This window comes from Juglans microcarpa x Juglans regia, chromosome 3S, assembly GCF_004785595.1.
Source record: "Juglans microcarpa x Juglans regia isolate MS1-56 chromosome 3S, Jm3101_v1.0, whole genome shotgun sequence".
Classification (NCBI taxonomy): domain Eukaryota; kingdom Viridiplantae; phylum Streptophyta; class Magnoliopsida; order Fagales; family Juglandaceae; genus Juglans; species Juglans microcarpa x Juglans regia.
Window position 1 is genome coordinate 11,410,834 of NC_054599.1, and position 72,089 is coordinate 11,482,922.

The 72,089-nt window shown below is 39.6% G+C and overlaps 1 protein-coding gene and 2 long non-coding RNA genes across 3 annotated transcripts; all 3 read left to right on the forward strand.

Annotated features, from left to right (window-relative positions):
• The first annotated feature begins 16,904 nt into the window (after nucleotides 1–16,904).
• Nucleotides 16,905–19,573, forward strand: LOC121258503. Its single transcript, XR_005939415.1, has 3 exons — nucleotides 16,905–17,029; nucleotides 17,409–17,465; nucleotides 19,209–19,573. It is a non-coding gene; the product is annotated as an uncharacterized LOC121258503 (long non-coding RNA).
• A 4,674-nt stretch (nucleotides 19,574–24,247) lies between these two features.
• LOC121258502 lies at nucleotides 24,248–53,569 on the forward strand. The gene is made up of 5 exons (XR_005939414.1): nucleotides 24,248–24,316; nucleotides 25,201–25,335; nucleotides 29,807–29,813; nucleotides 52,609–52,618; nucleotides 53,558–53,569. It is a non-coding gene; the product is annotated as an uncharacterized LOC121258502 (long non-coding RNA).
• On the forward strand, nucleotides 34,279–35,103 carry LOC121258501 (non-specific lipid transfer protein GPI-anchored 15). The gene is made up of 2 exons (XM_041160031.1): nucleotides 34,279–34,683; nucleotides 35,065–35,103. The coding sequence occupies exons 1-2, from the start codon at nucleotides 34,335–34,337 to the stop codon at nucleotides 35,079–35,081; spliced, it is 366 nt and encodes a 121-aa protein (XP_041015965.1). The 5' UTR covers nucleotides 34,279–34,334; the 3' UTR covers nucleotides 35,082–35,103.
• Nucleotides 53,570–72,089: the final 18,520 nt, after the last annotated feature.

The following is a 72,089-nucleotide window of genomic DNA, read 5'->3' on the forward strand; positions in this document are numbered from 1 at the left end:
ATATATATATATATATATATATATATATACATATGTGCACAAGCTATATATACACATGTGCACAAGCTAGTAGTACTAAAACATTCCTTACGTTATACTCCGTCCTAAAACTGGTTGGATGGGTTTTTTTTACATCAATTCTTCTTTCAAGGAAAAGGTTCTCCAAGCTCGAAAACATCATCATGATCACCTATATATAATTAAGTCACATTTTGGCCCTTGTCTTCATGTGGGACTGGTGATCATCATTGCTTTCTTGTGCAACTAGCACCTGCAATTGTGCGGATTAAAAGCAGTACTGGAATCATCTAATTTGTTTCAAAATTTTTTTTTCTTCTCACCAAGTACTTATTGTATCTTTAATTTCCTATATATATATATATATATTTATAATTTCCCTCGTTTTCTAAGTGGAGACTGAAATTTAGACAATGATAAAAATACATGAAATTTAGACAAATACAGTGACAAATCGTGAAAAACAAGTATACTTCAATTTTTTCCTGTGAAATATTGATATATTTTATTTTTATACCAACCCTCCATTGGACCACCACAATCCTCAACCACCTGATAAGGGCACTACAAGTACAAAGAGTTCCTTTTAACAAACATGGGAAAAGATAAAGTGGGCCATTCAAAGTCTACATCAAAAGCAGACGGAAATAAAAGACATAATGCCATAAACCCACTGTAATGGCAAGAAAACTAAATCCCATGTGAAAAACAGAGCAAAGGAAAAATAATATAAACCAAACAAACCGAGAATTACATAAAACAGTGATTAAAACTAAATCCCATATGAAAAACAGAACAAAGGAAAAAATTCACTAATAAGATATCGAAATAAGCTTACAGAGTAAAGGAAAATACCTTAAGAGCTTAGAGAGAGAGAGAATATGGAAGGTAGCCTCCGCGTGTATCACTCAGATGCGCAAAGTACTTCGAAGTTTCTGTTTCCGTGTTTCGGTGAGGTCGAAAGACTTGAGAGAGAACAGAGCCTTGAGAGAGAAGGCCAGAAGGGATTCAGGAATTGGAAAGACTTGAGAGAGAAGGCCAGAAGGGATTCGAGAAGACGAGAAAGCTGCAAGTTTGCAAAGGACTTCGAGATCGAGAGAGAAGGCAGATTTGAGAAGACGTCGAGACGAGAAAGCTGCTAAGTGGCAAGTGCAAACCCTAATCGATGCGAGAAGACGAGAAACTCATGAAGGGGTGGATGTTTTCATTTTAAAGGACCCGGTTATGGATAATCGGGTCACATAACTGGATCTGGAACCTTATTAACCGCCCGAGTGTACCTGGGTTTCTGGGTTCCAGACCGGACCGGGAAAAAGGGGGTTCGGATGCACACCCCTAGCATATGGCACAAACCTCTAACCCTAATAGTCAAGATCTTAAGGAGGTATATGCCATAACCACTCGAACTAGAAAGGTTATAGAACCAACTCATAAACCTAGGGAGATGTACGAAAACTTAGGTGACGATAAGGTTGACACCTCAAGAGCTTATAAGTCCTTAAGAGATGATGATGTAGAAAAAGTCCATCTAGGGTGCCCTTTCCCCAAGCTCTCAAGTCTACCTTGAAAGCTACTGACCATAGTGCTGAAATTTTAGAAAACCTTAGGCAGGTAAAGATTAACTTTCTCGTATTGCATGTCATAATTCAGGTTCTTGCATATGCTAAGGTAATATCATTCTTGACTGAGCAAGTAAGTGCTGCAATTGAACAAAGAATCCCACCAAAATACAAAGATCTGGGCTGCCCTACCATTTCATGCATCATAGGTAGTCATGAGTTTGCACAAGCCTTGCTTGACCTAGGAGCTAGTGTAAATCTCATGCCATATTTGATTTACTTGCTGTTTGTTTTGGGTAAAATTAAACCCACTTCTGTTGTGCTTCAATTGGCTGACCATTCAATTAAAAAATCAAGAGGGATAGTTGATGATGTTTTGATTCAAAGTGACAAGTTTTACTACCCTATTGATTTCTTAATTTTGGACACTCAGTCGGTTGTTGATTCTGACTCTAAGATTCCTCTCATATTAGGTAGACATTTTCTTGCTATGGCTAATGCAATTATAAATTGCAGGAATGAATTGATGAAACTCTCTTTTGGGAACATAACATTTGAGGTCAACATTTTCCATATTAGTAAGCAACCAAGAGAAGAAATTGAGTGCCAACAAACCTACTTGATAGATGCGCTTATTCAAGAGGAAGAAGTGTTGACAACTAAACCGGATCTCGTTGAACACTTTCTTGTTAATTCTGAATTTTTACTTACCATTGATTCTAATGTGCTTGCTGAAATTTGTGCTATTTTTGATAAATTGCAGGACTATGGAAGATCACCGTGGCAGCCAAAGTATGAATAATTGCCGGCTAGGAGTGAGAAACAACAACCATCAAGTGTGGAAACACCTAAACTCGAGCTCAAGCTGCTGCCCAAGGGTCTTCAGCATGCCTTCCGGGGTCTAGGTGATACATTTCCTTTTATTATTTATTCACAATTAAGTGTTGTTTAAGGTGAGAAAGTTCTTAAAATGTTGAATGAGCATAAGTCTGCACTTGGTTGGACCATAGCGGTATTAGTCATTTGATTTTTTCACATAGGATTCACTTAGAAGAGGGAGCTAGCGCTCATAGAGACCCACAACATAGGCTTAACCCCACCATGAAAGAAATTGTGAAAAATGAGGTAATAAAGTTGTTGGATGCAGGTATTATTTATCCAATTGCCGACAGTAAGTGGGTTAGTTCTACTCAAGTTTTTCCTAAGATATCGAATATAAGAGTAGTAGATATTAAAGTAGGTGAATTAGACCCTACTAAGACAGTGACAGGGTGGCAAATGTGCATTGATTATAGGAAGTTGTGCTACCACCCGAAAAGATAATTTTTCGTTGCCATTCATTGACCAAATCTTAGAGAAAGTGACTGGCCATCATTTCTACTATTTCTTAGATGGTTATTATGTTTATTATCAAATTGAAATTGCTATAGAAAGACCAGGATAAGAGTACCTTTACACACCCTTTTGGAACTTATGCATTTTGGCATATGCCGTTTGGTTTGTGTAACACCCCAGCCACATTCCAGCATTGCATGATGAGCTTTTTTAGCTATATGGTTAAAAATTGCATGGAAATTTTTATGGATGATTTAATTATTTTTTGTTATTCTTTTGATTATTGTTTCCTAAATTTGAAAAGAGTCTTGGCCCGATGTGAAAAAAAAGGCCTTGTTTTAAATTGGGAGAAATGCCATTTCATGGTATCTTCAGGAATTGTACTTGGTCATATTGTCTCTCCTAATGGAATAAAGGTAGACCAATGAAAGATTGAACTAATCTTTAAGCTTCCCGTGCCTAAGACTGTTAAGGATGTTAGATCTTTCCTTAGCCATGTCGGTTTCTATAGGAGGTTTATACAGGATTTTTCTACTTATCTAGATCGTTGCGTAACCTCCTAGCTAAGGATACCAATTTTGAGTGGATCAAAGCTTGCCAAGAGGTATTTGGAACGCTAATTGTTAAGCTTACATCTGCTCCCATCATGCAACGACCAGACTGGACCCTTCCATTTGAGATTATATGTGATACTAGAGATTATGCTATAGGTGTCGTCCTTGGACAGTGAAGGGAAGGGAAACCTTTTGTCATTTACTACGCTAGTAGGACCTTGAATAGTGCACAAATGAATTACTCTACTACTGAAAATGAATTATTAGCCGTAGTCTTTGCTTTAGACAAATTCCGTGCTTACTTGATTGGTTCGCCCATCACGATTTTCATTGACCATGCTGCTCTTAAGTACTTTCTCACAAAGAAGGGTGCTAAGGTGTGATTAATTAGGTGGATTTTGCTTTTGCAAGAACTTGATATGAGAATCAAGGATAAAAAAGGCGTGGAGAATGTAATGGTCGACCACCTCTCAAGACTTACTTTTATGGACAACACCAATGACATGCCAATCCAAGATGATTTCTCAAATCAACATTTATTCTCCATTACTTCTTTACCATGATTTGCTCATATTGTGAATTATTTGGCTGCAGACGAGATACTGGCAAATTGGAGCGCACATGACAAGAGGAAATTCTTCCATGGGGTATGCAATTTCTATTGGGATGAACATTTTCTTTTCAAATATTGCCCTTACCAAATTATCAGGTGTTGCATCCCTAATGAGAAGATTGCTAGCATCTTAGAAGTTTTTCATTCTCAAGCTTGTGGGGGCCATTTTTCTATGAAGATAACCGCTGCAAAAATTTTGTAGTGTAGATTTTATTGGCCTACCTTATTTCGTGACACTAATGCTTATTGTCGTTCTTGTGATAGATGGCAAAAGTTAGGATCCTTGTCCCAGCGTAATATAATGCCTTTAAACCCGATCTTAGTTGTAGAAATCTTTGATTGTTGGGGAATAGACTTTATGGGACCTTTTCCACCTTCCTTTGGATATGTTTACATAATTGTAGCCATAGATTATGTGTATAAATGGGTAGAGGCAGCAGCTTATAGGACTAATGACAACAAGACGGTGATAAACTTTCTTAAAGGAAATGGGTTATCTCAGTTTGGTACACCTCATGCTATCATTAGAGATTGAGGTACTCATTTTTGTAACCATTTTTTTTAGGCTTTTATGAAAACATATGGGGTTGTTCATAAAATTTCTACTGCTTGTCATCCCTAAACTAGTGGACCAGTAGGGTTGGCCAATAGGGAAATTAAGCAAATTCTAGTTGATACACTTTGGGTCTACCATATAGCTTTCAAAACTCCCTTAAATATGTCACTATATAGGCTTGTTTTTGGAAAGCCTTGCCACCTACCCGTAGAGCTCAAGCATTGAGCTTATTGGGCCATCAAGTATTTTAATCTTGACCTAGGAAAGGTGGGTAAGTTTAGAAAATTTCAGTTGACCGTGTTAGAGAAGTTGAGAAATGATACTTATAAGAACTCTAAAATCTATAAGGTTGAAATAAAAGAGTTTCATGATAAAATTGTTCTTAAGAAGATCTTTGAGCCTAATGACCGAGTATATTTATATGATTCTAGACTTTACAAGCACCCAGGAAAACTTCGGTCTAGGTGGGCTAGCCCTTTTATAGTGGAGCATGTTTTTGAAAACGGGGTGGTAGAAATAAAGGATCCTAGGGATGGCTGAGTCTTTAAAGTAAATGGTCAACGCCTCAAAATACTTATTGATAGACAAGTGCCTCAAATGAAAGTCATTCCACTTGTAGACCCAACCTTGACTCCACCCTACAGGTATATTTTGTTGTTGTTTTCATTCCTTTTCTTTCTTTCTTTTTTTGTTTGTTGTTGTTTGTTGTTGTTTTCTATTTTCAAGATAGTGTTAGTTTGCTATTTCAATTTGCCATCTCTTATGCTTATCGGGCAGCCCATGTCACACATCAGGTATATTCTACCCTCTTCAGTTACTATCCATTCAGTTGTGATTCTTAAATATTAAAGAAAATGTTTCGTTTAAGTTGGGGGTGGTGCAGATTTTGCATTTAGAAATGCTTGTTGGAACTCTGTAGCACTTTTGCATATGACATACTTTTTTAGTTAGCATCACACGTACATCTTTTCACATGTGTGCTCATTCTCATACATAACCATCTTAGTGAATTCAACAAACCCATCTTGATCATTATGTTGAGGTATTCACAGGATTTCTAATGCACTCATCCAAGTTTTGTGGTACGATGGTGATTTGACACATGTATTTAGAGAACTCTTTTGCTTAAGTCTTTATGTGTGAGTTTTGGAGAGGAGTAAGAGCCAACACATGCTGAAAATTGTGATAAGCATTCATTGATTTTTTTAAAATTGGCACTTCTTTTGAGAATATCTTTTCATGGTTTGTGGCGTGATAGTGGATATACTTGGGATATGATGAATGTCAACTTAAGATTAACATTTGAGCCTTTCAAGCCAACCCTTTGAATTATAGACTCCTAGTAGCCAATTTTAAGCCAAGAAACAAATATAGCTCTTTTTTCTTCATATACCTACATTATCCATACCTCTACATTGGAGTATAACCTATACACTAATTTTTCCTATCCTTTATACTTCAAAGTGTGTACTAGTTGTGGAATTCTAATTTGCGAAGAATAAAAATAAATGGAAGAACACGAGTGATAAGTGTTATTTTTATGTGATTTTTATCACTCTTTCATTTTCCGTTCAATACTATTGATTTTATTTTATTTCTATATATTTTTATTTATTTTCCTGTATTTGAAGGAATGTGAAGATTTAGTACAAAAGGAGAGCATTTTAGTACATAACAAGAAACTACGGATCCAAATCGATGAGAGGCAAAGAGATCTAAAGAGGGCCGATGAGATTTGGGCAAGGAGCCTAGTCTCATGGGTAGCAAAGAGATTTCTCTCGCCCAAAGGCGAGAAGACTTACCTCTCGGTAGGCGAGGAAATTGGTGACAAGGCTCTAGGCGGTTGGATTGGGCGACTAATCTAAACGACCAATTTAAAAAACCAACCTACATGACATCCTAGGCAATAACTAGAAAAGGCGAGAGGAGTCTTTCATCCCAGTCGGGAGTCTTTCCACATGGTAGGTGAGGAGAGGGCTGTGTGGTCTTTGTGAACTCCACGCCCGTTCATTTGTGACCTCCACGCCAGTTATATTTAGTGCACATGGCATCTACCCAGTGGGATAATTCCTCTCGACTGGGATCAATCGGTTGCTGACCTTCAAATTCGAGTTCCGCAATCAATCTGTTGGCAACCAAATCCTCCCGAACTCCGCAATTCATGCCACATATCATTGAATCTTCCATTTTAGATAATCTCGTTATTCTTGAGATAATTCTTTTTATGTTAACATTTATCTTTAGAAACTAATTTCCATATCTTTAGGCTAGATTGTAGTCGCAGTTATCTTGTTTCCAGATTTGAATTTCAACATCTATTTAATCTCGACTTGTGGGATGAATAGAGGAGAGTTTTGAATCAAAGTCGAGAGCTTTTATGTTTTAGAGTCTGAGTCTGAGTTTAGAGTTCCAGAATTTATTCTTTAAGTGTTCTTTCAAGGAGGCGGAACTGGAGGGCAGAGGCGAGAGCCGCATGCTTCATCAATTGACTTCAACGAAGAACACCAGTTTTATTCTTTTTATTTTCAGTTCCATTATGAACTAATTCTATTTTCTAGAGCTTTGATGTAGCCTAGCATTGAACACAGTTTATATTCGAAATTGTTTTATTTTCAATATTTCCATGATTGAGTGTTTATTCCTTGTTCTTAATGCTTACAATTTTCTAGCTAACTATTGTTCGATCTTTTGAATTGTAATGAGACCAAGAGGTGATTTGTGATTAAAGGTCTAGGATTAAACACCATTAGTTGAGCGAAAGCAGAGATGCTTTATCATGACTAGTGTGATTTTCAAGAAAAATCCAAAAAACTTAATGAATCTCCAATTAGTTAAATTCACATAGAGATATGGAGTTATTAGTTGGAGATATTTTTGGTATTTTTTGAGAGAAAATATTGAATAGTTAAGGAATTTTTATTATCAATTTGGGATAATTGGGATTTTATGAAAATGAAGAATAAATTGTGTGGGATTTTCTAGGTAAAGTCAAATGCTCTAGATCTATTCTTATTATTTTTGAAATCTTAATTTTAATGTTCTTTTCTTCAGTTTAATTTAGATAAATCATTTTTCAAATTTCGATTTTCCAAATAGTAATTAATTTAGTCAATTTCAATATTCAATAGCATAATTATTCCCTGTGAGTTCGATAACCATTTTTTTTAAATACTTTATTAATTGTTACGATTATGTGCACTTGCAGATATATTTTTATGTAAACAAATTTTTGGCACCGCTGCCGGGGAATAGTTATTTGTTACTTATATTCATTACGCCCAAAAAATAATGTGGTAGTTGTACCACAGTTTTGGAGTGTTGATTCTACAGAGAGACGAATTAAAAAAATAGCAGAATGAACAAAAAAATTAAAGAAAAGTATTAAATGATTAATGGAGAACAAAGATTAATTTTAAATGTAAATTAAAGTGAAGCAAAGTGACTAACTGGAAAAGTACTCAAATTTGACGAACAGTAAAGTGTCGGGAATCCCTTGCACAAATATGATATTTTAATTATTCTTAATTCAATTGGGAACTCAATTTCTAAAATTTCCAATCGGAAGGTATAGATTTATAAACTAAAATTAAACCAAATGTACCCTTTGAAAAATTATTTACCACTATTAAAATACGTAAATTATTATCACTATTGAGAAAAATCCAACAATGACAATATACTCAGGGAGCAATATTGTAGCAAATAATTAAATCAATATAAATAACTAATTGATCCAAACATAATCAAAGATCTAATCTATTCAATAGAAAAAGCATGACTGGATTCATAATAAATTCTATAATTATTAAGAGAAGAAAACATAAAAAATGAATTAAGAATGATAAATCAAAAGAGTTTTAGTAACTAAAAATCAAATACATAAATCAAATATAATTTATTAAGGGTTGGTGGGAGGACAACAATATGGTACATTTTGGGAAGACTAAAAACATGACTATTTTTTGGTGCTCCCAGGGAGAGCTAAAACTTAGGTAACGCCTATGATAGAAATTGATTGGTAAAAATTTTTTGATTATGTTCCATTTCATGGATTAAGTTTTATTGTTTAAGATTTTAGGATTGAATTCTCTATTTGATTTGGATACAATAAGTTCGAGATAATTATATTAAATCTTGCTATGGTTTGATTTTGTTGAGTTATATGATTATGAATATATGTTTATGACTTAAACTGTAACGACCCGACCTTGTGGTGGGACTTTTTTGAAAATAATTTTAGAGAAAAGGAGAGGGTGTTACTGATCCTTTTAAAATTTTTGCTTCCATACACAAGGTGCAAGACTCTACATTATAAAATAAAACATGTTTGAGAATAAAAGAGATTTACAGCGGAGAACATCAATCTTAAAATAAAAAAGGCCTCTCATACATTTAAAACTATCCTGTCCAGACTTTCGTACTCTTCCCCTTGGGCGGTGTCTGTCCTGACGCGTTCTGCTCATTTAGTTCCTGAGGGGGGAGGGGCATACATAAAATTAAAATAAGTTGAATACGTAGTAAACATTACTTCATATTGTTAAAATATACTACTAACATAGGTTTTCATTCATGCATTCATCACTCCATACTTACTATACATACATGAGAAATACATACGTTTAAAACATCATGAGGTGGGGTTTTCCTTAAAAGGGTTTTCTTTTCATAAAACATTTCTCCCACCATATGCCTTCATTTCTTAAAGAACTCGGTGAATTTATACATTCTCTTATCAATTTTTTTTTTTGCCGGTACACATTGTTACGCCCCGTGTGTTAGGGTTAGCAGTCTTCTACTCATGGCAACATGTTGGGAATCCTTTTTAGTCAGGGACCAGCACTGAGTGCACTACTAGTACTACTTACCCAGCATTGCAATCTGCCCATTCCTTTGGTACCCTTTCATTTAGTCATGGCAGTTACTTATTTTCATACATTAAAACATTCATTTCCTTTCAGTCATTTCCTTTCATTCAGTCATTTCCTTTTCAGTCATTTTCAGTCCACAGTTCATTCATAGAAAAACGTCATTTAAAATCATGAGCTTAACTTTCAGTCCGTTCATTCGTGAACGTCAGTTAAAAGCATGAGCTTAAACATCATCTTTCAAAGCATCATTTAAAACATCAGTTCATGGCATCCCTTTTAAAACATCCTTTAAAAGCATAAGGCATAAACCTCAATGTTTCATTTCATAGAAAATAAAGACAATAGATACTGTATAGTCATCCATTCACATGCATACACTTAATACTATGGTTGCATAAAAAAGGGGTTGCCAAGGAAGACCATTTCATACATATACATTTGAACACCTATACTAAGCATACTTTTTATAAAACCTCCTTTCATTTCATTTCATAAAGCGTGATAAAGAGAAACATTTCTTTTTTCATTTTCATATCTTTTAGAAAACTCTAGAAGAGTATGAACATAATACTTACTTGAACTCCATGCTACTTTTATATCATGCAGTCCATTCATGTGCGTGTCAGATGACAACCTACATGCATACACATAACCTTAGCGTCATTCTCTATCTAGTGCATAAACAATTAAACTTTGAAGACATAAACTACAATTCACTTGGACTTTTCCTTACTGAGACACACTTCCCTTCTATCCCTATCTTCTATGTTTTCCTTTATCACGTTTTCTCTTTTTGTGACATTCTTGAGGTTACCTTTTCTAAACTCAACGTTCTACTTCGAGGTCGATCTTATCCTTTGAAGTGAACCTCTATGATTCACCTTAGTGTTAAGACACTAATACCTTCATCTTATTCTTTTATTAACTTCATCGTGATGCATGACTCAGGCCGACTAAGTCACGCATCCCAATCCTAGACAATACACATGTCACTTTCTACATTTGAGCCTACGCTTCCTCATCGTCATCATCATCCTCATCCATGCATATCACATAGCTTTAAACCAACTCTAAGGCTCAAACATTGTGTACTTGGACAGATTACCCATTACATATAGTAAATCCATCCGACACATGTATCTAACCAGATTACACATGTACCCTACTCCCTTTTATCACCTAAGAGCAGCATATAGTCCCTTAACACCCACTTGTGTAAACAAGTTCCATACTCTGATACCAACCTTCTTTTAACTCGGCTAGCATGACTCTTCATGCTATCTATCTCTCTTGACAGTTCATCCCAACACTTAACACAACATGACACCATTCACAACTACACTTTACGTCATGTCACATAGCTCGAGACTACTCTCAAGCTACATCATGACCTTGTCACGTCACCTGGCATCATGAAACGTCACTTCTACACCAACTCCTCACTCATCACAAGTATGGTTTCTCATGTACTTTTGCCACATCATGTGTGGCACCCCTAGCTCCCGCTTGGGATTGGACGGTGACTGAGATGCTGAGACATGTAACACAAGGCTACACACCCCTCGTACAAGACATATAATATGCTATGCACCTAAGTATACTAGCAGTATTCAATAACGATGTAGCAGAAAAATTAATAAAAGTCGGATAACTAAGCAACGCGATAAGCAATTGCAAAGCTCATGGTACTGTAAACTAATATCATAACCCAAAACATTGTCCCAAAACATAAACATGGTACCATAAACTAATATTATACTCCCGTACTCTTCAAGAAGACTCGGGTTCACATCTAAAGCCTTACCCTTGTCTCAGTTGTTACGCCACTTGAACTCGGCTATGAATTCTAGTATACCCGTGATCTCTTGATCAATGGCCTCGAGACGCTCCCAGATGGAGGACTCAGGCCGATTCATGGCCATTTTAGGCACAATCCTCTCTGGAGGAGGAGGTGCCGTTCTCTTCATCTTGGTCATCGTTGCTTCTTACCAAACCTGTGACAACTACCACAATAAGATTTCGAGAAATCTCAACAAGTAATCACACAACATACCACAGTTAATACAATCATACAAAAAGTATATCATGATATGAGTGCATGGACATATACTTGACTTATGCCTTAACCAGAGCTAAACTTATGCATTTGACCATTTGCAAAAGACTTGTAATGGAGACTTAAACTCACTAGAAAAACTTCTTAAATTTTTCTTATTCATGTGATCTTATTTAGAACTTGCCTTATTAGAACATATCACAAGATTTTTATCGAGTGATCCTTATCATATGAGCTTTTATACTTGTTCAGAGGGTGGATACAACACGGCTCCCCTCCTTGCACCGCGTGTTCCTCTAGTTACAGCATCATCAACAGTCCGTACACCGTGATGAATATGTCATATACAGAGAATCATATTAACTCGACTTTACTTCATCAGGTTGCATGCCTTATGCACCCACTAGCGTTAGGTGCTTCCTCGCTCCAACATTCTTTAAAAAGAATCCATTCAAGCCTCGTCGACCCAAGGGTTACCACTCCATTCTTAAGCACACTAGAGTGGACAGAGGAGTTCCACTAGGACATTCTCCCGCCCTAGCACTTGGGGTCATGATAAAACTTTTTATTTGAAAATATTTTCTTTGAAGACTCTTTTGAAAATACTTCTTTGAAAACATTTCTTCCCCAACTGCATGTGACATGAGACTTAACATGCTTACTTATACTTTACATATGACATATGAAATGCCGTGCATGAAATAACCAAACATAACATGTTCATTTCATAGCATGATCATATAAAATACAAGAAACATCCAAACACATTCTTGAAACCATGGGAATATGCTTAGGCCGAAACACTTAGGGTTAAAAATCATGAGATTCATCACTTAAACATGCTCCAATCTTCATGCATATAACATAGGAATCAAAGCATGAAATCATGACATTTAACTAAGATCCGAAACATACAACACGTTATGGCCGAAACATCACAACACATAATCCATCAATCTTGAGCATATGAAAACCGAAAACATATACAAGTATTTTATGGCATTTTCATCACACATTCTAAACATGACATTTCTTCCATATTTTGATACAAGATCATTTTAACATAATCAAATAATCAAACAAGAAATAACCAACAAAACAAACATGGAAAATGAAAGGATTTACATAATCATATACAAGTGTTAACCAAGAGTAGGTTGTTGAGTGTATACTTACAAAATCCTTGTAAAAGAAGCTGTAAAAATGAACATATCATATTAGAAAAAGCATCTAAAACCCTAACTCATGTTCTTAAGTGCGTGTGTGTGTTTCTAGGGCATCACTTGGCCTTAAACCATTCAGCTTCTAGGGTTATTAGGTTAAAACCCTCTTCATTTCACACATGAGGTAGAACAAAACCTAAGGTAACCAAAAGTACATAAGATGGTCAAAACATGGAGGATAAATCCCCCTTCATTAATCGGTCTCAAAGGTTTCTCTTACAAACCCTAGGTTATTTTCCAAGAAAATGGTAGGAAGTGTGTGTTCTATTGTTTCTCAAAGTCTAATGAGACTTGAATCTCATTTTTGAATTGAGAAAATATTTTTGTGTGAACTTGACTTAGGAAAAACTGAATCTTACCTTGCAAATTCTTGGGGTAGTGCCGAAATCCTTCTCTTGCAAGGACTTTCTTGTTTGGTTGGTGAGAAAACACAAGAGAGTGGGAGAGAGCTTTCAAAAGAACTCGAGAGAATTGAGTGGAGAGAGTGCAAACTCATGTAAGAATCCGAAAAATTGCAAGGAAAAGCCTCCTAAGCGTGTATCCTTCTCCTTATATAGTGACCATTCACTTCCCTCCTTGTTTGAATCAAAGCCTTTGCATGTGAGACATGTGGCAAGGTTCCTTCCACTTCCTCTCTCAAAAATTGAAAACCTCTTGGAGTTCCCCACTAGATTGCATTTGGGAAGGGGCAAATCTTGGAGGTGGTGTGTGAGCTTCCCTTCTTAGCCGAAAATCACATTCCCTCTTATGCCCTTCCTTTCCTTCAAACAATTGAGTGTTCTTCTAAGGGTAACATGGTAAAACATCATGTGACTCTTCCTTTTTCCCAAGCAAGTAATCTTTTGCATGGATGACAAGTGGCAAAAGACATATGCCATGGCTTAGCCGTCCACCTCTTTCTTCCTTTCCCAAGATGATACTTCACCTTCCAGTACTCCTTCCCTAGGTGACCTTTCTTGTTCTGTTGGTCCAATTTAGCCTAGGTGATTAGTGGCAAAGGAGCATAGTGTTTGGGAGTGTGCTAGCTGAATTTCTAAGGGTATTCTTATCCTTCAATCCAAATGTCTCTTCACATATCCTTCTAGAAACTCCATGCATGCTTGACACTTGGCATTATTTGACTCAATTTCAAAATCCCATAAGCCTCTATTTGTTTTCCCATGCAAAACTGTAACCCTCGCTCATTTCTTCTTACGTAAGCTTTTCTCTTTCTTACGTAAGACTCATCCTTTCTGACGTAAGCAAATTCTGATGACGGAATTATGTAATAGTCTGCCATTCTTTCTAGCGACTGCGAGCATCGTCATGTGTGCCGAACCATGACGACGTGCCTCTCGAGATATTATGTGGCTTCTAAGGCACGCCCAGTGTTTCAATTGTACTGGAAATATTTGTATGAGATATTTCCAGTATCGTTGAATTAAACTTGTTTTTAAATGAGACAATTATAATATTTTGAAGAGCTCCAAAATATTATAATTGTTAGAGATTATTTTAATATTAATTATTAAAATGATTCCAATTATTTGAAATATTAAGAGATTTAAATTATGTTGAAAGCTTTAATTAATTTAATGGTTTTATTCTCTTAAAGATATTGAATAAGACTTCATCATTTTATTAATGATGAAGAAATACTATTTTATAAAACTAAAGTTAGTTTAAAATAATATTTACCTTAATTCCTCTAAGTGCTTTTAATTAAGTTAACGTTTACGCATTTTCAAATCAGTATTTTAATATTTCAACGTTAGATCGTTTTGAGGACTCCAAGACGAAGGGACTGGATTATAAACCCAGACCCCCTCTCTCTTTTCCCTCACTTTTCCCCAGCCCTCTCTCTCTTTTCCCTCTCCCCAGCGTACGTGATACGCGGCTTCTCCCATTCCGCCCAAAGCTTCCTTCCTCCAGCCCAGCGCCGCCGTGTGCCGTCCACTCTAACAGCCGGCACCGTCGCACTCCTCTCCCTTTGGCAAGCACACCCCCACCAGTCTCCTCCTCTCATGCTCTCTCCTCCTCTCCGCTAGAAGTGCAAAGCCCGAATGGGCTAGCGCCGCCGTGCGCTGTGCGCCGTCCTCCGGCGCCACCACCACCACCAACAGCCTCCCCTCTCACCGGTGAACCCCTCCCATGAAACCCAAGCCACGGGAAGTCCCCCTTCCCCCTCTGTCGCACGCACGCACGAAACCCATTTATGGGTTTCGTACGGTTTCAAGCTACCGACGCTGCTAGCGCCGCCGTGCGCGACTCCCACGGCCACCAGGCACCACCATGGACCTCTCCTCCCTTTCCCCTTCCCCTTCTTCCTCCATGTGACTCGAGGCCAGTAGCCTCTCTCCACCGCACGACTTTCTCCCCCTTACACGCACGGCTTTGCACTCCTCCACCGCCACCCACGACAGATGACCGCCACCTTCAGCCTCCTCTGGCCACCACCAAGCCAACCTAACCACCCACGGCCCCGATCTGTCATCCATGCACGCACACTCTCTCTCACTCTCCCACGGCCTTTCCTCCACTGTGCGGCCAGATCCGCCGCCGTGAGCCACTGTGGCGCCACCTCGACGCCACCACGAGTTCCACCGCACCTCCCTTAGCCGAGCCGTAGGGTCAAACCACCACTTTACGTGGTGGGTAATCACTGCACGTGATGGATAGTCACTGCGTGTGACTGACCGCCACTGTACACGGTTAGGTACGCTGTGTACTGCCCCTCACCACCATCACAGGGCCTTCACGAGCCCTTCCAAGACCACACTTAGCTATCCAGACGCCCAAACAGTCAACGTACGTGGGTTAGCCACCACGTACGACCTTTCCGACGTCATCGGCTGTGACGATCAGCGAGCAACGCACGTGTTATCCCATCGATGGTATAACTCTCTATCCCTTTTAATTATGTTAGATATTGATTAGTGGACTAGGTTGTGGACTGTGTTGTTAGTATTAGGGGATTGACTGTGTAGTATGGAGATGTGATGTGTAGCGAAGTGATGGGCGTTTTATGATGTGTTGTGTTGTGAAGTGTTGGGCATATCTGTGTAGTGTGGTGATGTGATGTGCCGTGCATATGAAGTTTTGGGCTCATTGTGTAGTGTGCTGTGAAGTGTTGGGCATTCCATGTAGTGAAGTGTTGGACTTATCTATGTAGTGCGTTGTGATGTGTGGAGCGTAGTTGGGAATTGTGCTGTGCAGTGTTGTGGACTGTGCGGTGTAGTGTGGCTGCGGAGTATGTGTAGTATTGGTGTCATGGCATTTGGAGTGGGAACAGTACACGTTGAGTGTACTTTGTGTGTGGCGTAGTGTGACATAAAGAGAGTATATGTGAAATATACTCTCCTGGCGTATTGTGGATTTGGAAGAGTACGCACTGAGTGTACTCTGTGTGTGGCATAAAGTTAGATAAGGAGAGTATATGTGAAATATACTCTCCTGGTGTATTGTGGATTGGGAAGAGTACACGTAAAGTGTACTCTGTATGGCGTGGTGTGTGAATGGAGTACACATGAAGTGTACTCCATGTGGTGGAGTGACGCACCTTGTGGCGGGTATTCCGTCATGGTGATGTGACGTAACGAGTGTACTCTGTGTGGCGTATTATGTATGAAGGGAGTACTTGTGGAATGTACTCAATATGGTGGATTGATGCATCATATGGCGAGTATGTCATAAGGGTGATGTGGCGTAGTGCATGTGTAAGGCCCAGTTTCTTCATCAAAGTGGCCCGGACCTGGCGTGTAAATGGCCTAGCCATTTTAGTGTTTAGTAAGAGTCCCGAACGACATCGTTTTTGGAGGTGAGTGTTTCTTCTTCAACTTCCGTTTCTTTCTCTCCTTTCTTTCCGCATTTCTCTGCTTCAATTTCAGTTTCTTCTGCAACTTTCTTTCTCCCACGTCTCTCTTTTCCTTTTTGGTTTCATTTTTTTTTCTTGTTGCTGCGTTAGTCTGTGAGTTCCGATTCCCTGCCCAAGTTTCCTCAAGTTCAGTTTCTCTCTTGCGCTGCACTTGTTTCGGTTGCTGTACTGCATTCCTCTGTTTTCTCATCCTTTTAAGTTTTGGTTTCTTCTACTGTAACCGATTCTGCTTCTTAGTATTTGGTTTGATTTATCTTCATTTTCTGCAGTTTCTGTTTTGGCCATGAGGTTTGGGTTGCGTTTTGTGAGTCTGGGTGTTGTGCGTGGTGAGTCTTCGGGTTTGTGTGTTCCGTGTAGTCAGTGAAGCTTTTGTTGGAGATTCTTGTTGCCATAGGTAAATTTTCTTGCCTCTGTTTCCGGCACACACTCACACACAGTTACACTTCCTCTCATTGATTTTTGTGGGTAATGGTTTCATTTCTAGATTAGTTTAGTGGGCGGCTCTTTGGGCTTTTCTTGGTATATTGAATTTCTTGTGGTGATTTGTCCGAGGTTTGAATTGTTTGAAGTTACATTGTAGTGAAACTGTTGGATTAGTGGTTGAGAAAATATTTAGAAGTACCGATTCATATTTCCTGTTATGGAGTTGTGAATGGAAAGAAGTGTGCTTTGTGAAGTGTTATTTGGTTTGGAATGGTGGGTTGTAATTATTTAGAAGGAGGCTGTGATATTTTCTTTTAATACTTAGTTTATATATTTTTTTTTATGAATAGGTGGCGAGATTGATAGAGGTCAATTTCAAGGTATAGATAATACGCTGCAGGAGTCAGGTAAGCGGGGTTCCTATGCTAGGCCTTACACGAATTATTTGAGACTGAGGTTGATTTTCTGAAAACTTTGCATATTTTTGTGGTAAAATGAGAACTTGGGAAAAACAAAACAAACCTCGGTCGTTTATTTGCATACTCATGAAACCTGTACGAAAAAAGAGAAAAATATGTTCTGATATGCATTGTGTAGACATGAGCTAAATTCTGTCATGTGATTTCTGAAATCTGAAAAATAAGTGATTTTGAGAATATGAAAAGTTGTGTATTTATTTAGAAAGATGTTTTGGCTTTTGTGTTCAGCGTGTGTAAACTGTCTGATTCTGTTTTGGTACTCTGTATTATTTTGATATAACATCTGAAAACCTTTGGCATGGTGTACTGGTTTTCGTATCTGACTCTGTCACTACTTTGCTCTGCTCTGCTCTGTTATGCTCTGCTCTGTTTGGGTTGGTACCAACTACTCTGTCTCTGAGTGCACCCACTTTGGAAACAAAGTGGTTTTATTGTCGTCTTTCCTGTGTGCACACTCGGGGCTCCGAGAAGAATAAAGGAAAGATTTCACTTCTGTCTCTGCCTGGGTTGGCCATCGGGATTAGCACAACCCTACCACGGGGGTGAAACATGGTCTCTGCTCTGTTTTGATCTGATGATGATACTCAGTTTATGTTATGCCAAAGCACTATGGGTTTTTACTTGTCTTAAAACCATCGCTCTGTTACTCTTGAAAATATGTTCTGTTCTGCTTGATAACTTTGGAAAATATTTTGTTCTACATACTCTACTTTATAAATGCTCATGTTTGCACGCTAGCATATGATTTCTGCTTACTGAGTTGTGATAACTCACCCCCTATCATGATAATATTTTTTTTTGATGATATGGAGAGTCCAAATGAGGATCTGGATTAGATTGGTGAACGTGTTTAAGTTGAGGAGATGTGGTTAGAAGAAGGTCTTCTGATGTCCTTAGTTTTAATGTCTTTGAGTTTTAATTATATTTTCGGGTTTAGTAGGACCCATGGTTTTATCAGTTTGGTATGTTACTATTACCGGGAGATTGTGGACCCTTCGATATTTTTTTATGATTGCATTAAAGATTGTGTGGAGTTTGTAATGAGATTATTGAGAAGATATGAGATTGATTTCATTTATGAAGTTTTTTTTTTTTTTTAGAGATTATTTTTTGGATGTGTTGGGAGACATGTTTATGAGTGACAGGTAGTAATTCTCCAAGCCAGCCGGGTTTGGGGCGTTACATTTGGTATCAGAGCCAGGTTTGAATTCTGCATACTATAAACCTTGGAGGTTTAGATTTCTGTGGGTTCACAGGATGTAAAGATTTTAGAGTATAGATAGTGATTAAGAAGTCATTTTTAGATTTATTATGATAGTAAAGCGAACTATAGGATTGAATATTGTTGATGTGGAAAGTCTTAGAATTCGCAGGCTTTAGGAATAGCCATGAGGTGTGGTATTTCACAGGTCTATGAACTAAGTTCATGTTGATTAAGGTTTAGTTTAATAACGGAGCCTTCTTAAGTAGTTAAATGGGTTTAAGTATTAGTTTTTGGAAATTGACTATTACTACGGTTATGTGTACTTTTCTATTCTCCATTATGAGTATTCTTGTAATTTTGAATTATAATATATACGTTTTGTTTTTACAAATACGACTAAATTTTCTATGTTCTTATAAACTCTATTTTTTTTAAGCGTTGATTAAAAATTCAAATTATTTTGTCAGGATGCCACCTCGTCGTAGAGAACGAAGCATGTTGGATCTGAATGCGAACGAGATCGAAAGGGAAGCAAACCCGAGTGCTTCCGACGTATTACGAGCAGCTGCACATCAATTAATTGATGACCTTGTGCAGAATCCCGCGGGTCGCCAGTGTAATTTCAATGAAGGGGGTTGTACTGTTGAGCAATTCAATCGAATGCACCCTCCTTTATTTGATGGGAGAGGCGATCCAACTTTGGCGGAAGATTGGATTCAGGACATTGAGGAGATTTTACGAGTCCTAACCTGTACTGAGGAGCAAAAGGTGGCATACGCCACATTCAAGCTTACTGGGGAAGCGAAGAGGTGGTGGATCTCTGAAAGGACCATCAGAGAAGTAGAGGGGACAGAGATAATCAGTTGGTTGCACTTCAAGTAGATCTTTCTTGAGCGCTTCTTCCCTAGCTCATTCCGTGAGGACAAGGCTATGGAATTTGCCACCTTGGTTCAGGGAACAATGACAGTACATCAATATGCTGCTAGGTTTACTGAGTTATCCCGTTTTGCTACTTATTTGATTCCCGATGAGGAAAAGAAGGCACGCAAATTTGAGCAAGGACTGAATGAGAAACTGTATGTGCGTGTGGTGGGTTTCTAGATTCAGAACTTCTCAAAATTGGTGGATAAAGCAACAATTTTTGAAAGAACCCTTCAAAGAAGCGCTGCAATGCATGAACAGAGGAAAGGGACTACTCCTACTGAGTACCAGTCTGGCATGGACCAGGGACCATGGAAAAGGAGGAATGAAGGTAGTAGTTCGGGAAAAAGGCCGGTTCAGAGTAATCAATAGCCCTACCAGTGTAGGACATGCAATCAAGTGCATTCTGGAGAGTGCAGAAAAGGGGCGGGATTGTGTTTTCGTTCTGGCAAATCAGGACACTACATCAGGGATTGCCCAATGCAAAATAGGAGCAACCAGACGTTCATACCCGCCACCTCAGAGGAATGAAGTATCAGCCCGGGACAGCAATCAACGTCCTACTGCGCCTGCTCGAGTCTTTGCACTAACACCTGGAGAGGTTGAGGGTAGGAATGACGTGATCACTGGTATGACTCTTTTGTTTTACTTTAAGGATTTATAGTTTCTATTATTTTCTTTTCTTTGATTGGTTCTGGTTAAGACTTTGAATATTCTTGGTTCATGGATGAGTTTGAATGTGATCACAGGTACTCTTTCTTTGTTTTCTAATAATACTTTTGTGTTATTTGACTCGGGAGCGACACATTCTTTTGTTTCCACAATGTACTCTAAATTTTGCACTTTAGATGCTGAAAGGTTGAGGAACAGGTTAGTGGTTGCGATCCTAACAGGGAATTCTGTAGTCTGTAGTGAGATGTTACTTGGATGCCCTCTTTCTATAGAGGGAAGACTAATGCCAGCAGATTTAATAGTTTTCCACATGGTTGGGTTTGATGTGATTTTGGGTATAGATTGGCTGGCTTCCTACCACGCCAGTATTGATTGTGCTAAAAAGGAAGTGGTGTTCAGGCCCCCTAATGAAGGTGAATTTCAGTTCACAGGGTCGAAAGTGAGGTTGACTCCACCCATCATCTCTGCCATTCAGGTGGGAAAACTGTTGCGTGATGGTTGTCAGGGATTCTTAGCCTGTGTGGTTGAAGCACCAAAGGAAGAGTTGAAGTTGGAACAGATACTTGTTGTGAGAGATTATCCAGAGGTCTTCCCTGAAGATTTATCGGGACTTCCACCCGAGCGGGAGATAGAGTTTGCTATTGAGTTAATTCCAGGCACGGCACCCCTTTCGAAAGCACCTTATCGCATGGCGCCGTCTGAATTAGCAGAACGCAAAGAGCAGTTGCAAGATTTGTTAGACAAGGGTTTCATCAGGCCCAGTGTTTCACCTTGGGGAGCTCCAGTTCTTTTTGTGAAGAAGAAGGATGGATCGATGAGAATGTGTATCGATTATAGGGAACTTAATCGGGTGACCATAAAGAATAAGTACCCGCTACCCCGTATAGAAGATTTGTTTGATCAGCTTCAGGGTGCTCAAGTATTTTCGAAGATTGATCTTCGATCGGGTTACCACCAGTTGAAGATCAGAGCTGAAGACATGGCTAAGACGGCGTTCAAGACCCGTTATGGCCATTATGAGTTTTTGGTCATGCCTTTTGGCCTGACTAACGCCCCAGTAGTATTTATGGACTTGATGAACAGGGTGTTCCATGAGTTTTTGGATAAGTTTGTGGTTGTCTTTATTGATGATATACTGATATACTCTAAAAGCGAGACCGAGCATGAAGAACATTTGAAGTTGGTACTTGGGACACTCAGAGACAAGCAGCTGTTTGCTAAGTTGAAGAAGTGTGAATTTTGGCTTGATTCAATCACGTTTCTGGGGCATGTAGTTTCGAAGGATGGTATTTCAGTAGACCCAGGAAAAGTGGAAGCAGTGGTTAATTGGTCGGCACCGAGGAATGTTCATGAGGTTAGAAGCTTCTTGGGATTGGCTGGGTATTACCGTCAATTCATTGATGGGTTTTCCAAGATAGCAGTTCCTCTCACTGCACTCACCAGGAAAAATAATAAGTTTGAATGGATAGCAAAGTGTGAAGAAAGCTTCCAAGAGTTGAAACAGAGATTAGTGACAGCTCCGATGTTAACAGTTCCCACAGCTAGAGGCGGATTTGTTGTCTATAGTGATGCTTCTAGGCTTGGTTTGGGGTGTGTACTGATGCAACATGGGAAGGTTATAGCTTATGCCTCGCGCCAATTGAAAGTGTATGAGCAAAATTATCCCACTCATGATCTAGAACTCGCGGCAGTTATTTTTGCACTTAAGCTTTGGAGACATTACTTGTATGGGGAAAAGTGCGAAATTTATACGGATCACAAGAGTTTGAAGTATTTCTTTACCCAAAAAGAATTAAACATGAGACAAAGGAGGTGGCTTGAGTTGATCAAGGATTATGATTGCACCATTAATTATCACCCAGGCAAAACTAATGTTGTAGCCGACGCTCTAAGTAGGAAGTCAGTGGGACCGACAGTTGCAGCTATTACCACTCAGCATAGGTTGCTAATGGATTTAGAAAGAGCCAGTATCGAAGTCATTGCTAGTGATACAAATGCTTTCATGGCCAGTTTAGTGGTTCAACCTGCTTTGATAGATAGAATCAAAGCTGCTCAGAAAGTGGACTCAGGGTTGGTGAAGTTAATGGAAGGGATCAGAAACGGGGACAAACCTGATTTTTGTATTTCCAAGGATGGAGTTTTGAGGTTTAGGGGTAGAGTATGCATACCTGCTGATGATGAACTAAAAAGGTTAATTCTTGAATAGGCACACCGTTCTTTGTACACTGTTCACCCAGGGAGTACCAAGATGTATCGGGATTTGAGAGAGTCCTTTTGGTGGAATGGCATGAAAAGAGAAATAGCTAAATTTGTAGAACAATGCCTAACTTGCCAACAAGTGAAGGCGGAGCATCAGAGACTTGCAGGATTATTACAGCCACTTCAGATTCCAGAGTGGAAATGGGAACATATCTCCATGGATTTCGTGACAGGTCTACCAAGGACCGTAAGCGGGCAAGATGCTATATGGGTGATCGTGGATCGCTTAACGAAGAACGCCCGTTTTGTGCCCATTAAAGTTTCTTATAAACTAGAGAAACTAGTGGAACTGTATGTACGGGAGATAGTGAGGTTGCATGGAGTACCGGTATCCATCGTGTCGGATAGAGATCCTCGTTTCACTTCTAAGTTCTGGCGAAGCTTACAAGAGGCAATGGGTACTCAGTTAAGTTTCAGTACTGCTTTTCACCCTCAGACAGATGGACAGTCAGAAAGAACTATTCAGATTTTAGAAGATATGTTGAGGGCATGCCTAATGGACTTCAAGGGATCTTGGATGCAACATTTACCATTGGTTGAGTTTGCATATAATAATAGTTTCCAGGCTAGCATTGGGATGGCACCTTACGAGGTTTTGTATGGCAGGAGATGTAGATCTCCATTGTATTGGGATGAAGTAGGTGAAAGAAAACTCCAGTTTCTTCATCAAAGTGGCCCGGACCTGGCGTGTAAATGGCCCAGCCATTTTAGTGTTTAGTAAGAGTCCCGAACGACGTCGTTTTTGGAGGTGAGTGTTTCTTCTTCAACTTCCGTTTCTTTCTCTCCTTTCTTTCCGCATTTCTCTGCTTCAATTTCAGTTTCTTCCGCAACTTTCTTTCTCCCACGACTCTCTTTTTCCTTTTCGGTTTCATTTTTTTTTCTTGTTGCTGCGTTAGTCTGTGAGCTCCGATTCTCTGCCCAAGTTTCCTCAAGTTCGGTTTCTCTCTTGCGCTGCAGTTGTTTCGGTTGCCATACTGCATTCTTCTGTTTTCTCTCCTTTTTGCATTTCGGGTCTTCTTCTGCAAGTCCGTGTGCGGTACCTCTCATCCCTCCATTTTCGACTGGTAAGGGTTTCTTTCTCATCCTTTTAAGTTTTGGTTTCTTCTACTTTAACCGATTCTGCTTCTTAGTATTTGGTTTGATTTATCTTCATTTTTTGCAGTTTCTGTTTTGGCCGTGAGGTTTGGGTTGCGTTTTGTGAGTCTGGGTGTTGTGCGTGGTGAGTCTTCGGGTTTGTGTGTTCCGTGTAGTCAATGAAGCTTTTGCTGGAGATTCTTGTTGCCATAGGTAAATTTTCTTGCCTCTGTTTCCCGCACACACTCACACACAGTTACACTTCCTCTCATTGATTTTTGTGGGTAACGGTTTCATTTCTAGATTAGTTTAGTGGGCGGCTCTTTGGGCTTTTCTTGGTATATTGAATTTCTTGTGGTGATTTGTCCGAGGTTTGAATTGTTTGAAGTTACATTGTAATGAAACTGTTGGATTAGTGGTTGAGAAAATATTTAGAAGTACCGGTTCATATTTCCTGTTATGGAGTTGTGAATGGAAAGAAGTGTGCTTTGTGAAGTGTTATTTGGTTTGGAATGGTGGGTTGTAATTATTTAGAAAGAGGTTGTGATATTTTCTTTTAATACTTAGTTTATATATATATTTTTTTAAATAGGTGGCGAGATTGATAGAGGTCAATTTCAAGGTATAGATAATACGCTGTAGGAGTCAGGTAAGCGGGGTTCCTATGCTAGGCCTTACACGAATTATTTGAGACTGAGATTGATTTTCTGAAAACTTTGCATATTTTTGTGGTGAAATGAGAACTTGGGAAAAACAAAACCAACCTCGGTCGTTTATTTGCATGCTCATGAAACCTGTACGAAAAAAGTGAAAAATAAGTTCTGACATGCATTGTGTAGACATGAGCTAAATTCTGTCATGTGATTTCTGAAATTTGAAAAATGAGCGATTTTGAGAATATGAAAAGTTGTGTATTTATTTAGAAAGATGTTCTGGCTTTTGTGTTCAGCGTGTGTAAACTGTCTGATTCTGTTTTGGTACTCTGTATTATTTTGATATAACATCTGAAAACCTTTGGCATGGTGTACTGGTTTTCGTATCTGACTCTGTCACTACTTTGGTTTGCTCTGCTCTGTTATGCTCTGCTCTGTTTGGGTTGGTACCAACTTCTCTGTCTCTGAGTACACCCACTTTGGAAACAAAGTGGTTTTATTGTGGTCTTTCCTGTGTGCACACGAGGCTCCGAGAAGAATAAAGGAAAGATTTCACCTCTGTCTCTGCCTGGTTTGGCCACTGGGGGTTATCACAACCCTTCCACGGGGGTGAAACATGGTCTCTGCTCTGTTTGATGCTCTGTTTTGATCTGATGATGATACTTAGTTTATGTTATGCCAAAGCACTATGGGTTTTTACTTGTCTTAAAACCATCGCTCTGTTACTCTTGAAAATATGTTCTGTTCTGCTTGATAACTCTGGAAAATATTTTGTTCTGCATACTCTACTTTATAAATGCTCATGTTTGCACGCTAGCATATGATTTCTGCTTACTGAGTTGTGATAACTCACCCCTTATCATGATAATATTTTTTTCAGATGATATGGAGAGTCCAAATGAGGATCTGGATTAGATTGGTGAATGTGTTTAAGTTGAGGAGATGTGGTTAGAAGAAGGTCTTCTGATGTCCTTAGTTTTAATGTCTTTGAGTTTTAATTATATTTTCGGGTTTAGTAGGACCCATGGTTTTGTGAGTTTGGTATGTTACTATTACCGGGAGATTGTGGACCCTTGGATATTTTTTTATGATTGCATTAAAGATTGTGTGGAGTTTGTAATGAGATTATTGAGAAGATATGAGATTGATTTCATTTATGAAGTTTTTTTTTAGAGATTATTCTTTGGATGTGTTGGGAGACATGTTTATGAGTGACAGGTAGTAATTCTCTAAGCCACCCGGGTTTGGGGCGTTATAGCATGTAAATGGAGTATGTGAAGGGAGTTGTACTCCATGTGGTAGAGTGATTCACCATAAGGCGGGTATGCCATAGTTGTGATGTGGCCTACAGTCTGAGGTGACAGGCGTCACCTTAATGGACTTATGGCTGAGAGTATGGGTGTAGTAGCAGAATAAGTGCAAGAGTACACAGCGGAAGCATGATTGGGCAACATCACGAAGTGATGTGGTTACTGACAGTTGTGATTACGATGGATAAGGAGTTAACTTTGGAATGGTGTAACGGTAATGTGACCAGATGTCACGATGTGACAGGAGTACGTGAGGAACCATACTCGTGATAAGTTAGAAGTTGGCGTAGAAGTGACGTAACAGGATGTCAGGTGACATGACAAGGTCACGGTGTAGCTTGAGAGTAGTCTTGAGCTATGTGATGTGACGCAAGGCGTAGTTGTGAATGGAGTCTTGTCGTGTTAAGTGTTGGGATGAACTGTAAGAAGGGACGGATAGCATGAAGAGTCTTGCTAGCCAAGTTAAGGGAATGTTGGTATCAAAATATGGCCCTCATCCCTACGAGCAGATGATCAACATGTTATATGTTGATCTTAGGTGATAAAGGGGTAGGGTACATGTGTAATCTGGTTAGACACATGTGCCGGACGGATTCGCCATATGTAATGGGTAATCTGTCCACAGTATAGTTACACGATGCTTAAGCCTCAGAGTTGGCTTAGAGCCGTGTGGCTTGTATGGATAGGAATGATGATTAGTATGGGCTAAGATGCATGAAGATAGTGACGAGTGTACTGTCTAAGGAAGGGATGTGTGACTTAGTTGGTCTGAGTCATGGATCAGAACGTGGTTAAATAGAAGAATGAGACAGAGGTCTTAGTGTCTTAATCCTAAGGTGAATCATGGGTTCACTTTAGTGAATGAGCACTCGAGGCAAGACCTGAGTTGGAAGATGCGGTGACCGCAATGGGTCCCTGAAGGTTTTCACGTAGTAAAGGGCACGTAAGTGCACGGGATAGAAGGAGAGTGTTCCAAGTATAGCGTAGTTCTATTTATAGTTTAAGTTGCTTATGCATTAGATGGAGAATGACGTTAAGGTTATGTATGCATGTAGGTTGCCAGCTGACACGCGCATGAATGGACTGCATGGTATGAAAGTAGCATAGAGTCTAGGTAAGTATTACGTTCATGCCCTTCTGGAGTTTTCTAGAAATTATGAAACGAAAAGGAAAAGCTTTTATCTTTAAGAAAATGCTTACGAAAGAAGATGCTATGCTTTCAAATGTTTATGTACGTACAACCCCTCCATGAAAGCCCATTTTTACGCACCCAAAGTTATTACTTGTATGCATGCGAATGGATGACTATAAGATGTATCTATTGTATGCATTTTCAAAGAAAACAAACTGATGTAAATGTATGAAAGACGAGCTTGAGCTGACGCCTTCGTGGATCCTACAGACCGACGCTGTCCCGAACGCCGCGAGCTGATGCTCACGGACGCCGCGAAGGCCAACGTTCAAGGTGATGCTTATGGATGCCGCGAAAGGCGAAGTTTGAGCCCGTGCATTATGTTTTATGGACGGTACAAACTGATACTTTTGTGAATGCCTCGAGGTGATGCTCGTGGACGTCATGAAAGAGGACGTTCGAGCCCATGCTCACGAAATGATGTTTTCTCACAAAAATAAATGTTTTCTCATGTTAAATGAAAGAAAGAACTGAATGAAAGCTCTAGCTCTTTAGAGTTGGCATGAATGAATGAAAGAATGAAAGAATGAATGAAAGCATGAAATGTATGAAGATACGTAACGGCCACGTGAATGAATGAAAGGGTACCAATGAATGGGCAGATTGCAATGCCGGGTAAGTAGTACTGGTAGTGCACCTAGTGCTGCCCCCTATGAAATGGGATTCCCAACCTGTGGCCACGGGTGGAATCCAGGTCAAAGGGCCGCTAACCCTAACACACGAGGCGTAACAGTGTATACCGGCCTATGAAAGTGAAAAGAAAGAATGTATGTATGTATGTATGTACACATGAATGCACGAACGCACTTTAAGAAACGAAGGCACTGACGGGTGGCACATTTTACGAAAAGAAAGGAAAACCCTATCCAGTGACATTTTCAAACGAACGCACGTATGCACGCATACATGTATGTATAGTATGTACGAATGATGAATGCATGAATGAAAACTTCCGTTATTATATTTTAACTGCATGAAATAATGCTTACGAGTCTATGACTCATTTTAGTTTTTATGCATGTCCCTTCCCCTCCCACAGGGAAAGAAATGAAGCACGCTTCGGGACAGACACGGCCCATGGGGAAGAGCACGGAAGTCTAGGCACGAGCATTGAAATGTAAGAGACGCATTTTTATTATTAAAAATGATGTTTTCCGCTATAAACCTCTTTTATTGTAAAAGCACATTTTTATTTTATAAACGTAGAGTCTTGCACCCTGGGAAGAAGTAAAAAGTTTTAAATCGGACGGTAATTCCCGTTGTCCTTTCTCAAAATATTTTATAAAAAGACCCACCACAAAGACGGGCGTTACAAAAACATCTAGAAAAAGCCCAATTTCACTTTCCTAAGCTTCTCTTTCCAAGATAACTCATTTGGAACTTGAATTGGGCAAGACAAAGGTCTAAACAGGTAGGAATTTTGGGTCTAGCAAAAAATCCCTTTGGCCACCTCTAGATTCCTTTTGTCCCTTGAATCATCTAGAAAGTTTCTTACACAATGACAAGTGGCAATTTTTCCAAGATAGGCGTGTAAGCCAACCCTTGGCATTTCCTACACTTCTCTCTTTCTCCCTTAGCCCACTCTCAAGTCTAGGTTCAAAGCAAAACATTCTTGGGTCACATAACACTTAGCAATTTTAGAACTAGGTCATGGGCCTAAACCATTGGACCTAAATTCCTAAGTAAGGCCGAAATCCTTAAGGTAACTAGAGCGACTCTTCTCTTGGGCTTAAATCGTTACATCAAAGGCTTCTAAGGCCTTTCAAAGTAACTAAGGTTCCTAAAGTACCATGGCAACCTGGAACAATTCTAAGGGCCAAGCCTAGACGAAACTCGGGCCATCACATCATTGCATCTCGTTATGTTCTCGCTACGTCACTCTTACACCATTATGTCACTTTATACGTACATCAGCCATAACATTGCTACACGGTGACACTCATCATGGCACTACCGGTCACATCACAACTATTCCAGGACACTGTTCCACAGTTCCCGATACTTCACATGTACTCCCAGACATAACACGGCTACATAGTAACACTAGTTACTAGGACTACTAGTTACATCACAACTAGCCTGAGACACTGTTCACAACACTATTCATCACGCTCTACGCTCTTTAACTACGTAACCATCCTTATCTTCACGACATGCCACACAAAGTATCACTACACCACATGGAGTACACTCCACGTGTACTCCTTCACATTACACTACGCCACATCACCACTATGGTACACATGCCATATAGTGCATTGCCTCACCACATGAAGTACATTTCACGTATACTCCCTTTACATCGCACTACGCCATGAGAGTACACTCCACGTGTACTCTTCCAATCCACACTAGGTCACTCAGAGTACACTCCACGTGTACTCTTCCCAATCCACACCACGCCACATCACCACTACAGTACATACTTCTAACCACACTTCACAGCACAATCCACAATACGACTACACAACACACTTCCCAACTATGCCCAACACTTTACATATACAGCACATCACATCACCAAGCTACACAGCGAACTTCATAAATATTAACAGCACAGTCCACAACCTAACCAACTAACTAACATAATAATGAGGATAAGGGAAATAAAGTTATACCATCATCAGGATAATCCATGCGTTACTCACTGTTCGGCATAGCCAGTGGTGTCAGAGGTCACTAGCATGGGCGGTAGCTGTCACTACCATAACCTTGGAACAGGGTTATTTCGGGTGGACAGATCTAGGGTTTCTCACTAGATCTAGGCTTTATTGGGTTTTTAATGTGACTCTGGAGGATGGTCGACATGGTGGGGAGTCTGTGGGTGGCAGCTAAAGCCGTGTATTGTGACTATTTGGGGGTGTTTGGGAGCTATTTGGGCATGGGGATAACTAGGTGTGATCTTGGAAGGCTTATGGTAGCCTCGCAGTGGTGGCTAGAGGCAGAGCACGACGTCATCTAATAATGTACAGTGCATCTGAGAGGGTGAGAGTGCGTGGGAGGCAAGGGGATGGCTAGGGACTATGGCTAGGCATGGAGGAGCTTGAGGGGATGTTGGTGGAGTTTGTGGTGGCGTTGGGGTGGCAGTGGGTGGCGACGTGGTGGCAGATGTAGCCGTGTGTGAGAGAGAGCCCATGAGAGAGTGAGAGAGTGTGTGGGAGGATGGGACTTTGACTGGGCATAAGGGTGGCTAGGGGAGGTCGCCGGTGAGAGAGGAACCTCTTGGTGATGCATGACGGTGTTGGGTTGTTTGAAGGAGAGGATCGGGTGAGGGAGAGGGAGAGGCCTGCGTGAGCTGAGGGAGAAGGAAGGGAAAAGTGAGGGAGAAAGAGAGGGAGCTAGGGTTTTAATTCCAACCCTTCATCTTGGGACATTCAAAATGATTTAACGGTGGGTTTTAAATATTGATTTCAAAATACATAAACATTAACTTAACTAAAAGCACTAAGAGGACTTGAGATATAATATTATTTAAACTAAACTTTAGTTTATAAAATAATATTCTTTCATCATTAAATAAATGATGAAGTTTTGCTAAATATCTATAAGAGAATAAAACTCATCTAATTAATTAGAGTTTTCAACATATTTTAAGTCTCATAATATTTTAACTAACTAAAATCATGTTGATAAAATGACTTTCCACAATTAAAATAATTTTAGAGCCCTTCAAAAATATTATAATTATCTTACTTAAAATTAGGCTTGGTTCAATAATATTGGAAATACTCCATATAAATATTTTCAGGACATTTAAAATATTCGAGGGCTTCAAAACACTAGGCTTATTTTAAAAATCACCTACAATATTTAAAAACACATCTTCAATATTTAAAACGCATAGACGAGACTCGTGACCAATCGAGAGAGAAAGGAGTGGGTTATTACATAAACAGGTTTTTCATACTATTGATGTGATCTTCTGCTACACTATTGTTTGTGAACATAGTATAGTGTCTTCTTTAGATCTTAAATTCCTTTTTATACATGAAAACTATGGTTTGTAAAGGGGGAATAGATTCTAGAATTAAATTTGAGAAATTAGATGAGTATATTGTCATATTTTCCAATTAAGAATTTGGTATTATAATTCATAGTTGCGTCTATAATTTGGATTGGAAAAATCAAAGAATTGAATCTGGTTGATGGAAGCCCAAAACTTTACTTGTATTTTTATCCATGTCCTAATATCATTTTAATTACGTGTTTTAGGTATATTTCAAAATACTTTTCAGATTTCTGTCATATTGCCATTGATCTTTTCCTTTCAGTTTGCATTTTTGTAGTGTTTGTTCGACTCCTTATGGATGGACATTCTGAACTATACTATAACACTGCATAGTAGTTTGGGTATAATCAATACCCCTAAACCCAAGGCCATTACCACTTGAGCCAATCCCCTAGGAGTTGACATGACATGGCATATTATATTACACTTCATAATAGGTAATAGTACCACCTTACCACCATAAATTAAGAGAGTGTAAAAAGGTCGTGAACTGAAATGAGATATTTCTAAAGATTAGAATATACCACTTAAACATTTAGAGACTTATGGTAAAACTGCCCTTTTACCCCCCCCCCCCCCCCCCACTTGTGCAAAATGACTATTTTGCCCATAAATTAAAGATTTTGTATCATAACTCCAAATCTTACCAAAATTTACATTCTTCATGTAAATTTTATCTTAAGTCCAAAAATGCAATCATAGAATTTAATACAAAATACAACTACGCAAACCAAGCATTGACCGAAACATACTAGGGCTAAAATTCTTAAGTTTTGTGCCAATTGTTTCAAATCTCTAACCATATACTTAATCAGTTCTTGCAACACTAAAATCATATATTAGGTTCTAATATCATACCAAGAAATTAAAATAGTCATATAAAAAAAATCTAAATTCCCCATGTCAAAGAAAAGTGTCAAAAACACCTCATTTGGTTACACAAACCATCTCATTACAACTTTCCCAAACTCCCCTACAAAATACAATAAACAATTCAATTTTTTTAAATTTCAAAACAAAAATAACATTAAAAAATAATATTCTAATAATATTTTATTCAACTTTCAATTTTTATTTCATCTTATCTGTGTAACCAAACGAGGCCAAGTTTTAAACAAATAGGACAACTCCTTAATGTACTTGGTCCATTACCTTTCCAATAAACTCTAAGGACTCCAAAAGTCCATAAACTCAACTCACCTTTAACATGTGTATAAATCAAACCTAAGTGATAACCATGCTCGAACAACAATCAAAATCACAAATATCATCATGAAACCAATCAACATGGTCACTAAGTCTAAAACAAGTAACACATGTTCTTGACTTAGTAAAAGTTTTATAAAAACCTCAAGCAAACCCGAGAGCATCAATATTGTGCCATAACCGAACCTTTTCATACAACACATGCTTCCAACAATTATTTAATCTAACTCTTTTAAAAAAAAGACTTTTAACATCTAAATGAAAGTTTTAAGAACATCATATAAAAATTTCATAGCCATTGGACTAGGTTTTAAGAACCAAAAATATAATAACCTCAAAATAGAAATTGTTTTGTGTGTTTCAGTTTCAACCTTAAAGAAAATATGTATAACTCTTCAATAAGAATGCTAACAATCTTTGGATTAACTCATAACATGTAGAAAAATGTGTTAACGTTTCATCATATCAATATCAAGTCCTAACTTTAACAAAAAGTTTATTAAAACACCAAGTCTCACAACATCATCCAAATTGTCGCCTAGTATGACATCTTCAACTTTGTCATCTAATCATTACTTAATTATTATCCAAACACAAAATCCAATAGAAATTTATGAAACTTCTAGACAAAACACAAAAAATAATACAACTTTTTCAAATTTCAAAACAAAAATAATACTCAAATAATTTTTAACTTTATAATAATTTTATTTAACCTTTTCTCCCTCATTTTCCAAAATCCGATAAAATTCTTAAGTCAAATAATTTCACTATTATTTACATAATTATAAAATATAACGTCCGGTTTGGATACACAATTCAGATGAGATGAGATGAGATATTTTAAATAGTAGTGGGATTTTTTAAGTTAAGATAAGATTAGATAGATTGTAAAAAAGCGTATGTTTGGATAGTGAGATTAGATGAGATAGTTTTGACTTTTTGGGATTTGATAAAGGAAAATACTAAAACCACAGCTGGGTATTCTCAACTAGGATCCCGACTTGCTTTTTTGTTTTTGTTTTTTTTTACTTAATGATTAAGAAAATATTTTTTATTGATGCTATGAATTTAAAAAAAAAATATATCTAAAAATGATAAAAAAAATGCATTAACGAAAGCAAAAAAAAAAAAAAAAAAAAAAAAAAAGAAAAGAAAAAGAAAAAGAAATACACTAGGCAGAGATCCCATGTGTGGGTGTAGAAGCACTCTTTGATAAAGGGGTGGATCCCACCAATGATAAGTGAATTTTTTTACCATATATAATTCTTTTTATTGTTTATGTCAGAATGTAATGAAATGAGTTTAAAAACATAGAGATGAAACAGAAAAGTGAAATTAACCGTTTGAATAGACAAAACTATCTCATCCGTATAGACCAGATTATCTCATCTAGCAAACCAAACCGGGCTATTCTAAGTGTTCAAAGAGCCCTAAGTCTTGCCTTGGAGTAAAAGTTGACGTCCTCCATTGGAAAACCCTTTCGATTGAAGTGGTGTAATTTTACAAAAAAAACATTCTTAAGGTTTTATGCATTATATATAATAGATTTGATGCAAAATTAAAATTAAACTTTGAACACGTGATCTAAACAACAGACTTGGAACCCAAATCTACATGATCCACCTTCTCAAGTCCAACCATCCAAACGCGATATTTGATTGGCACACTTGGGGGGTATCAATCTATTTTTTTTCAATGTGAATTTAACCGGATCAGAACCACAAAATGGGTACTACGTACATATTTCTACAACGACCCAGATGCCAAAACCACAATAATATACTTTGTCTGAGAACCTGTAGATCATATTAATCCAATTCATGATGATCAAGAACGCCACGTGCACCTGTGATATATATTGTGTTATATAAGCTTAGTGGAGCAAATAGTGGAATTCCCTAGCACGCAAGTAGTGAATATGATGTTTTGTATAGCGCAACTTGAATGTTCACATTTCTTTTAGTCATACCTACCGACGAGTATATGATCGAGCATCCAGTAAAGAAAAGAACATGCTGGAATGGAAAAAGAGGGAGAAAGTGCTCTTGTTAAGGAACAAACTCTAATGGGTATATAGGAAACTATTTTATACAATCGCTTGCTACAAATATCTCAGTGTGAACATACTAACCGACTGATTGGAATCATTACGCCCTGAATAAACCCATCCACAACCACCCCACTACTTCGAAAGTACCTTATTTTTCTACTTCGTTTTAGTATATAAATCTGCTTACCTCGTTCTGCTCCTTCTGCAATAGAAAAAAGTATCTCTAATCAAGTCTAAAACACGGATGGCCGCCGATTCCATTAAAGCTTTTCTTGTGGTCGTGCTCGCCTTCATGCTTGTTTCTGAGGCCTTCCTTCAGGAAGTTAATGCTGCCGGAGAGTGCGGAAAGACCCCCATCAAGTCTGCAGCTGCAACCTTGAGCCCTTGCTTGAGTGCAGCTGCGAATGCTCAGGCCAAGGTTCCACCAACATGCTGCACAAAAGTTGGTGCCTTAATCAAGGCCACACCCAAGTGCCTTTGTGCGGTTTTGTTGTCGCCTTTGGTAAAGCAGGCGGGGATCCAGCCTGCCATTGCTATTACTATTCCAAAGCGGTGCAACATCAGCAACCGACCGGCGGGAAAGAAGTGCGGAAGTAAGTAACATCTACCGCACTTATCTAAAAAATTTCAACTAGAAAGCTTAAATTAATTAGAATAAGCAAATTATTAACTCTCACTTATTAAAAGTTCTTTAGTTAATTAATTAACTACAAAAAAATTGTTTATTTGCGACCAGTTAATTTTAACGAAATGTTTATTTACAATTAAAATTAGTTGCAAATAGTCTTTTAGTTATAATAAATTAGTCACAAAAGTCTATTTTTCTTGTTTTACTTGATTAAATATGAATGAAGGACTCGAACTCATGTCCAACTATATATATTAAATCATTACTTTTATAAAAATTTAATTCAATAAATATAAATAAATTTAATTATTTAAATTATATCTTTATCACTATACTTCCTTTGCAGGATACACTCTCCCCTGAGAGTCAAACCCAAAGTCGACTATGAAAAGAGAGGGCAAGCATGATGGGGAGTGCTATATAATTAAGAGTGTTTTTATTTTCCTTTCGAGTTAGTGCAGAATAAGAGCTGTCATATTGGGCCATGCTTGATAGATAATTAGCCCATGGAAGCATTAACCTTGCTCGTATGTGTTTATCTGGTAGGAGTTGTACGTTCCGATGTCTACCTGTTTCTATCGGTCCCTGTTTGTCTTCTGGACTCATCCTGTTCACTTTATGCCTGTCTTCTGTTTTCCTATTTTCATTTTTTCCCGTTTTCTCTACTTTTATATATTGAGCTTTCCAAACTTGACAATATGAAAAACATACGAAGAGGCCATCTGACACACTAAACCACGCTGCTCAAGCATCGACCCGTTTTAAAGACGTGCGAGGAACGTCATAAATTCGTCAATAGCAACGTGCCACTAGCCAAGAGAGATCACCTGTACAAATTCATCACTATCAATGTGCCGCTTCGGCGACAATCAATGGTGGCGAATATCCGCCCAACATTTGCCTTTTAGAGAGGTAACGTCATTGATAGTCTTGATGTACGGATATATGCGGCAACAGTCTTTATGGTCTGCAAATCTTAAAAAAAAAATACTTGCAACACCCAGGCCAACACCAAACCTAAGCCAATCACAAGTGCTATAAATTTTTTCTTTTAGGTTACTATGTAGTAAAAAGTCCATTTAAATTTTAACGGTATATTACGAGCCCAAAATTTATTAGCAGAGTATGGATTTCATCGGATACAATAATTGGACAAAAGCTAAAATAATAATTCACGAACTAAGGGGCTGAAATAACTAGAACCTGGCCCAATAAATTTTTCTAAATGCCCTAAGATATTGTTGGACGAGGGATTTATTTTGGACATGAGGATTATGACTCAGTTTATTTATCAAGTTTAAGCCCACTAACGTGTCCAATTTCAAGCACACTAGAGTTATAACGTTAGAGTCCCCTTCGCGATAAAATTCTTTAAACCACTGATTTCTATATATTTAGATCCATGGACGTAAATGAGCTTCATCCTCAAGTGCCTAGGGTTGCCGCTCACACATTCTTTCTCCAGCAAGCCAGCGGCCCACTTCTTCCCCCGCACACCACCACCACGCACCACCCAAAGACAGAACCTACTGCTTGAGTAAGCCCTTCACGTATGTGTCAACCACCATCACACCTCACTACAACTGCACCACCAGATGGTAGCTCCACTACCAAGAACCTCCACGTTGCTGCCAAGCTCCTCTAGTCTAGAACAACAGCTCGTCATGGCCACCACCGCCTCTCAAGCGACACGTAATTTTCTTTCACATCTCAGCGTCCAACACGGGACTACCGCTAAACAGCCACAACACCATAGCTTTGTCGACCCTTCTCATGACAAACAATATACCACGTTCACTGCCCCATCTCTTTGTTCCTCCATTGTTGGTCCCTGCACTACAGAAGCCATACCAGGGTTGCAGCCACTAAAAGGCAGTCCACGTCTCTTCCCTTAGCCATCAAGCAAAGCCAAATAGAAATCAACGCCACAACTTGGCCACGAGCCACGGATTTTCACCACCTGTACCCCTGTTTTGTACAAAAAAAATAAAAATAAAGCACCTCCATAGCAGTCCAAACCGAGAGCCACAACTCACACTTTGCAACAGTGAGGCCACCTCACCGCCGCCAGTTGCAATAGAGGGCGCTAGAGAACAATTATACACCATCAAACACTGCCCAATCCACATGTTGCCCTGAATGTGAGACTCTCTTTATCCCTCTCGATTTATGTCTCTCCCTCCCTTTAGCTCTCTGGCTCTCTTTACCTAAGCTAAATTAGGTTCTCTTCCTCCCTGGCACTATATAGATAATATGGATTATATTTGTAATTTTAATTGGTTATGGGTTTTGAGTTAGCTTGTGTTGGGAATACGGGTTGAACCTAAGAAACATATTCCGGGTTCGTGTCTATATAGATAATATGGTCTTTCCTGTGTGCACACTCGGAGGGGAAGACTTCACATTCTGTTTCTACTCGGTTGGGAGCTGGAATTTGAACAACCCTACCACGAGGGTTAAACATTGTAACACCCCATTCCCGTAGGTTAGGAGTGTCACGTATTTTTCATAAAAATAAATCCGGAAAGATATCTCATTTCTAATAACATGAAATTAACATTTATTGCATAACAAGGTTTGTCTAGCAAAAGTCTTCCAAAAATCTTAAGTGGATAAACTGAATAAAACCTTTATCATTAAAACAAATTTTATTCTAGGAAGTCTGAAATTAAAACGACTGCTCTTTTTAAATCTGACCTGCTTGCTCGTATTCATCATCCTCACCTGGGTGGTTAAAACAATGAAATAAACTAAAATGAGTCGAAGTCTAAGCAAGAATTCCATCACCACGTAAGCATAATAAACGTAAGGTTTTCATTAAAGTTTTCATGTTGAGAGCTTAAAATTCATGATTTGTTCATGCTGATGTTTATGCTATGCATGACTGATTTATCTGAATTAACTGATTGATTTAACTGGCCAACACACTTAACCTTGTGTGCGAAATTGTGCACCAACCCCACGTCCCGAGCCCGCGAGGGGAGCCTCTGATAGTATTTTGGCATACTATGGTGGACCACTCTTGAGTCCATCACTTGCATATCCACCCTGAAAATGCATTGGTACCATGCATTTGAATGATCATATGATTAAACTGATCTGATCTTATCTTGCACTTGAATTTAAAATATCTTACATGTCTTATGCGACATGAGATGCATGACATAATACGTACATAATTATAATTTCTAAATCTGAACATGATGTCGAATGACATGATCGTATGCTATGCTGGATGACATGTTCGCATAATTATGACGTGTGAGATACATAAACATTGGCTTTTAAGAATTGACTTTTATAATAATTTATTTGAGCTGCTATGTGATGGTCCTAATTCGTGACCAAATTACTTACCTCACTACGTTGTTTCCTGAATTTCACTTCGTAGCTCGTCACCTAAACGAAGTATAAAACGTCACTAAATCTGTGTAGAAAAACATGTCCTAATATCCCACTTAATTTAAATTCATACTGTAGAAAATAATGAATAAATATTTTGTTTAACATAAAATTAATGAATGCTTATATCTTAAATTATTTAAATACTAATAACATATTTTAATTTAGTAGGAAATCGTATTGTATATAAATATTAGATATTAATGAAAACTAGTTTCATCAGATAGACTCATTATATAGTTAAACCAATTAGTATTTACTACTAAAATCTAGTTAAAATTTAAAATTTAATAATATAAATTAATTTCTAATATTTTCTGTAAAATATAAATTTATGGGTTAACATAGTTATTTAAATAAAACTAAGCCTAATTTAAAATATGAAGTCCAGTCCAATTTAAAAATAACTTGTTAATCTTTATAACAAATAAGACTTAAGCCCGTTAAAGAGATAAGAGCCCACGTAAAAATAGATAGTCCAAAAACAATTCAGGCATTTCTTAAACACTAAGGGGTATATATGTAATAATATCAAAATAAAAATTCATTATATACTATAAATTTGAGTTACATATCAAACGGTCAAGGGTCTTCAGGGCAATTTGGTAAAAAAAAACAGCAAATATGAAAGTACTTTGCAGAAAGGAAGAATGAAAGAACCTACCTTACCAACTAGAAAGTAAAGGAAAGTAAGAAAAAGTAACAAAGCCGTGAGGCACAGGGGAGTTTCAGAACTCACTGAAAGAGATAGAATCATCTGATGGTAGACTAGGGGTGATAGAAAGAAATTGGAAGCAAATTTCTATAAGAGGTGATGGGGTCTTGAGAGATTTTTTGTTACTAGTAGTGGAGAGACAGACAAAAGATCAATCGAAGAGAGAGATTGGGCATGGCTTACCCACAAAAAATGGAGTGCAGTGGCAGTGGCTAGTGGGTGAAGATTGACGGTAGTGGAGCACTGAGGGAGGCCTCTGTTTTTGGTGAAAAATAGAGAGAAGTAAAAAATCAATTTCTGTAGTGCCCACTGAGAAACAAAGGAGCAGATAGAGAGGGATCTAAACGCCGGAATGGTCGTGGCTTACCTCACAAAACATCTTGCCTAGTGGCTTTGAGTGACTAAGTTGATGGTGACAGTAGGAGCAAGATGAAGTACGAAGGTAAGTGAATGAACATTGGTTCTGAGTAAGGTGGAGGGCAGATCGGCTTGTGGGAATAGTTGTGTTGTTGCTTGAGGCTTTTCTATGATTGAAACTACAAATGGAGAGGGGATAAATAGATGGAAACTGTCTTGTACGTGTCAAACTCAGTGCTTTAGGAAGGTTGCAGGAGGAAGACTCGGTGTGATCACCGAAACTAGAGGGATAACGACGGGGTGACGTGCAGTGAAGAGTGAATTGTTTGAAATGAGTTTCGGCGTAGATAAAACTGTGGTGCCCCCCGCCCCGCTTGGGATTAGAGGGTGAATAAGACACTAGGACATGTACAAGGCTACACACCTCTCGTAAATGATAAATAATATGCTATGCATCTAAGTACACTAGCAGTATGCAATAACGATGCATCGGAAAAATTAATAAAAGTTGGATAACTAAGCAACGCGATAAGCAATTGCAAAGCACATGATACCATAAACTAATATCATAACCTAAAACATTGTCCCAAATCATAAACATAGGCCTTAAAGACAAAATATCCCAAAAGAATGAAACATAATTTTAAAGTTCCCAGAACACGGGATTCCCACAAAAGAAACATAAGTCCACAAAAGATGGCCATGAATGTTGTTGCATTCTCTTTCTCTTTTTTTTTTTCTTCTTTCCACAAAACACTTATACTCCAGTACTTTTCAAGAAGACTCGGGCTTCACGCACTTCTCTAAAGCCTCATCCTTGTCTTGGTTGTTATGCCGCTTGAACTTAGCAATGAATTCAAGTATACCCGTGATCTCTCAATCAATGGCCTCGAGTTGCTCCCAGAGGGAAGAATCGGGCCGATCCATGGCCATTTTAGGCACAATCCTCTCCAGAGGAGGTGGTGCCATTCCCTTTCTCTTGGTTGTTGTCGTCTCTTACTAAACCTGTTACAACTTCTATCATTTCGATTGGGGAATGGTAGTGGAAACTACTACAATGAGATTTCGAGAAATCTCAAAAAGTAATCATACAACATACCACAGTTAATACAAGCATACAAAATGTATGATATGTGTGCATGGACATGTACTTGACTTATGCCTTAACCAGAACTTAACTTATGCACTTGACCATTTACAAAAGATTTGTAACAGAGACTTAAACTTTCATAAAAAACTTAATAACTTTCTTATTCACGTGATCTTATTTAGAACTTGCCTTATCAAAACAAATCACAAAATTTTCATTAAGTGATCCTTATCATATGAGCTCTTATACTTGTTTAGAGGGTGGACACAACACGGCTCCTCTCTTTGCACCGCGTGTTCCTGCTAGTTACCGCACGATCAACGGTTCGTAAACTGTGATGAATACGTTATAAATAGAGAATCATATTAACTCAACCTTACTTCATCGGGTTCCATGCCTTATGCACCCACTAGCATTACGTACTTCCTCGCTCCGATATTCTTTAAAAAGAATCCATTCGAGTCTCATCGACTATTCTTCGTCAACCTAGGGGTTACCATTCCATTTTTAAGAAGTCCAGAGTGGACGGAGGAGTTCCACTAGGACATTCCCTTGCCCTAGCACTTGTGGTAGTGATAAAACTTTTTCTTTGAAAGCATTTTCTTCAAAAACACTTTTGAAACACTTCTTTGAAAACATTTCTTCCCCAAATGCATGTGACATGAGACTTAAACATACTTACTTATGCATGACATATGACATATGAGATGCCGTGCATATAACAACCAAGCATAACATATTCATTTCATAGCATGATCACATAAACCATGATAGATATCAAAACATGTGCATAGAACCATAAAAACTTGCTTAGGCCAAAACTCATAGGCACAAAAACATGAAGATTCATCACATAATATGTTCCAAATTTCAAGCAAATAACATAGGAATCATAGTTTAGTAAAACAAAGTATAAAATCATAACCTTTGACCAAGATCCGAATCATTCAACACATAGTATGGCCGAAATATTATGATACACATTCCATCAATCTTAAACATGTGAAAACCGAAACATATACAAATATCTCATGGCATATTCATAACAATTTCAAAGCATATAATTCCTTCCATAGATTGATATAAGATCATATTAACATAATCAAACAAGGAATCAAGAAATAGCAACCAAGACAAACATGGTAATGAAAAGATTTACACAATCATATATACAAGTATTAACCAAGAGTAGGTTAAGTGTATGTAATACCCTGCTCATTCCTTCTTACGTACGCTTCTTCTTTCTGACGTACGTTCCATCTTTATGACGTAAGCAAATCCCAAGAGTAGAGATTATGTGATTGTCTGCCCTTCTCACTAGCGACTGCGAGCCTCGTCATGCGTGCCGAACCTTGATGGCATGTTTGTCAAGATATTAGGTGACTTTTAAGGCATGCCCAGTGTTTTAAATGTACTGTAAATATTTATAAGGAGTATTTCCAGTGTTATTGAACTAAGCTTGATTTTAAATATGACAATTACAATATTCTTGAAGAGCTCCAAAAATATTATAATTGTCGGAAATCATTTCAATATTAATTATTAAAATGATTTCAGTTATTTAAAATATTATGAGATTTAAATTATGTTGAAAGCTTTAATTTAATTAAATGGTTTCATCCTTTTAAATATATTAAATAAGACTTCATCATTTATTAATGATGAAGAATATTATTTTATAAACTAAAGTTAGTTTAAATAATATTTACCGTAATTCCTCTAAGTATTTTTAATTAAGTTAACGTTTACGTATTTTCAAATTAGTGTTTTAATATCTCAACGTTAGATCGTTTTGAGGACCCCAAAACGAAGGGACTGGATTATAAACCCAGACCCTCTCTCTCTTTCTTCCTCACTTTTCCCCAGCCCTCTCTCTCCTCCCTCTCATTCGGCGTACGTAGTACGCAGCGCCCCTCTCTCTTGCCGAAGCCTCTAGTGCTTAGCCCGGCGCTGCCGTGCGTTGCCAGACCTCACTGCCGGCACCACCAGCACCACCTCACTCCCGTGAGCTCAACCAGCCCAGCCCCTGTCTCTCACGCTCTCCCTTTCGGAAGTGCAAAGCCCGAATGGGCTTGATGCAAGTAGTGCCGCCGTGCGCTGTCCTCCAGCGCCACCACCTCCATGGCAGCTTCCTCTGCCGCCGGCCATCACTCTCCAGCGAGCTTGGCCCCTCCATGCAGCCACCATCCCGTCGCATGCATGAAGAGACCCACGCACGGCTTCACCTTGCGGGACCTCTAGCGCCGCCGTGCGCGGCACCCACGGCCACTAAGTGCCTCCCCTGGCCACCATAGCTCCTCCTCTTCCTCCTCCATGTGACTCGAGGCCCATAGCCTCTCCTCCACGAATGGCTTCTCCCTCTCTCTAACACATGGGTTGCACATCCTCCACCACCGTGCACCGCCACCCACGGTGGGTAACCACCCTCATGAGCCTCTTCAGGCCACCACCAAGCCAACCCAACCACCCATGGCCTCGATTTGCCACCCATGCACGCACACTCTCTCTCACACTCCCACAGCCTCTCATCCACTTCACGGCCTTGAACCACCGCCGTGAGCCACCTGGCACCACCTCGTTGCCACCACGAGTTCCACCGCACCTCCCTTAGCTGAACCCGAGGTCCCAAACCACCACTTTATGTGGTGGGTAACCACTGCACGTGATGGACAGTCACTGCGCGTGATTGACCGCCACTGTACACGGCTAGATCCGCCGTGTTACACTCCCTACCACCATCACAAGCCTTCATGAGCCATTCCAAGACCACACTTAGCTATCCAAATGCCCAAGCAGTCACCGTACGTGGGTTAGCCGCCACATACGACCCTTCCGGCATCATCAACTGTGACGATAGACGAGCAACGCACGGATAATCCCGTCAATGGTATAACCCTCTATCCCTCGATTATTTATGTTAGATGTTGATTAGTTGATTAGGTTGTGGACTGTGATGTTAGTATGGTGGAGTTTGTTATATTGTGATATGCATTGTAGTGAAGTGTTGGGCATCCTGTGTAGCGAAGTGTTAGGCATTCTGTGGAGTGAAGTATTGGGGCTTACCTGTGTAGTGCGTTATGAAGTGTGGAGCGTAGTTGGGGATTGTGTTGTGTAGTGTTGTGGACTGTGTAGTGTAGTGTGGTTGTGGAGTATGTGCTGTATTGGTGACATGGCATGTGGAGTGAGACCAATACACGCTGAGTATACTCTGTGTGTGGCTTGGTGTTGGATAAGGAGAGTATATGTATAATATACTCTCCTGGCATATTGTGGAATGGGAAGAGTACACGTAGAATATACTTTGTATCGCGTGGCGTGTGAATGGAGTACACGTGAAGTGTACTCCATGTCGTGGAGTGACACACTATATGGCAGGTATGCCATAATGGTGATGTGGCGTAACGTGTGTGAAGAGAGTACATGTGAAGTGTACTCTATGTGGTGGAGAGATGCACCATATGGTAAGTATGCCATAGTGGTGATGGGTCGTAGTGTGTATGAAGGGAGTATACAAGAAGTGTACTCCATGCGGTGGAGTGATGCACCATATGGCGGGAATGCCATAATGGTGATGTGGCGTGTATGAAGAGAGTACACGTGGAGTGTACTCTATGTGGTGGAGAGATGCCCCATATGGCAAGTATGCCATAATGGTGATAGGTCATAGTGTGTATGAAGGGAGTACACGAGAAGTGTACTCCATGTGGTGGAGTGATGCATCGTATGGTGTGTATGCCATATTGATGATAGGTTGTAGCATGTGAAAATGAAGTATATGTGAAGTGTACTCCATGTGGTGGAGTGACGCACCATATGACAGGTATGCCATAATGGTGATGTGACGTAGTGTGGAATAAGGAGAGTATATGTAAAATATACCCTCCTGGCGTATTGTGGAATGGGAAGAGTACACGTGGAGTGTACTCTATGTGGCATAACTTATGTGAAGAGAGTATACATGGAGTGTACTCTATGTGGTGAAGTGATGCACCATATGGCGGGTATGCCATAATGGTGATGTGGCGTAACGTGTGTGAATGGAGTATGCGTGAAGTGTACTCGATGTGGTGGAGTGATGCACCATATGGCGGGTATGCCATAGTGGTGATATGGCGTAGAGTGTATGAAGGGAGTACACACGGAGTGTACTCCATGTGGCAGAATGTTGCACCGTATGGCAGATATGCCATATTGATGATAGGTTGTAGCGTGTGGAAAGGGAGCATACGTGGAGTGTACTCCACGAGCCAGCGACACTCCGTGTGGCGTGTTGCAGAGATAAGGATGGTTGTGTGATCGATGGGCATAGAACGTGGTGAATAGTATCAGAAACTGTGGAACAATTTCCCGAAGTAGTTATGGTGCAGCCTGTAGTCTGAAGTGACAAGTGTCACCGTGATGGACTTATGGCTAGGAATATGGGTGAAGTAGCAGAACAAGTATAAGAGTATAAGCTTATAAGTAGCTCTCGCCACTCATCCTCTGGGGAAGCCAGGCAAGAAGCATAGTCAGACTTGGCCACTGTCGCCTTTTCAAGCTTTGCCTTTATTCAGTCATGGCTCGTAGCTAGATCATCTCGTTCCTTCAGAGCAAGCTCCGCTTGAGTGGCCAACTCATCCCTTTCTTTATTGAAGGCTTCCACTTGGGCAGCCAAATCGTTCCTCTCCTGCACGACCACTTCTGCTTGATGAAGGCGATCGACCAAATCATCATTCTCTTTGTTGAAGGCTTCCACTTGGGCGGCCAACTCATCCATGTCCTGCAGCCATCTTAGCTTGGCGGAGACGAGCAGCAAGATCATCTCACTCCTGTTCAATATTATTCGATTGGTTTAGAAGAGTAGCAAGATCATCTCACTCCTGCTTAATCTTCTTTCATTGGTTTAGGCGGGTAGCCACTTCTTGGTGGCTACTTCTAGGTGGTAGTAGTTAGCGTCCACAGCAGAACTCGCCAACTCTCCCCGAAGTGATTCAACTTGGACACGGAGAGCAACCAACTTGTCGTCAGTTGTGTAGGAACAAGCTTCCAGCAGGGCAACCATATGAGCCATTCGATCTTTTTCCTCCTCCAGATGTAACCTTTCTTCCACCAAGTCGGCAGTAAGGCAATCAACCCCAAAAAAAAATAGAGAGAGAGAGGGAGAATGCCTTGAATGTTATTATATTTTCAAAAAAGAAAACATGGAGAAAAGGGGAAGTGGATACGAGAAGATTACCGGTGCAAAAATACTCCAAAGATGTTGAACAACGGTGTTGAAAACCTCTTCACAACGAGCATGTGAGGAAGGCGAGGAACCCAACAAATGAGGGCTAGGAGGTTCCCTCCAGTTAGAGGCTTGAATAGGAGTAGTAGCAAAACGCCCCCAAGGAGAAGCTCTGTGGGCCTAACCAGGTGAGGGACTAGCAGGTGCCTCAACGTATGGGCCCGAACACACTTCAGCCTCATCCCGGTGAGATGGTCCCTGAGTAACTATAAAATCTTCCTTAGGAATAATCTGGGGCGGCTCGCCCTCCCCCTTAGGAGAAATACTAAATGGGGGAGAAGGGATCAAAACCTTGCTCCCACTAGCGAGAGAAAGGGCTGGGAAAACAAAGGGTAAATCTGGAGTAGCCGCACCAAATATCTTCGAAGCAACAGGTGAGCTAGAACCTGCTACAGCTTCATCAACATATTTTTCAACATTTCCCACTCGAGGAGTTTCCATGGGAACATCAAGGGAACAAGCAGCAGAAGGCGGGGACAAAGGCAATACAGGCAAAGGAGCCTCGAAAGATTGAATGACCGTTTGAGTAGATGGAGGCACCAGCAAGTTAGGATTTAGAAGGATCATATCATCCTCTCCTGAAGGGTTATCATCGCTTTTCTTTATAGAAACCTCTCGCGAGATGTTTAAGGGCTATGCAGAAGCCGCTGCAGTAGCTTTCGCTATTGTGATACCCTTAAGATCCTTGTCGGCTAGAGACATCACATTATCTAAGAAAAGAGCTGATGGCACCACAAAGGTAGATAGTTTGCTCAATTTCTTTTGAGGTGCCGCCTCCATGCTCCCACTTGCCCGGGAAGTCTTTCCAATTGGTTGCTCACGAGGAGGAGCCAACTTACTGCCTACACTCGGTGCGAGGGGGGGGGGGTTAAAGAGTCACATTTTGAAGAGATGGACTCATTAGAACGAGGCGAGACACGAGCCCTTTTGAGTTTTCTCTTCTTTGATCCATCGACACCAGGTCGCTTCTTCGTCCTCAAGTCACCCGGGGGCGGGGGAGGGGGGGGCACCTAAAAGTTCACGTCCTAATATATGGGCCCGACTGGGAACCATTAAAAACTTCACAATGTTGCCGGGAGTCAAAAGCACATCCGAAAAGCATAAGTTGGGTTGAACCTAAGCCCAGGAACCAACCAACCGCACACGAGCCTCCTCACGAGGGGAAATAATAACCTCAAAGTCATCCCCACCGGGAAGAAGAGACCAGCACACCTTAATAGGAAACTCCCGAATAAGAGCTTCATTAGCGGTAAATTCCCAACCCTTGCCAATAAGTAGAAAAAATTTATTGCTCCAATCTTTCACATGCGAATACTTATGCTCCAATTCAACCAATGCCCTCTTGGCCCTAAAATTGCAAAGATTCTCATCCAAACGCCTAAACCCGTGTAGAGAAAAAAACTCACGGGCTGTTAAATCTGGAAATTCATCAGCCACGGGTTCCAGGACCTTTCTCCACAAAACGCAACAAGCAATCAAAATCCTCCAGGTGTTGGGCACTAATTGAGCTGGGGTGAGCCCTAGTATGTCTAACACATCATGGACTGGTCACACGAAGGGCAACCGAAGCCCCATGGTAAACATAGCAAAGTATAGGGCAACAAAAACAACCATACATTTGGCATCAACAACTTTTTGGTTTGGGGTAGGGGTCCTTAAATTAACAGAGTCGAGAATATTAAAGTTGTTTTGTGCATTCTCCAGATTGCGGGGAGTAATGGTTGAAGACTAGCGAGAGCCCGCAAATATGGACGCCGGAGGAGCAATGACAATTTGGGGAGAGGAGTCGCAGGGTGGTGAAGTTTCAGAGGCAGAAACCACGCCCTTACCTTTAGAAGACGAGGAAGCCATGAAGAAAGAAAAGAGAATAAAAACTTGGAAAGAGAGGAGGAACTTGTAAGGAGAGCAAGAACTTAGAAAGAAAGCAAGAAATGCGAAAGAGGTATATGTTCGAAAGAGGAGGGAAAATCAATAGCAAAAGGGCATTAAATAGGAATGTGCGTGAGGTGACGATTGACCTACCTGAGTAATGAAGGTGAAACGACGCTCTGACATGCCTTGAAAATTGAAACGACACTTGGATTCAAGTCTCATCACACCAGATGTAATGAGACTTCGTGGGGTAACTGGAGAGGACATTCCTCTCACCCATACAATACGGGCTTAGGCCGTCACCTACTCATGATTTGAGTGCCAATACCGAAGGGGCCCGTTAAAGCAGAGAAGGGCCCAACCCACTTCCCATTGCTGACTAAGTAACCACCCGGTGACAGTAAAGGAAGGACAATTATTATAACAATCCATTAGAGCAAGAATTCTCATCCCTAAGTTTGAATTTGATTAATAGATATGTCTATTATTACTTAAGCAACAGAATGGTTCAAAAGCTCTATATAAGAGAGGAACCCAGGTAGGTAAAGGGATCAGATTTATTGGTATTATTATTATTATCTGCAATCATTGACTTAGGCATCGTAGATGTTCTCCCGAATCCTCAAACCCTTTACTCTTTGGTTGCAGGTGATCGTGAAGTGGTGGCAGTGAAACACGTCCACAACATTGATGCCAAAAGCAAAAAAATGCAAGAATCACGCATGAGAATTTCGGTGGATACGGGACCCATCGGTTTTACGCCGTACGAAAGAAAAATAAAAAGCTATCGGCGCGAAACATGCAGCGAAAATGCTAGCCATTTTCGTTTGGACTTGAAGACAAGGGGCCTGGGATGCACTAAGGCACGGAACCAAAGAAATAAAGATGCCGAAAGCTAAAACGCAACTCACATGAAGTCTATATAAAGCTTGGACGGACGAAGGTGAGGGGATCAAGAGTCATTTTTTCGGTTTCTTGGGTTTGTTTAGGAGAGGAAATTTTCGGTTTTCTTTGGGTTCTTTTAGGGAATGTTTTGAGTTCGTATTTGAATTCTTAGAATTCATTTTCGGTTTCTTTGAGTTCCTCAAGGGAACAGTTTGAGTTCATTTATTTTGAGAGTTCATTTTATTCAAGAGTTCATTTTTATTTTGGGAGTTCAGATATTTGGGTTGGAGAACGTAGTCTCCTTCTCCAGCCATCTAGTTTATTCCTTATAATTCCTGCTATTTTTATTTAATTTCAATTTGAAGTTATGATGCCTTATTGCATCTTTAAGCTTTCATTTTAATTCCTATATATTTAAATTGATGTTATTTACTTTTCTTGCACATTTAAGCTTTCATTTTAATTCTTAATTGCTTATTTAAATCAATGTTATTTACTTTTCTTTCACCTTTAAGCTTTCAATTTTAAGTCCTGCTTATTTAATTTGATGTTATTTACTTTTCTTGCTCTTTTAAGCTTTCATTAGACAAGTATTAATTCCGGTTAATTAAATTCAACAAATTTAGTATAGTTATTAATTTAGTGTTTTGCATTTCAGCCTTTTACTTTTTATTGCTACACTCAAAACTCCATAAATATGAATCTAGTCCATGACTATTTCCCACCGTCCGAAACTACCATCACTACAACACAATTTGTCTTTTGTTAGAGAGGAAACAATCACCAAAAATTGCCAAAACGTCACTAAAGATATTTGGTGACAGTTTGAAACCGTTACTACGACCGTCACCTAATGTGCGTCATAGAATACAGTTGGTGATGGTTTACTGTTGAACCGTCACTAAAAATATTTTTAGTGATGGTTGGAGGTGTTCCGTTTGGTTGAACGTTTGAACGTTCCCTTTTTTGTGACGGTTGGGAACTGTCACAGAAAGTAACGTTCGAACGTCCAATTGAACGTTCGAACAACAACCCGACTGATTGGCGTTCCAATGAGAGAAGTTGACGTTCGTTGATTATAGTTCGAATGTACCATATTTACGTTCGAGCGTTTATGCGTACAAACGTTAATTATAATAAACGTTCGAATATCCGTTCGAACTTTAACAGACCAAAGTTCAAATATAACAGGTTTGACGTTCGGACGTTATTTCGAATGTAAACGAAGGAGAGTTTGAATGCAAGTCGTACGTTTGGAGGTTTGTTCGAACGTTAATTATTTAATCATTCGAACGTTTTGTTCGTTTGAGGGTTAGAACATTCGAACATAGATGCCTACGTTCGAATGTTACTATACAATTTTATGTATTCACGTTCGAACGTTGGTTCTAATGGGAACCAACGTTCGAACATTTTTACTTTACATTCGAACGTATAGATCAGAAATACTAATTTCATAAAATTTAAAAGCATACCAATTGTATCATATTGCATAACATCAATTAACAATTAACAAATAACATCAAGTAACAATTAACAATTTTTACTATGAAGCGTTTATGGCATCCTGGTAAGCCAGTTTCCATTTGGGAAGTCAGTGCTCACCTATTTATTGCGGAGTTTGAAGATCCATGGGATAAAGCACCTATTTTCAAAGAAGGACCTTGGGCTTTTGATACGCACTTGGTTCTCACAAACGATGTTGATGGGCTGCAACAGCACATCAGGTCACCTTTCCTGAGGCGCTCTTCTGGGTTCGTATCCATGATCTCCCGATTATGGCTAGGAACTGGAAGATGGGTCACACAGTAGGGAAGGAAGTTGGTAGGGTGGTGGAGGTTGACTTGGAGAAGGATGCACTAGCTTGGGGGGAGTTTCTGCATATAAGAGTTAAGTTAGATGTTACTAAGCCACTGTTGCGTGGTAAGAAGGTCTGTGTGGGCTCATCTAACCCTTTTTGGGTTCGTTTCTCTTATGAACGGCTTCCAAATTTTTGCTACGTATGTGGTACGCTTGGTCATAGTCATAAGGAATGTAATCAGTGGAGGCCATCGATGGAAAAGTTCTTAGCCTCTGATTTTCCATGTGGTCCCTGGTTACGTGCAGGGAACCTTGGTGATTATAGAGGACCTGTTTGCAGTAGGCAGATAAACCAAGGAGGAAGCAGCTCTCCAATGGGTCCTGTGACAGACCAGTCTGCCAAAGAATCATTGGGTGATCGGAATGTAACAGATTCTGAGGATAACATTGGAAAGGAGGATGTCGTGGCACAAAGTTCGGATAACGGGCAAGATTGTGATAACCACAAGGATCCGTTACACAAGATACGTGATGAAGATATAACTAAGGATAAGGTGGGACTTGCAACTGATGTGGATAAGATGGAGAGTAGCATGGTAACTGATCAACATCGAGATAAGTCGAACGTTGTAACTGCTATGGAAGATACGAGACTTAATTTTGAATCTCAACAGAAGGGTATTAGTGTCAATTCAATAGTGGAGGCTGCTATGGGCAATAGTTCTAGCGGGAAGGATGTTTTGAATGCAGAAGTAGAGTTTCTCTCTACCTCTAGAGGGACTCGTTAATGGAGAAGAACTTTAAGGTCTCAGGTGCACCAATCTCCTTCTAAAAGTGCTTATGGGAGGTCTAAGAGGTATCAGGGTTCTGAGGATGTTTTGGAGTTTGCTGGAAATCCTAAGAGACTTAAATGTGAGGGTACCATTTCACAGGATGCGGTGGTGGCTGGAGCACAGCCCCATCGAGCTTAATGAAGATCCTTAGTTGGAATACACGAGGGCTTGTGAACCTTCGTGGTATTCGTAGTCTTTCTGATCTAATCAGAAGAGAAGATCCCGATGTTTTGTTCTTGCAAGAAACAAAACTTACTGTTGAAAAAATGGAATTCTGTAGAGTTAAACTTAAGTTTAATTGTTGTTTAACAGTTGATGCTATTGGTAGGAGTGGTGGCCTTGCATTGTTATGGAAGCAAGATGTGCCTTTGTCCATTCTGAGTTACTCAACATCACATATTGATGCTGTTGTCACTGAAATGTCACGAATCTGGTACTTGACAGGTCTCTATGGTCAACCTGACACTGCAAGAAGATTAGAAACTTGGAATCTGTTACGAAGTTTGAGGAGGAATTTTGAGGAGGCTTGGCTTGTGTTTGGGGACTTCAATGAGATTTTAACACTACATGAGAAATGGGGAGGAAGAGATCGACCACAACAATAAATGTTTAATTTCCAACAAATGCTTATGGACTGTGAATTAAGGGACCTTGGTTTCTATGGTCCAAAATACACTTGGTGCAATGGAAAATAGGATGTGGCTCGAGTTTATGAGAGATTGGATAGGTTCCTTGGTAATTCCTCTTGGTGTAGTCTGTTCAATCGAGCCTCAGTCACCCATAGCTCTATTTCTTACTCTAATCATCTCCCTTTATGGATTGAGCTAGAGGGTGCCCAGTCTAGAACGGGAGGTGTTAAACCTTTAAGGTTTGAGGCAATGTGGCTTGGAGAAATAGAATGTTCTAGAATTGTAAAGCAGGAGTGGCTTGCTGCAGTTTCCTCTAGAGGGATGCAAGGTGTTATGGACTGCATTTTCAGTTGTAGCAGTAAGCTACAAAGGTGGAACAAATCAAAGTTTGGTAAGTTCCAGGTCAAGCTGAAAGAAGCAAAGCTCAAACTCTCAAAGGAACAAAGTAAGCCCCAACAGGTTTAAATACAAGAAAGGTTGATGAAGCTTCAATTGAGGTACATAAATGGTTGGAGAGGGATGAGATAATGTGGAAACAAAGATCAAGAGCTTTATGGTTAGCTGAAGGGGATCAGAATGCTAAATTTTTCCATGCTAAAGCATCTCAAAGAAAAAGGAAGAATTGTTTATCAAAACTAAAGGATGCAAGTGGTTGCTTGCAGGAAGGAAATGATTGTGATAGGTTGATTGTTAACCACTTTTCTCTTTGTTCACCTCTGCAGGATCTCGAGACCAGGAAGTTATTCTTGATAAAATGGAGAGGAAGGTCTCTCTTGAGATGAATTCTGAACTTATTAAACCTTACACAGCTGTTGAAGTTCTTCAAGCTTTGAAAGAGATGCACCCCAACAAAACACCAGGGCCTGATGGTATGCCACCTCTCTTCTTCCAAAAATTTTGGCCTGACATTGGTACTTCCATCACTAATGCTATTCTACATGTTTTGAATCATGGTGAAATGCCTCAAGCTCTTAATCACACTTTCATCACTCTGGTCCCTAAGAATAAGAGCCCTCAAATAGTTAATGACCTTAGACCTATTAGTTTATGTAATGTTGCATATAAACTAATTTCTAAGGTTCTTGATAATAGAATGAAGCAAGTATTACCTGTGGTCATCTATGATACACAGTCCTCATTCCTTCCTAGAAGACTCATCACAGATATTGTACTCGTGGCCTATGAAGTCTTGCATTTTTTGAAGAGGAAGAAAAAAGGAAAAAAAGGATTTATGTCTATCAAGCTTGATATGAGCAAAGCTTATGATAGAGTTGAATGGAGTTTTCTTGAATCTATTATGAGCAAGTTGGGATTCCATGAGAAGTTAATTCAGCTTGTGATGATGTGTGTGAGGACTCATTCTTTCTCAATTTTAATTAATGGCTCTCTTATTGGGTTTATTGTTCCTTCACGAGGTTTGAGGCAAGGTGATCCTATCTCTCCTTACCTTTTTCTATTGTGTACTGAAGGGTTGATTAGACTTTTGAGAGAAGCTGAAAGAACTAAGTATGTTACTGGCATACAGATTTGTCTTGGAGCTCCTAAGCTAAACCATCTGCTTTTTGCAGATGATAATTTGATTTTTTGTAATGCAACTGTGGAAACAAATGTAAGGTTGCAAGCTCTATTAGAGCAGTATGAAGCTGCTTCAGGCCAACAGTTGAATAGAGAGAAAACAACAATGGTCTTTAGTGCCAATGTAGAACAGAATAACAAGCAGTCTATTATGAATTTGTGGTGCTCAACTCAAGTGCAGCACTATGATAAGTACCTTGGGTTTCCCCCTGTGGTGGGTAGGTCAAAATCAAGGGCATTTAAAGGAATTAAGCATAAAGTTTGGCTCAAGTTGCAAGGTTGGAAAGGGAATATGTTTTCTTAAGGGGGTAGGGAAATCTTACTTAAAGCAGTAGCTATGGCAATTCCATCTTATGCCATGAGTTGCTTTAAGCTTCCTCCAAAGCTTTGTTTTGAAATAGAGGGTATGATGGCCAAGTATTGGTGGGGTCAAAAGAATGAGGAGAGAATGGTACATTGGATAAGCTGGAAGAAGCTATGCAGTTCAAAATTTATGGGAGGTATGGGATTCAAGGAGCTAGAGGTTTTCAATATGGCCTTGTGGCTAAACAAGCTTGGAGGTTATTGTAGGAAAAGGAGAGCTTATTCCACAAGATGTATGCTGCTAGATATTTTTCTAATGGGAACTTGTTGACAGCTTCTCTTGGAAGAAATCCCTCCTATGGTTGGAGGGGTATTTGGGAAGCAAAGAGCTTGCTAGTGCAAGGTGGCAGATGGAATGTGGGAGATGGAAGTTTAATCCACATTTTGAATGATGTTTGGATATCTGGATTTCAAAATTTGAGACAAGAGTTGGGATCTGAGCATAGTAGTGAGCGACTTTGTCAATTGGACAACCAAGTTTTATCTCTTATTGATCCAAGTACTAAATGGTGGGACATTGCTAAAGTTAGATCTCTCTTCAATCCAAACATTGTGGATGCTATTATCATATTGCATCCTAGTCATACTGGAGCTATCGATCATTGGATGTGGGAGCATGAGAAGTCAGGATCCTTTTCAGTCAGAAGTGCTTACAGATTTTTCAAAACTTGGTTGGAAACTGAACATGGGGAGTCCTCTAATGGGGCTTTGATGAAAAAATTCTGGACTGCTCTATGGAAGTTAAAAGTCCCCCATAAGGTTAACGTTTTTGCTTGGAGGTCTTGTAAAGCCAGTTTACCTACTAAGGCCAATCTGATTAAGAGCAAACTGGATATTGAGGGGCAATGTTGTTTTTGTCAACATCCAATTGAAGATTTGAGGCATGTGTTGCTATTATGCCCTTCCATCCATGAATTTTTAAGGTGTAGGTTTTCTGTTTTTCAAAATGGAGGCCACATCAGCTCTTTTCTGTCTGCTGCAATGGATATTCTACTCAAAGGCTCTACTGAGGATTTGGCCGATTTCTTCTTGATGGTATGGGCTTTTTGGTTTAGAAGGAACAAGATGGTGCATGAGCAGATTGCTTTACCACCTCAGCAAGTTATTGGGGTTGCTATTATAAAGAAGTTGCATAATGCTGTGGTTAGGCATCAGTTGGGGTGTCATCTTTCAAAAAACCTGGTATACAAATGGTCTCCACCTCCAGAAGACTCTCTTAAGCTAAATATTGATGGGGCTTTTTTCTTTGATTTAAACAAATCTGGTATGGGTGTTGTTCTGAGGAACTATATGGGGGAAGTTCTTATGGCATCTAGTAGAGTGGAAACAGTTTTTCTGGAACCAGAACAAGTTGAAGCTGTGGAATTATTGAGATGACTTCAATTGTGCATGAGTTTGGGTATCTCTAAGCTGATTATCGAAAGTGATTGTTTGTTCCTAGTAGAAGAGGTAAACAGACCATCGGGGTCCAATGTAGCTATACGATCTGTGGTAGCAGATGTAAAAGGTTTGATGCAAACTTTTCCTTAGCGCAGTATTCAACATAGCAGCATATTCACAAATGAGGCTGCCCATCGTCTTGCAAGACATGCTTGGTCCATATAATATATGTTTATTTGGTGGAATAGTGTACCTCCTATCATTGAGAATGTAGTTTTCATTGATCAACACTATTGTAACCTATCCCAAGGTGTTTTGCCTATATGAAATGAAGTGTTTTTCTATAAAAAAAAAAAAAAAAATTAACAAATAACCATGTCTTATAAAATTTTAAAATTAGATATTAAAACTAGCCACCACTACTGATAAAATTTATTTCTTCTCTTTTCCTCGCCCACCGCGATTCTGTTGCAACGACATAACATGCTCCATTTGCACCATCATCTCCCGTTGCACTTGCTCTTGGATTTCACTACGTATTCTTTCCTCCTGGTCTCTTTGTTGGTCCTGCAACCGCGTTTCTAAATGAGACTGTCGTTCTAAGAGAGACTCTAACTCTTGCTGTCTCGACCTCATATACTCATTCTCACGCCGTGCAGCTTCTAAATCTTTGGTAAGATTATTAATTTGTGAAGTCGATGAGGTTGAGGAGGATGAACATCTATGCTTGATAGATAGTTCCAAACCTCTTGTCATACTAGATTGCAGCCCGAGTACTTGCGTGAATATATCTATGTCACTAGGAGAGGATTCCCTAGAAGCCGATTGCATCTCCATCATTTTTTCCTGCAATTTAGAAGGTAATGACTGTTAATAAGTAACGTATTAAAAGAAATAGAAATAAAAAATAAATTATTCACATGTTATATAATTTATTTAACAAAATTAACATTACTTACATAATTATCTACAGTGACATGATCCATCCACTCACTATGCTCATTAGTGTGAGTAGCAGCATAGACATGAATGAGGGAAAAGTTTTCAGGATCATCACGTTTCTAACAAAACGACATTAGCAATTTTTAAAAGTAATGTTAGTACTTAAATAAAAGAATATCAGAAAAATAAATGTATTCTATAATTTTTTAATTACTATTTTTTCAGCAAGACGGTGGAATGACCTTGAACCTGCACGATGATGGACAGTCAGAGCGGATCTATTCTATTATGTGCATTTGTAGAACTCAAGTGCTACAAAATATATTAAGAATGTTAATTATAATATGTATACATATAATATATAGAACGAATATGAATATAAATAATTAAAAGATATAAATGTAAAATACCTGATAATCTAGAGATGCGAAAAGATCACAACACTTTCTCCAATCATCTAACTTCATTTGCTGGAAAGAAGACTGCGCAGCCTCTTCCAACATCTCAAATTTCTTGAAGTGGTTATGAAATTGTTCCTTGTGACGTCGGAATAGTGTAGCCATCAACTCATTCACGGTTCTCAAATCCTCGCTATGGCCAAAGTCAAGATCAAATTCATCCTAACAAGTGAATCAGGTAAAAAATATGATATATTAATCTAGGTAAAAAAAAATGTACTCTCAAAGTAAACTCACCAGCACATGACTTCAAATGTGCTCCTTAATCTCATTCAGAACATCTAGCCATGAGAGCACATAAAATGGAGCATAAACTCGAACTACTGTGCCAATATAGGAGGAAAGCGTTGTTGCACTATCATCCACTCCTTTAGTGGAATTATTAGGAATGGTGATCTTGAGTTTTTCGTCCCTTCTATTTTTCTCAAGAGAGATGTCACGTGTATAGCCACGACCGCGACGTACAGATGCATCAACTACATGATAATAGATGGTATAATTATAGTTATATAGTTATTGAGACAAAAGTATTAACTATATAATTAATTATCAACGACAATATTTCCTTACTAGTAGGTGTCGACTGGATGTTGTTCTCTTGCGTGTTAACTTGATCTTCAGAAGTGGATTCCTCGAGTGGGGAGTCCTCAATGGGTTTGGGACTTGGACTTGGTGGAGGCACATTTCTTCGTTGTCGTTTTGACGACATTCTTGAAAATAATTAATTATATCAAAGAAAATTAATTAGAAAAAATTATGAAAATTCAAGATATTTTATAGTCACTTATATGAATAAAATATTTAGTACTTTTATTCTTAATCTTCAGATGTATTTTCCATGCTTGTTTCAGAATCTCCCTCAATAACCTCTTCATCATCATCATGCACCTCTTTTTGATCCTCCTTATCCACCTCCTGGCCGAATTCTGGTTCGTCTTCATCTTCTGACTCTTCTTCTTCTTCCTCCTTACTTACTTGAATTAAATGATCATTTAATACGGACGGGTCGAGATGGACGGGTGGGACATCATCTCTACACAAGGGGAGCAACTCGAGTGCTCCGAGGTCAACAAACAAGTTAATACCCTCTCCATCTTTTCCTGGTATGCCTCAACAAACGGAGTGTCATCTTCATCTCCACTATTCTCGTAATCTGCACTCGTTCTTGCTTCATATATATTTCAAGGGACAAATTGTTGTACGACTCGCCAAGTTATCTCTCCACTATCTGCATCAGTACTTTTCATTGGATCAATCAAGTAATAGACTTTGGTAGCTTGACAAGCCAATACTAATGGATCATTTTCGTACTATTTAGATGCAGTATTGACACTCGTAAAGTGATTATCCCTATGTATCGAAACCTGACCACTGCCTAGATCTCACCAATCACATTTAAAGACATGTTACAGACCCACCCAGATATTTCAATCCGATAATATCACGTATGACACCATAATAGTCAACATCATCTGTTCCATGACTCCCTTCGACCAACACACCAGAGTTTTGAGTCTTTCTATTCCGTTTACGGTCCAGAGTATGGAATCTATAACCTTGAACCGTGCATGTAGTGTATTGAAGTGCTCTATTTAAGGGACCACGGGTCAATGCATACAATTCAGAAGAAATTGATCTGGAATCACGAGCACATTGTTCCAAAATCTATCAATTGAAATAGTATATATTTATTAGTTCATACACATTCTTCAAACCATCTAGGAAATTCTTCCTCGTGTCTTGCCTATATGTTTTCTATGCCTTCCGTCCTAAGTTTGTCAATGTGCTCACTGTTATAGATAAATGCAAAAGAAGTTTATTTTGAGCACAACAATTATAGTTAAACTTGAAAAACATTAGAATTATTCGAAGCATGGAACGACATACCTGAGATAATCATCTATCTCCAAGCAATTATTTAGCACATACCACCGAACTTTACCCAACTCTCCATCAATTAAATCGTAACCTATTTGTGCACCCATGGGTTGTACATTCTAGGAAAACACCAACAGTACCTCTCATGGTAAATGTATTGTTAAACAGACCATGGCATCAAAAAATGATGGTGGAAAGATTTGCTCGAATTTACATTGTATAGTAGCAATGTCTTCTTCTAATTTCCGCAACACATCTCGATTTACTACCCGAGCGCATAAATCATTAAAAAACATACAGAGTTCGGAAATGGCGACACGTACATTAGATGTCAGCTTCCCACGAATTCCCAGAGGTAATAACTTCTGAAAAAATACACGACACTCATGACTTTTCAATCTATTGATTTTCCAGTCATCAGGACTCACGCATCTACCAATATTTGAAGCATAACCATATGGCAACTTCACACCTTGCATCCATTTGCAGAAGTTCATCCTCTTCTCCCTCGTGATTGTAAAACATGCATGCGGCATAACCACCCTATTGCCTTCCACCCGCAAATGTAGATTATGTTTAATTCTCATTCTAACAAGATCTTTTCTCGTCTTGATCGTGTCCTTCGTATTTTCGTTAATGCTCATCAATGTACCCAATATATTATCACAAATATTATTTTCTATGTACATTACATCCAAACTATGTCGCAACATACAGGACGACCAATACGGCAAGTCAAAAAAAATACTACGCTTTGTCCAATTCAATTCTGTTGCACTCATTTTCTCTTATTCTTTCTCCGACCTTTGACAAAATTGTTCGCTCTAATATGTACCAGTTGTTCCACTATCTCTTCCCCAGACAGCTCTTTTGGTGCAATTTTATTCTCTACTCTACCATCAAACTTAGCACATTCTCTTCTCCATGCATGATTTGCTGGTAGATAACATCAATGACCCATGAAACACAACTTTTAAAAATATTTTAACCACGTCGGACACACTAACTTCCCTTTTGTACTCCAGCTGGAAAGATTCCCATATGTCGGGAAGTCATTTATGGTCCACATTACCGCAGCATGCATCTGAAAAGATGTCAATGTGGATGCATCATAAGTTCTAACACCTATTTCCCATAACTCTTTTAGTTCTTCAATCAACAATTGCATGAATATGTCAATGTCATTCCCAGATGAGCTCGGGCCGGAGATAAGTAAAGTTAACAAAAAGTTGGGCGCCTTCATGCACCTCCATGGTGGAAGATTGTACGGAATCAACATTACGGGCCAAGTGCTATAACTTGTACTCATATTTCCAAAAGGATTAATCCATCTAATGTGAGTCCCAAGCGCACGTTCCGAGCTTTTATCCCAAACTCTGGATATTGATTATTGAAAGACTGCCACGCAAGTGAGTCAGCTGGGTGCCTCATATATGCATCATCCTTAACCCTTTTCTCCTCGTGTCACCTCATATCGTGAGCTATTTTCTTACACATATATAGTCTTTGCAACCTAGGTCTCAAGGGAAAATACTGCAACACCTTAACCGGCATGTTTTTCTTACCCTTCCACCTTGACTCTCCACATACAAGACATGCTTGTTTCTCCTTATTCTCCTTCCAGAACAAAACACAATCATTCTTGCATGCATGTATGGACTTGTACTCAAATCCGAAACTTATAATTTTCTTGTCAAACATATTCAATAAAAATTAAAAAACAATAATCACAATATTTCAAATCCATATCACAACAACAACAATATTCCCACAACAATATTTCTACACATATTAATTCATCAATGAACACCATAAACTCACAAACTATTCACAAAATTCACAAACAATAATCACAATTATTTCAAGAGTAATTATAAAATCACAACAACATGTATAAACATATTGCTAAACTTTAGAAATACAACTAGCACTCACAAATTCACTAATTGTCATTTATTAGGGAGAGTAATTTGATTCCAATTAATCTATTTAGGAATTTGTATACTAGAATTTTGGGTACTAGATTGTAATAATAAACTATATCGTTTTGGGCTAGTAATAAGAGCTTGTGGTTCTAATGTTGTTTTCATTAGTTTATAATGGATCATATATATATATAATATTATATATTATATTATAATACATAGTATAATATTATATTATATAGATTATGCTATATGTAATAGACTATACATTATAATATATAACATATGTTAATAATATAATATATTATAGTCAATATTTTGAAAAATAAATCAAAAAATGTTCGAACGTACTAAGAATTACGTTCGAACATTTCGTGTATATAAGGCCAAAACAGAACGGTGGAACGTCATTTTCACCGTTATCGAACGTACTATGTTCGAACATTAATGCAGAGCAGCTCAAAATTAACACAAAAAATGCATCATTGTAAATAATTTTTTTTCCTTTTCTATTTTCAGGATATGGCTCATCCTCTGCATACTAGGAATCGAGGGAGGGAAGGAGCCACTCAGGACACTGCTCGTATCGGGGCTCGTATTGTTATGGTAGAGCGAGAGGTCCTGATTATTGAGTTCGACGAACTCATATGGGAGTAGACGAACCTGAGAGATGTTTTCGTCAGTAGAGGTTGGGGAAATATCTACACATTGAGGGGGAAGGTATACCCCTCAAAGGTTCACAAGTTCTATATAGAGATGTGTGACATGCTTAAAGATGCATCCTCTCACACCATGACTGTACGCGATGTTTCTATTGAGATTTCACCAAATGTCATCGCCAAGCACCTCGGGATTCATTGAGGAGTTGAGACATCTGCACACGCTACACCCAGTGAGGATGTAGGCACTTCTGCATCATCTACTGGCCGCCCATTGGAGCCAGCATCAGCTAGAGATGCAGACCGGTCAGAGGTCGAGGATACTGGCCTCGTGGCTCAGGATGATGACCGAGACGATAATTTATACATCCTTACTGGGAGGGACCACATGCAGATCGAGAGGAAGAATGCCTTCAACCAGAACCATCTGCTACCTTTTTTCTGCATGTTGCAACAAACGTGGATCCTGTGGACTCTTTGAACAAGTATAAGAGCTCATATGATAAGGATCACTCGATAAAAATCTTGTTATATGTTCTGATAAGGCAATTTCTAAATAAGATCACGTGAATAAGAAAAAGTTAAGAAGTTTTTCGAAAAAGGTTAAGTCTCCGTTACAAGTCTTTTGCTAATGGTCAAGTGCATAAGTTGAGTTCTGGTTAAGGCATAAGTCAAGTACATGTCCATGCACGCATATCATGATATACTTTTTGTATGCTTGTATTAGCTGAGATATGTTGTGTGATTAATTGCTAAGATTTCTCGAAATGTCATTGTGATAGTTTTTACTAACATTCTCCAACCGGAATGGTAGAAGTTGTAACAGGTTTAGTAAGAAGCTACAATGACCAGAAGGAAGGGAACGACACCTCCTCCTCCGGAGAGGATTGTGCCTAAAATGGCCATGAATCGGCCTGAGTCCTCCATTTAGGAACGTCTCGAGGCCATCGATCAAGAGATAATGGAATACTAGAATTCATAATCGAGTTCATGTGATATAACAATCGAGACAAAGATAAGGCTTTAGAGAAGCGCGTGAAGCCCAAGTCTTCTTGAAGAATATGGGAGTTTAAATATTTTGTGGGGAAAAAAAAAGGCATCAATGTTTTTGGCCAACTTTTGTGGACTCATGTTTCTTTTGTGGGAGTCCCGTGTTTTGGGAACTTTAATTATGCTTCATGCTTTTGGGATATTTTGTCTTTAAGGCCTATGTTTATGTTTGGGACAATGTTTTGGATTATGATATTAGTTTATGGTGTCATGTGCCTTGTAATTGCTTATCGCATTGCCTAGTTATTCAACTTTTATATTTTTTTTTCCACTGCATCGTTATTGCATATTGCTAGTGTACTTAGGTGCATAGCATATTATCTGTCAAGTACGAGGAGTGTGTAGCCTTGTGTTACATGTCCCAGCGTCTCAGTCACCGTCCAATCCCAAGCGTGGGCTGGGGGCACCACACCAAGAAACGTGTTTGTCAAGTTCTCTTTAGAGGAAGATTTTCTCAAGGTTATGTCCCGGGAAAGTAGTGATATTGATGGTGTTAGCGATTGGAATTTTCAGTGGACGGTGGATTTCTCAAGAGATGTAAAACCTGTGATGGCTCCTGTTTGGATTCACTTGCGAGGGCTTGCTCAGAATTTCTAACAAGAGTCATACCTGCGTAACATTGCAGCACTGGTGGGTTCTCTACTTCAGAGAGACAATGCAGCTAAATGTGAGACATGAATAGATGGGGCTAGTGTTTGTGTATTGATGGATGTATCTCAAAAACTAGTGTCTCATGTATGGATTGGAACACCTCGTCAACCTTCTAGTGTACGCCAGGAAATTGTCTATGAAACGCTCCCTGCTTTTTGTTCCAAATGTAACGCTCATGGTCATAATATTGGAACTTGTAAGCTGTTGGTGGGGAAAAAAGGGAAGAAGAAGTAATCGGGTCAAGTATGGAGGCTAGTGGGTCTGGAGGTAAGTTGTGGGTCTTCTGGCATGATGACATTCAAATTAATATTATTCAAGAGTCAAATCAGCATGTTACATTTATGATTAATTCTATGTTGATCGTTTTTGTTGTTTATGCAAAATGTACATATATAGAGAGAAGGCAGCTCTAGGCTGATCTTCTTCCATTTGGAGTTTTATAGATGGCATGGATGCTTATTGGCGATTTTAATACTCTTCACCATGATGGGGGAAAGAAGAGGAGGGTGTCCGAGACTACCAAGGGCAATGGAAGATTTTTCCTCTTTTATCCAAAATGGTGGTTTGATCGAAGTGCCTTTTTTTGGAAACAAATTGTCTTGGTGTAATGGGCATGGTGGTTTGGCTCAAAGCTGGGCTTAGTTGGATAGGGCTTTGTGTAACACACGGCTTTTAGATATTTGCCCGATGGTATTGATGAAATATTTATATTGAAAATCATCGGATCATGCGTCTATGTCTATTCGGTTGGTGAATTCAATTATGAGGTATGGTCCAAGCATTTTTAGATTCCAGCAGATGTGGACTTTGGTTGAAGGTTTCTGGGAGTTTGTTTCTAATTTATGGAATGAGGAGGTGGGAGGAGCTGGTTTGTGGAAGCTTGCAGCTAAGATGAAAAAAGTTAAAAATGCCCTTAAAAGCTAGAACTGTGAGGTATTCAGTTGGACTACGTTGCATTTAAAACGATTGGAGGAGAAAGCTGAACAAAGGGAGGCACAACTACAAGACTCTTACTCCCAAGAAGTAGAAACATAGATGTTTGCTGCTCAAGCGGAATTAAATTCTTGGCTGAAAAAAGAGGAAGCCCGAATTGCACAAAAAATTAAAAATACTTGGATAGGACATGGGGAGGTAAATGCTTCTTTCCTTGCAACTTTGCAGACGAGGAAGAACAACATAATTACATCTATCCAATTACTAGATGGAAGAATGTTTGTCTATGCCGGAAGAGATTCATAATGAAGCAGTTTTACACTTTCCTAAATTTTTGAGTCGCAGGCCAACGACTTTAGTGCTTAGTTTATCTGATGTTATTTGGGACGAGGTGAGGGCATCTGAAACTTTGAATATTTGTCAGAGCCCAATGGAGCTGGAAATTAAAGATGCCTTTTTGATATTCTGATTAATAGCAGCCTAGGTTCAGATGGTTTTACTTCTGGTTTTTTTCAGCATTGTTAGGATTTCATTAAGATAGACTTGGTCGAGGCCGTTCAGGATTTTTTTGCAAGTACCTTGCTTCCAATGTATTATACCGCTTCCTTCATTATTTTGATTCTGAAAGTGTCGAATTCTTGCTCATTTGATAAATTCAGGCCAATACGCTTATGCTCGGTTGTTTATAAAATATGTTCAAAGTTGAGTGTGACTAGATTATCTGCTGTTTTGAGTAGGTTGGCTTCTGAAGAGCAAGGACCATTTTTATCAGGGAGAAGGATTTTTTAGAATATAAATCTTACGCAGGAATTGGTTCAAGACATAAATAAACCAGTTAGCGGGTAATATCATGATGAAAATTGATATGACCAAGGCTTATGATACGATTGACTAGGAATTTTTGTTACAAGTTCTGAAAGCCTTTGGTTTTTCATTGGAGGTATGCAACCTGATCTCTAATTGTGTATGTTTTTCTTGGTTTTCTATGGTTATGAATGACACTTCTAAAGGCTTTTTTAAAGGTGGAAGGGATCTCCGTCAGGAGGATCCCTTATCCCTTTATTTATTTATTCTGATGGAGGAGGTATTCTCGCGGCTTTTGCGCAATAAATTCTAGGATTGGCTTATTGGCTATTATTCGCAACCTCGTAATGGCCCGTTAGTCTCTCATTTGCTTTATGTGGATGATATGGTTATTTTCTCTAATGGTAGGAAGAAAGATGTGGAGAGGGTTTTAGAAGTTCTAGATCTCTATGCCCAGTGGTCTAGTCAAGTGGTCAATGCTTCTAAGTCATCAATTTTCTTCTCAAGCCATATACAAGAATCAAGGCACCAGGAGTTGCTTAGAGTGTCTAGATTTTTGATGGGGCACTTTCCAGTGAGGTACTTGGGGGTTCCTATCTTCTCAGGTAGTTTGAAGTCATGTTATTTTGATGATTTGTTGCTTAAAATTTCTAAAATGATTGAAGGTTGGAAGATAAGGTATCTTTCTTCTGGTGCCAGATTGCTTTCGTTTAAGCATGTTCTTTCAAGTTTGCCGATGCATTTGTTATCTATATTATCAGTACCCAAGCAGATTTTTGGAAAAATTAACAGTTTGTTTAGAAATTTTGTTGGCGTTCACCGGAAGGAATGCCAAAAAGGAAATGGGTGAGTTGGGAATTGGGCTGAGAAATATTGTGGATGTTGATAGCTCCCTTCAATTCAAATTTGCCTGGAAGTTCCTCTCGGAGGATACTTTATGGTCTTGTTTCTTTAAAGCCAAGTATTTGAAGAATCAACATATTTCTCTTGTGGATTCATCTAAAGGCTCTAGATTTTGGAAGATGCTTATTAAATCGGTTCCTCTTGTTGTTGACAAATCTGTCTAGCGTGTGAAAGAAGAGAACTTATCCTTTTGGCGTGATAAGTGGATGGATTCAGGCCCTATATGTCAAGTTGTACAGATTTCTAATTTTCCTCTTTTAAAAATAAAAGATTATATGATTGAGCATAGTTGGGATGTGGATTTGATTGTTCAGCTAGTGGGTCAGGAGGTTGCTGATGATATTTTATCTCGTGTTGGTGGTACTAAACCAAGGACGTATATGTTAATATGGCTTGGTAGTAGGGATGAGAGATTTTCAATAGCAAGTGCTTGGGATTGGATTCGTATTTCGATTTCGAAGCATCATTGGACAGACTAGATTTGGCACTCTGCTTTGCTAAATAATTTTTCAGTTGTTCTATGGAAGGCTATGACCAATAGCCTGAGTGTGGATGAACGAATTAGGCGTATAGGAATCCCATTAGTCTCTAAATGTGAATGTTGTCCTCAGGGCTATTTTGAAAACCTAAATCATGTTCTATATAGTGGCAAGGTTGCTGCTAGACTTTGTCAAATGTGCTCTAGTCTCTTGGGTGTTCCCTATGTGCCTAATCGGTCTTGGTTGGCAACTATTGAAGCTTGGTTTTGAAGAACAGAGAAGTCTTCAAAGGTTGGTAATTTGATTGGGGTGGTTCCTTGTATTTTAATATGGAATCTATGGATGTGGAGGTGTTCGGCACGTATGGAGGGACACAAGGATTGTTTTACTGTTTTGTGGAGGAAGGTTAAATACTGGATCCATTGGGTTGGTTTGAGGCTTAGTGATTTAGGAAATTTGCATCATTGTGACCAAGCAATTTTAAAAGATTTAAATTTGCCAACTGTATCTCTTTCGAAAAGAAATTTTATTGCAATATCTTGGGAGAAGCCGGAGTTGGGTTGGTTCAAATTAAATACGGATGGTAGTAGTTTGGAGAATCTGGGAGAGTCGAATGCTAGAGGGCTGATTCAAAACCATGAGGGAAATCTGGTTGTTGCATATTTTGAATATATTGGAGTTGGTTCAAATAATAATGCTAAGTTGTTGGAGGTTCTATTTGGACTGCCCAGATGCAAGGCTATGGGCTTGGTGAATATTGTTGTTGGGGGTTCTATTTGGGCTGCTCAATTGTTAGGTTTGGTACTTGGAGGATTTTTGGGAGGAAATAATCTTGCACATCCGAGGCCTTGATATTCGGTTTAAACATGTGCTTAGAGAGGGAAACAAAGCTGCAGATTGGCTTACTAAAGGTGGTAGTGCTGGGATTGCACAAGAGTATACATCAACTAATATCCCAATGGAGCTCAAAGAGATTTTACACTTGGATAAGTGTGGTTTGCCATGCATAAGAAGGAGGTAGGTTGTGGTCAGCTGGTTTGGAGGCCATTACGTATAAGGCAGAATTTCATTTGGAGGTTTATGCTCATGTTGCAGATATCTTTATGTTGGTTTTCGTTCACGTTGGTGCGGGCTGAGCTTTCAGTTGGTTTGATTTTTTGTTATTCATTGTATAGATCAAATTAATAATTGTCCTGGTTGTTTTATTTTGGTTTTGGTTTTTCCTTATTTTGGTCTTTGATTCATGGGATGGTCTGCTTCGAATATATGTAAATCCTGTGGATTTTGGATGTTGCCACGGTATTCCTCCACCATAAGTGAGGAGTTTTCAAATAAAAGTGGGTTGGGGTTACTCTTGGACATGTGACCTTATCTCTTATTAAAAAAAAAAAAAAGGAAAGTTTTGAAGGGCATTTTGCACATAGTTACACTTGTAGTGTTTCATTACTCTTCACTGATTTAACATAGGACAAGTAAAATGCAGGTTTACCGAGCTATGATTTAAAAAAGAGAGGAGAAAAAAAGAAAAAAGAAAGAGACAGATTTGAAAAGAATAGAAAACAATGATAAAGACGACTTAGTGAGCTTTCCTAAGTAAAGGGTTAGAAACAGTTACCCAAAACTTTGGGAATTGAGTGTTCAACCATTAAATAGAGTTGGCGTGAAAACTGCTACTCCCTTAGGCTTTGAGATAGTTAGAATCAGTAATGATTAATCTTAAGGTTGAACGTCCTCTTTCATGACGTCCACGAGCATCACCTCGCGGCATTCATGAAAGTGTCAGTTCGTACCATCCATAAAACATAAAGCACAGGCTCAAACTTCGCCTTTCGCGGCGTCCGCGAGCATCACCTGGCGGCGCTCGGACAGCATCGGTCCGTGGGATCCATGAAGGCGTCGGCTTGAGCTCGTCTTTTGTGCATTTACATCAGTTCGTTTCTTTGAAAATATGTACAATAGATACATCTTATAATCATCCATTCGCATGCGTACAATTAATAACTTTGGGTGCGTAAAAAGGGGCTTTCATGGAGGGGCCGTATGTACATATACCTTTGAAAGCTTAGCATCTTCTTTTGTGAACATTTTCTTAAAGATAAAGGCTTTTCATTTTCTTTTCGTGATTTTTAGAAAACTCCAGAAGGGCATGAACGTAATACTTACCTGGACTCCATGCTACTTTCATACCATGCAGTCCATTCATGCGAGTGTCAGCTGGTAACCTACATGCATACATAACCTTAACGCCATTCTCTATCTAGTACATAAGCAACTTAATTAGAAATAGAACTACACTATACTTGAAACACTCTCCTTCTATCCCGTGCACTTACGTGCCCTTCACTATGTTAAAACCTTCGGGGACCACTACGGTCACCACATCTTCCAACTCAATGTCTTGCCTTGAGTGCTTATCCACTAAAGTGAACCCATGATTTACCTTAGGATTAAGACACTAAGACATTCTTCTTATTCTACTTATTGAACTCATCTTGATGCATGACTCAGACCAACTAAATCACGCATCTCAATCCTAGACAATACACCCGTCACTACCTCCATACATCCTAGCCCATACTAATCCTCATTCCCATCCATACAAGCCACACGGCTCTAAGCCAACTCTGAGGCTTAAGCACTGTGTAACTGTGCTCAAGATAGACTACCCATTACATATGGTGAATCCGTCTGGTACACGTGTCTCACCAGATTACACATGTACCTTACCCTTTATCACCTAAGATCAACATATGACACGTTGATCACCTGCCCGGAGGGACAAGGGTCATACTCCGATACCAACATTCTCTTGACCCGGCTAGCATGACTCTTCATGCTATCCGTCCCTTCTTACAGTTCATCCCAACACTTAGTGCGACAAGGCTCCAATCACTATTACCCTTATGTCATGTCATATAGCTCGAGACTACTCCCAAGCTACACCGTGACCTTGTCACGTCACCCGACGTCCTGTTACGTCACTTCTACGCCAACTCCTAACTCATCACTAGTACGGTTCCTCACGTACTCCCGTCACATCGTGACATCTTGTCACGTTCCCGTTACGCCATTTCCACACTAACTCTTTACCCATCATAAGCATGATTGTCCGTACCACGTCACTTCATGACGTTGCCCAATCATGCTTTCGCTGCGCACTCTTACACTTATTCTGTTACTACACCTATACTTCCAACCGTAAGTCAATTACAGTGACATTTGTCACCTCAGACTACAGGCCGCATCACAACTACTTCACACAACTCACCACGTTCTACGCCAACGTCTCATCCATCACAAGCACGATTGTCAATAACCACGAACGTTGCCCAGTCATGCTTCCGCTGCGTCCTCTTACACTTGTTCTGCTACTTCACGCATACTCCTAGCCATAAGTCCATCACGGTGACACTTGTCACCTCAGACTACAGGCTGCACCATAACTACTTCGGGACATTGTTCCACAATTCCCGACACTATTCACCACATTCTACGCCCATCAACTGTACAACCATCCTTATCTCTGCAACACGTCACACAGAGTGTCGCTGCCTCGTGGAGTACACTCCACGTATACTCCCTTTCCACATGCTACAACCTATCATCAATATGGCATACCCGCCATACAATGCATCACTCCACCACATGGAGTACACTCCTTGTGTACTCCGTTCATACACACCACATCACCATTTTGACGTACACGCCATATGGTGCATCACTCCACCACATGGAGTACACTCCGCGTATACTCCAAACATGCTATGCCACATCACCATTACGGCATACCCGCCGTATGGTGTGTCGCTCCACTACATGGAGTACACTTCACGTGTACCCATTCACATACACGTTACTCCACATCACCATTATGGCATATCCGCCACATGGTGCATTACTCCACCATATGGAGTACATTCCACATGTACTCCTTCATATACACCACGCCACATTACCATTATGGCGTATTCGCCATATGGTGCAACACTCCACCATATGGAGTACATTCCACATGTACTCCCTTCATACCCGCTACAACCCATCATCAATATAGCATACCCACCATACGATGCATCACTCCACCACATAGAGTACACTCTGCGTGTATTCCCTTTTCCACACGTTACGCTACATCACCACTACGGCATACCCGCCGTATAGTGCGTCACTCCATTACATGGAGTACACTTCACGTGTACTCATCCCGTTCCACAATACGCCGGATGGTATATTTTACATATACTCTCCTTATCTCACACTACACCACACACAGAGTACACTCAGCGTGTACTATTCCCACTCCACATGCCACGTCACCAATACAGCACATGCCCCACAACTACACTGCACAGCACAACCATGCCATCATTACAACACAACCTCCACAACTGTATTACCCAGCACAGTCCACAACACTTCACAAATTCACACAACACTTCACATACACGGCACATCATATCACCACACTACACAGATATGCCCAACACTTCACATACACAGCACTTCACGTCACCACACTACATAGATATGCCCAACACTTCACAGCGCACTATATAGCGCATCTCAATACAACCCAGTCATTCCCCTAATACTAACAGCACAGTCTACAACCTAATCAACTAATCAATATCTATCATAATTAACGAGGGATAGAGAGTTATACCATCGACGAGATAACCCGTGCGCTGCCCATTGATCGTCACAGCTAATGACGTTGGAGAGGTCGTACGTGGCGGCTAACCCATGTACGTTGACTGTTTGGGCGTTTGGATAGCTAAGTGTGGTCTTGGAAGGGCTCGTGAAGGCCCTGTGTTGGTGGCTATGAAGAGCAGTACACAGTGTACCTAACCGTGTACAGTGGCGGTCAGTCACATGCAGTGACTGTCCATCACGTGCAGTGATTACCCACCACATAAAGTGGTGGTTTGGACCTATGGTTCGGCTAAGGGAAATGCAGTGGATCTCATGGTGGCGCCGAGGTGGCGCCATGGTGGCTCACGGTGGCGGATCTGGCCGCACAGTGGAGGAAAGGTCGTGGGAGAGTGAGAGAGAGTGTGCGTGCATGGGTGGCAGATCGGGGCCATGGAAGGTTGGGTTGGCTTTGTGGTGGCCTGAGGAGGCTGGAGAGGGTGGTTACCCGCCGTGGGTGGCGGTGCACGGTGGTGCACGGTGTGCAACCCGTGCGTGTGAGGGAGAGGGAGGCCATGCGTGAGTGAGAAGCTACTGGCCATAGTTCACGTGGAGGAGGAAGAGGAAGGGGAGGAGAGGTCCATGGTGGTGCTTGGTGGCCATGGGAGTCACGCACAGCGGCGCTAGCGGCGTCGGTAGCTTGAAGCCGTGCGAAACCCATAAATGGGTTTCGTGTGTGCGTGCGACGGAGGGGGAAGGGGGAATTTCCGAGGCTTGGGTTCCATGGGAGGGGTTCACCGGTGAGAGAGGAGGCCGTTGGAGGCGGCGGTGGCGCCGGAGGACGGCGCACGGCTGCGCTAAGGACAGCAAGCCCATTCGGGGTTTATGCTTCCAGCAGAGGGGAAGAGAGAGCGTGAGAGGGAGAGGTTGCTATGGGGAGGCTCGTCGGAGGGAGAGGAGTGTGATAGTGCCGGCGGTGAGAGCTGGCGGCACACTGCGGCGCCGGGCTGTGCGGGAGAGGGTTGCGTATCACGTACGCCGAAGGAGAGACGGAGGAGAGAGAGAGCTGGGGAAAAAGTGAGAGGGAAAGAGAGGGGGTCTGGGTTTATAATCCAGTCCTTTCGTCTTGGAGTCCTCAAAACGATCTAACGTTGACATATTAAAGTACTGATTTGAAAATGCGTAAATGTTAACTTAATTAAAAGCACTCAGAGGAATTAAGGTAAATATTATTTTAAACTAACTTTAGTTTATAAAATAATATTTCTTCATCATTAATAAAATGATGAAGTCTTATTTAATATCTTTAAGAGAATAAAACCATTAAATTAATTAAAGCCTTCAATATAATTTAAATCTCATAATATTTCAAATGACGGGAATCATTCTAATAATTAATATTAAAATGATTTTCGACAATTATAATATTTTGGAGCTCATCAAAATATTATAATTGTCTCATTTAAAAAACAAGTTTAACTCAACGATACTGGAAATACCTCTATAAATATTTTCAGTACATTTAAAACACTAGGCGTGCCTTAGAAGTCATCTAATATCTCGAGAGGCAAGTCGTCATGGTTCGGCACACATGACGATGCTCGCAGTCCCCAGAAAGAATGGCAGACTGTTGCATAATTTCGTCATCGAAATTTGCTTACGTCAGAAAGGAGGAGCCTTACGTAAGAAAGAGAGAAGCTTATGTAAGAAGAAAGGAGCGGGGGTTACATATATACACACATCTGAGTTCTTAGAGATTTTCTTTAAGTCTTTGTAAAAGATTGTTAAGACAGTCTTGGTGGATATAGCTTCTGGGGTTGAGTAGTCATGTGTCACATTTTTTTAGAATTCATTATTGTGTTTGATTTCTTTTGTTTGGATTTAGATCTTTATGCA

Coding starts and splice junctions, on each gene's coding strand:
- LOC121258501 (XM_041160031.1), top strand. CDS start 34,335: ATGGCCGCCGATTCCATTAAAGCTTTTCTTGTGGTCGTGCTCGCCTTC.